Source organism: Drosophila persimilis, unplaced genomic scaffold (genome assembly GCF_003286085.1).
Source record: "Drosophila persimilis strain 14011-0111.01,24,50 unplaced genomic scaffold, DperRS2 tig00000000-arrow-pilon, whole genome shotgun sequence".
Classification (NCBI taxonomy): Eukaryota; Metazoa; Arthropoda; class Insecta; order Diptera; family Drosophilidae; genus Drosophila; species Drosophila persimilis.
Genome location: NW_020825288.1, coordinates 7150291 through 7204089, shown reverse-complemented (window position 1 = coordinate 7204089; position 53799 = coordinate 7150291). Strand labels below are relative to the sequence as shown.

General features: G+C 46.0%; 10 protein-coding genes across 13 annotated transcripts; 6 read left to right on the top strand and 4 right to left on the bottom strand.

Annotated features, from left to right (window-relative positions):
- Positions 1-6632: 6632 nt before the first annotated feature.
- Positions 6633-30940, top strand: LOC6587899 (transcription factor kayak). Of its 3 annotated transcripts, none has more exons than XM_026984404.1 (3): positions 6633-7330; positions 27935-28355; positions 28434-30940. In XM_026984404.1, exons 1-3 carry the CDS (start codon positions 7121-7123, stop codon positions 29603-29605), a joined length of 1803 nt encoding a protein of 600 aa, XP_026840205.1. In that variant the 5' UTR covers positions 6633-7120; the 3' UTR covers positions 29606-30940. The 3 variants fall into 3 exon arrangements, with proteins under 3 accessions (XP_026840205.1, XP_026840206.1, XP_026840204.1); XM_026984405.1 differs by lacking the exon at positions 6633-7330 and adding an exon at positions 18345-18713; XM_026984403.1 differs by lacking the exon at positions 6633-7330 and adding an exon at positions 26531-27468.
- LOC6587930 (protein phosphatase PTC7 homolog fig) lies at positions 14105-15180 on the bottom strand. Its single transcript, XM_002012790.2, has one exon. It carries the CDS (start codon positions 15125-15127, stop codon positions 14105-14107), a length of 1023 nt encoding a protein of 340 aa, XP_002012826.2. The 5' UTR covers positions 15128-15180.
- Positions 30941-31889: 949 nt separating the features above from the next.
- Positions 31890-32963, top strand: LOC6588197 (D-beta-hydroxybutyrate dehydrogenase, mitochondrial). The gene is made up of 2 exons (XM_002012788.2): positions 31890-32005; positions 32066-32963. The coding sequence occupies exons 1-2, from the start codon at positions 31890-31892 to the stop codon at positions 32952-32954; spliced, it is 1005 nt and encodes a 334-aa protein (XP_002012824.1). The 3' UTR covers positions 32955-32963.
- On the bottom strand, positions 32955-36473 carry LOC6588066. Its single transcript, XM_002012787.2, has 7 exons — positions 36312-36473; positions 36134-36226; positions 35480-36073; positions 34872-35417; positions 34281-34813; positions 34145-34220; positions 32955-34075 (listed from the first exon to the last, which is right to left on the bottom strand). The coding sequence occupies exons 1-7, from the start codon at positions 36471-36473 to the stop codon at positions 33164-33166; spliced, it is 2916 nt and encodes a 971-aa protein (XP_002012823.1). The 3' UTR covers positions 32955-33163.
- Positions 36474-36810: 337 nt separating this feature from the next.
- On the top strand, positions 36811-37918 carry LOC6587953 (fumarylacetoacetate hydrolase domain-containing protein 2). Its single transcript, XM_002012786.2, has 3 exons — positions 36811-37096; positions 37158-37285; positions 37357-37918. Exons 1-3 carry the CDS (start codon positions 36832-36834, stop codon positions 37843-37845), a joined length of 882 nt encoding a protein of 293 aa, XP_002012822.2. The 5' UTR covers positions 36811-36831; the 3' UTR covers positions 37846-37918.
- On the bottom strand, positions 37879-38582 carry LOC6588070 (39S ribosomal protein L35, mitochondrial). Its single transcript, XM_002012785.2, has 2 exons — positions 38482-38582; positions 37879-38418 (listed from the first exon to the last, which is right to left on the bottom strand). Exons 1-2 carry the CDS (start codon positions 38504-38506, stop codon positions 37916-37918), a joined length of 528 nt encoding a protein of 175 aa, XP_002012821.1. The 5' UTR covers positions 38507-38582; the 3' UTR covers positions 37879-37915.
- Positions 38583-38756: 174 nt separating this feature from the next.
- On the top strand, positions 38757-42185 carry LOC6587948 (MICOS complex subunit Mic60). 2 transcript variants are annotated; one of them, XM_026984535.1, is made up of 9 exons: positions 38757-38986; positions 39299-39489; positions 39551-40039; positions 40098-40246; positions 40311-41006; positions 41117-41137; positions 41219-41377; positions 41436-41724; positions 41785-42185. In XM_026984535.1, the coding sequence occupies exons 1-9, from the start codon at positions 38942-38944 to the stop codon at positions 41960-41962; spliced, it is 2217 nt and encodes a 738-aa protein (XP_026840336.1). In that variant the 5' UTR covers positions 38757-38941; the 3' UTR covers positions 41963-42185. The 2 variants fall into 2 exon arrangements, with proteins under 2 accessions (XP_026840336.1, XP_002012820.1); XM_002012784.2 differs by lacking the exon at positions 41117-41137.
- Positions 42186-42535: 350 nt separating this feature from the next.
- LOC6588076 (isocitrate dehydrogenase [NAD] subunit beta, mitochondrial) lies at positions 42536-44675 on the top strand. Its single transcript, XM_002012783.2, has 5 exons — positions 42536-42696; positions 42890-43054; positions 43119-43235; positions 43309-43890; positions 43947-44675. The coding sequence occupies exons 1-5, from the start codon at positions 42655-42657 to the stop codon at positions 44175-44177; spliced, it is 1137 nt and encodes a 378-aa protein (XP_002012819.1). The 5' UTR covers positions 42536-42654; the 3' UTR covers positions 44178-44675.
- Positions 44676-44741: 66 nt separating this feature from the next.
- LOC6588053 lies at positions 44742-46003 on the top strand. The gene is made up of 3 exons (XM_026990384.1): positions 44742-44939; positions 45013-45551; positions 45610-46003. The coding sequence occupies exons 1-3, from the start codon at positions 44794-44796 to the stop codon at positions 45882-45884; spliced, it is 960 nt and encodes a 319-aa protein (XP_026846185.1). The 5' UTR covers positions 44742-44793; the 3' UTR covers positions 45885-46003.
- Positions 45974-47371, bottom strand: LOC6588003. Its single transcript, XM_002012781.2, has 4 exons — positions 46864-47371; positions 46703-46802; positions 46409-46628; positions 45974-46350 (listed from the first exon to the last, which is right to left on the bottom strand). The coding sequence occupies exons 1-4, from the start codon at positions 47334-47336 to the stop codon at positions 46088-46090; spliced, it is 1056 nt and encodes a 351-aa protein (XP_002012817.1). The 5' UTR covers positions 47337-47371; the 3' UTR covers positions 45974-46087.
- Between the last annotated feature and the right edge of the window lie 6428 nt (positions 47372-53799).

The window sequence follows — 53799 nt, the reverse complement described above, 5'->3', positions numbered from 1 at the left end:
AGGAACTGTACTTGTTGGACACCTTATGTTCTTTCTTTGTGCATTTCCCTGCGATAGTGGAGATGTTTGAGGAAAACAATGGTTACCGCAAAATGTGTCACCCTCCCAGGGTTCCCACTGCATACGCATTAGCATTCATTCTATATGTATATATATATATCTGTATTCTCCAACCCGCTTCCACTACTCGCCTCATCGCTCCCTCTTTCTCGCTCCTACTCATCTCGCGGCTTGAGAGCTCTTTGTGATTTGTTGTCGCCTTTCATTTTGCGGTTTTGTGGGCGGCGCTTGGCCACTCGATGTGGAGTGTTACCCCCCTCCCCCCCCCCAAACCCCCGTACTCGTTGTGGCTTCATCTTTATAATTGCGTTTTACTCGCAGCTGAGCTGGGGGTCTCAGGAGGGGGGGAGGAAAACTAAGGAAAATGGCGTCGGTGGGGCGTATACTTGATGTGGTCCGACATATATCACGTATACGAAATGTTGCTGTGAGGCAGAGTGGATTGCCCTCTTTTCTTCCAAAAAACAAAATATACATGTATGAAATATATGCTTCAATTTTGTGCTGCCTTTATCTGTAAGTAAATATTTACTGCCCCTCGCTTGCTGCTTTCTGTGGCGTGGGAAAGCCACTCCCCAAAAAAAACAAACAATACAAAATACATTTCGAGTAATTTAATTTGTTTAAACATGGGGGGAGATCCTCTCGTTAAATGTACAATATATATGTATATTTGTATATAAATAAATTTAAATAAATGAATCCCGTAGACAGTTTCAGATAACAGATTGAACAGATTTCGTATTACAAGTGTTGGCTCTCCAGAACGATCATCGCAGTAATCCGATCACCCAACTCGCCCTCTGATAAGCGATCCCGAGCCAGAATAAAGCGTCATCATGAAGTGAAAATAAACCTGGTGATGCATGCCCTTGTTGTAGCGACCGAAAGTCTACTTGGCCAAGGCATTATCATCAGCGTCAACGGCCAACAGCCAGCAGAGTGCCCCGAACGACAGACAGACGGCCAGCACACGACACTCCGGACCCCGAGCACCGGACCCCTCACTCTTCCAGATAAGATGTCGCTTGAGGTCCGAAGTCACGAATGTGTAGTGCCAATCCGGCCAGGAAGTGGCCCCAGTCCGGCCCCAGTCGAAAGCGTAAATAAAAGCTTGAAATCCGTAGAACGGAAATGCCAAGAGCATTGCATGGTGTTTCGGTGTTTCGGGGCGGGGGAAGAGCTGCTACGGGTCTTATCTACGGCTCGTACTCGTGCTCGTCCAAATGATGACTGGGCCAAATCATTTGCTGTTGGTTAGGACCACCTTTTACTGGTATTTGCAGCCCAATGATGATAACAACGATCCCCCCAGTAAAAGGGCAAGAGTCCGCACTCCAAGAAATAAAAAGCTTTGGATATACGACGATTGGAAAATGACAATCCAAAAGGAGGCTATTTTCAACGAGGGAGAGATCTCTAAAATAAGAATGTTGGTGAATGTTATAGTGAAATTCTTTGAGAAGAAGTTATCTAATGTTAAAGGTCGTCGCAGATCCATCTTTTGTGACTTTTCTTTAAGCAAAGATCTAACCCCGACCTCAAAGAACTTTATTCGTGTTAATTTTATTTCAAAACTATCATTTTGTGATGATTTATTGTCGATGTAATTAATTCTATGCGTGTTTTCATATCAGTATCAATTTCTTGGGTAAAAGACTACCCACAACATACTGAAGGGTGTATAATGGATGACTTCATTATTGTTTGTTTTTTGCGTATCGAAAGTCACAATTTGTGCACCGTTTATATAACATTTCTTTAGAACACTTTTCACGGTCAATAATATTAATAATATGTGAGTAATTAATGTTCTTTCGAAAAGGGTTCGCCTTTTTAGTGTTTTGCTATATGTTTTCTTTAGAAGTAGAACCCTTCAACGAAGAGTTTATATATTCTGTTGGACTATTAAATGCTACCTGCTTTTAATGATCTTAAAAGTTCTTAGCAACCTCAGAGTATTTACAATTTTAGGGCAGAACTTCGATTTCCCATATCCCTGGCAAAAACCTAACCGATCTTTCACGAGTGTGTAACATGTATGACCTCTATTCAAGATCGACCTCTGCTTTCCCCAAAGACTACTCCGGATGCTATAAAAAGCCATTATATTCCTACAGTGATTATATGTCGCAGAATCATGCCTGCAAATACGAGTATGACTTGGTTGTTAGTTTTTTTTAATCTTTAGAGATTGCATTTTAGAAAAACTATGTAAATTTACACAGACAGATCATAAGACAAGTGCCTCGAGACTAAGATAGACAGCATTCGTAAGGATCAAACGTATGTATGCTCTAGGACTAATTTTTTCGAAAGCCAGGTGTTCAAAGAGCCTAATGACAGGGGTTCCTTGTGTTTTCTTCATACTGACTATAAAAATGATCCGATTGCAACAAGTTTCGGCAATCTAGTAGATGTAATCTTGCTTTATGAAACTGCATTTGTAGTTTTCTGTATTAAGTGCCGCTGGAGCTTCACTGGAAGTCGAAACCTTATGTTCTGGTCCGCACTTAATGCTTTACTTAACTGCCAGACATAATCGTATTGTTAAGAGTTCATGTTTTTGGTTAAGGGAAATGCAAAAGGCATCTGTTCGTCGTCCTTGAACCTTGCCGCTTTCTGTTGCTGTTTCTTGGAGGCCAGCCTTTCGCTTTGTGGCTCTGTTTTTGTTTTTATTAATTATTACAAAAACAATTAAGAGCTTAAAATTAACAACTTTAATTTGCGGTCGTTGTTGTTTCTGTCATTATTTCGTATGCTTAATTTTTTAATGATCGTCGCTCTGTTGCTCTGTTTTTTCTGTTGTTTTCTTAGTGCAAAACGGTTCTACAACACAACTCATTAACTCATTTTGTTAATCATTTACTGGCGTTGCAAAGTGCTGCAAGGGGCCACGCCTCCGCGTACTTGCGCCCCCATTAGCATTTAAGTTTTATAATCAGCTGTTTTTCGAAGGTCTCTCCCCCAAAATCCCCCACTCCGCCCTTTCGAAATTAGATTGGGATTTTGATTGTTTTATGGTTGGATTTTTGCTGTTGTTGTTCTGTCGAAAGTGTGTCCATGAAATACATTTGGGGAGGCCCAAAGGTAGAAAACAGCACAAAATGCACTGGAATTACTTTTTGTAGAGGGTTTTTTAATTGCAAACGGAAATGGTTTGCTATATGATTAATGGCTAGGGATAGAATATACCTCTATAAAACACAATCAAAAGAGGATTGCCATTCGGGGGCTATTTTTGAGGGCTTAGATATATGTAAAGAGGATAGCCCTTATAGCTGGTCAATCGATAGACTACATTTGCATCTAGCCTTAAGGCTTTATTGCTAGAGATTGCCGCGTCATGCAGCTATGCCCCTCGATCAAGCTTCGTCTTGAAGGCACAGAACCGTCTTCTGTGTATCTACTCTCTCTAGATACAAATGGGTTTATTGGTTTATTTAATGGGTTGTATTTTTCTAACCCGTATTGGGAGAATCTCACTTTCAGTTCCGTTGGCTACTAGGAGTACTTCCTCGGATTATTCATTTAGTTCTAAGAAATCTAATCGCATTTCCACGAAATCGATGACTTCAAAGATACGAATCGATGACGTTCATTCCATGACGTGATCCTCCGTTTAATCAATGTAAAAATTATTCAAGAGATCGTATCGCCCAGTGAATGAATGACCGCTCAAGTGTTGTTTGACTTAAATAAATTATATGTCGGTAAAGTGTTTAATATTAGAATACAATACGTAATCTAATAGTTAAATATATACATTTTTCCATCATTATGACTTGCGTACTTGTACTTTCAAGACGATGAACAAGGGATTGGAAAATGTGGTTTTGATTAGCAAGATAGAGATACCGGATACACCGGAAATGGTAGATCAATCTGTTTGTGTGCGTGCTATCTTTTATCTTGAACAGTGACGCTAATAGATAAACAAATATACGGAAATTATTTGGATCTTTAATGATTTTTTCTAAAATATATGTGGAATATGGAAGAATATCATCAAAAAAATAATGAAATAAATTATTTCTAAGGAATGGAAAATTACACCAAAATCACACAATGCCTTAACTTCAAAGAAAATACCCATACAAATAATTATATAGCCACAAAATTGTGAAAAATAAAATTTTCTTCGATAATAAAGATACTAGAAATATTTCAGACGTTTACGATACTCCAGACACATATAAAATATCCATAAAATTGTGCAACACCCAACAATCGTTCATTTTTGTACGATATTCTGGAAAGACCACCTAAAACCACACCAGCCACCAATCGCAACAGAATCTCTTTAAAACCATATTTCAAGTGAAATCCTGAACAAAGAATAGCTCGCGTAATATTCCTGCTGCCCATTTCCGTTTCCGTTTCGCATAAAGGCTGGAAGAGTGGAGCCCATCGTAACCCGTAAAATATTAACCCACTCGCGCAGAATGGATGGTAACCTAATCAGTGCACAATGTTGGCCTAGAAGCCAGTCGCCTGGCAAATTGCTCAACAACAACAAAAGGGCGGAGCGGAGGAGGAGGAGGAGGAGGAGGCCATCAACCCTCAACCTTGATGTTGAGTGTCGACACTTCTGGCCCGGACGACCGTTCAGGGGGAAGGGGGCACGAGGCCAAGGCAAGGCGCGTCGCCAGTCAAGTCGGAAGGCACTCAGACACACGGCTCTTATCGCAGAGAGTGAGTGAGAGAGATGGCCAGGAGACTGAGAAGAGAGAGTGAGAAGAGGATCGTCTCGTACCTAATGGCAGCGACATATTTTCGGCTACCTACCGCCCGTGGCTAATGGAAAAGGATCTGCGATCTCAGACTCGAATCGGGAACGACTGCCCTGCCTAATAGATGCATTTAGCACGCGCCCAAATGCATCTCAGAGATACATTAACTGCCGCAGAGCAAGACGGCAACAAATGGTTGCTGCCTCTGAACCTGTCTGAGGCCTACCTCTCCCCATCCCCATTCCACTCTCTCACACAAGCCATCACTTGATCTGTGTGCGTGTATCTGTGTGTCCGTGTGTAAAAACCCCGCGATGAGTCATCCGCATGGCGATGCGTGGCATACATAAATCCAACATGTGCCCCCAGCCACCTCCCCTCCCGCATGCCACAGACTCAGTGGGAGAACACTTGAAAGCGGGAAAGAGACAGACAGATACAGAGTGAGAGAGAGGCACAAGAGCGGCACTAAAATCAAAACAAAACGTTCCTTCATATAGAAAATGTCAACAAACGAGCTGCGCGCCAAATTCCAACATTTGAGTGGAAACCAGTTTCGAGTGGCATCCAAATGTGAGTGAGAAATGCAAGAGAGGAACGGCAATAGAGAGGGTGAAGAGAAAACCACAGTAAGAGCAAATGACATATTCTCTTGCTGCTCAAAACAATCGCATGCGATAAATTTTACGCTACATTTTGGTTGCTTCTGTGTGGGTATGGATGGTTGTGCGCTCTCTCGCGCTCTCTTTCCTATTGCCTTTTGCGTTTTTTCCTCTGACAGTTATCGTCTAGTTTATCTTCACATCGTCATTCGTCAGGGCCACGGGAATCATGTGGAGCATGCGAGAGCAGTTCGGCGGGGATTTTTCCCCATGTGATTATGCGGTTTTTATGCTGATTCCAAAGAAGTTTTTAACATTTTGGGGTTTTCTGCGGGGTCAAAGTAATTTGTATACGTTTTGGGAGGGTGTGAAAACCTAAATAAACATATTTATTAACTAAATTATTATCTTTTGTTGCCTTTTAATGGATTCGCTATCGAAATATCTTGGAAAACCTATAAGAAATCTTTCTGTATTCCTCCCAGCCCTGGAGCAACATCCTTACTGATACCTTATAGAGCTACTACCGATTCCTCCTCTCCCCCTCCTCACCGCACTCTGCTCATAATCATGCGACTACAACTGGTTCCGTTGCGATGTCTCCAGCCCTGGCTTCCACGCAACGTAAATTTCCAGTGCCCCTGCCCGCCAGCATGTGATTGTTTGTGTGTGTGTGCGTTTATCTGTGTGCGCTGGCGGGTTGGTGGTGTGTGTGGCGCGCAATGGCCAAGACGTCACCCGACGGTGTGGATAGCGGTCTGTTGCTCAGTTATTTTTCGCTTTTTGTTAAGGCAACGCGACTGCAGCAGCGGCAACGGAAAGCCACGCGGCCGCGTCCCCCGTAACAGTCTATCTCTCTCCGTCGTCTCTCCGTGTAGTTAATCAGTCCTCCTTTCGCACCCCACACCACCCCCCCGACGGTCATTCCTCCACCATCGCCCTCCCTCTCACTCTGTCGCGAGTCGCACTGTCTGCGACGCGTTCGCGTTCTCGCTTTTACACGCAGCAACTGTCTGGCAGGCGGGCCTGGAGCAGTGGCTGGAGCGGGACAGCAAACAAGAAACGTTTTTATTGTTATTGCCCACCCCCCTGCCCCATCCCTTTACCGTACTGTTATTGTAGTTGTTGTTACTTTTCGTACATTCCCCTAAAAAGAAAGAAAGAAGTGTAACTATTTCTCCATGTAATTGTGATTGCGCGTTATCTATACATACATCTACATATGTGTACATCATACATACATATGTACATGCATACATGAGTGAGAGTGCAACGTCAGGGCGTCAGAAAGCACAAAATAATTACGAAATATTCAACAAAATTCTGTGTGGCGAGGAGAGCGGCAAGCGTCCGAAGTTCAACGGTGCGGTGCGGGGCGTGGTCTGACGCTTTAATCTAGAGAATTCTGTGCGAACGAACCGTTAACATTTTTAACACTCTGACGGGCGGCAGAAAGGAAAAGACAGCAACAATTTGACAGCTGTATCTGAGCGAACGAGCCCGTGCGTGTGAAAGGCAGTCAAAGAGCAAGCAAACAGAAGAGAGAGTGGCGTGACAGGAGGCAAGAGAGTGTCCATCCACCCGCACATGCAAGCAATTTGTTTGAGAACGAAACTGTGAGCAGGGCAGAGCGTAAAGAGCGGAGCGCGACAAGTGCAAGTGCAAAGTGCATAAAAGGGACAGAAACAGCAACAACAACAACGGAACAAGTCAAAAGAGAGGACAATGAAAGTTAAAGTCGAGCGCAAGACAATAACAAAAGCGACACCAACAACAATGAGCAAGCCGAAGCTGGACGAGGAGGAGAGCGAGGAGGCGGCGGCAACGACAGAGCAATTGGACTTTCTGCCCGCGGATCTAACGGCAACAACGACAACGATAGCAGCAGCGACGCCAACAACAGCGGCCGCAGCGGCAGCAGTGCGCAATCTTATCGTAAGTGAATTGCTCTTTTGTTGATACCCTGCAAGCGGAGGGGGCAACGGGTATGCTCGGATATGCGAGTGGCTGGTTCTACCACGTTCGAATGGAAATGTTTAGATGAATGTCCATCGGAAATAGTTGGCTACTCCCAGTAAGGGGTATCTTTTGGTCGGAGCCCAACCTGTTTTGCCATGGAAAGGGCGGCAGGCATGTGGAGGGAAAACTGGTACAACTCTGCGAGTGCACAGAACGCAATAGAATGTACCCGCTGTACCCCCCGTTGAAATCCGGATCTAGCCACACAAAAAATTCACATTGAAAAATAACTTGTTTAAAAAACATATTGAACTTTTGTTGTTTTTGTGTTGGTCTTCTTTTTTTTCGCCAAATTCCATGTGTGTGTGTTGTATCTTTTCCCATTGTGGTCTCAGACCCGTTCCGTTCCGTCCCGTCTCCATCGCAGTCGTTTCGTTTGGACTCGAATCGGTTTGGTTTTTATTTCGTATTTACTTTGTCGACATCTTTGGAATTTCAATTTACACTCTTGTTGTTGTTTTGCGCTGTCACTCTGACGCCGCTCTCTCTCTCACGCTCTGGACCTGTGTGCGCTCACACAGATACTAAATGGAACGTGAACTCGCACACGTACACAGATTGTGGTGGTTTTTATCGCATGCGAGTTTTGAGCTGAAGAGAGCGCAAAGAGTTGGAGTAGAGGCCGAGGCACTGCTGGAGAACGCTCTCACGATGGTCGCATATTTCGTTTCAGCTGCATAAAGAAGACTTGAAGAAGAGAGAGCGGGAGTACAAATATGCAACTGGCAGACCGGAACTGACGCGCTCTGCATAAAAGTCAAAATGTGTGTTGAGTGGGAGTGCAAAAAGAGAGAGAGAGTGAGTGATTTTTGTGCTGCATTGGCACTCGTATTGACAAGGCTGCACCCCTCCCTCCCCCTTCCCGCTTGCCGTATTTTAAACTGTTTCCAATTTGATTTCATTCTCGATTTTTCGTTTTTTTTGCGGTCTGTCTATTTTGGCGTGGGTGTATCTTGTTTTTGTGGTTTGTGGCATTTTCCCCCAGTTTCTTGGTTGCAACACGTGCGTTGCACGCTGCACGTTTCGCCCTGCGACAGCAGAAATTTCATCTATCTGCAGTGGGTTGATGGTGCAAATAAAACTAAATCTATTCTAAGGTCAAGGTCTTCCATTCGTAGTCATTAGAGGGGGAAACACCGTGTTTGTGGGGTGCTATCTTTGAGATGCATTTCTGTTCTCCCCCTGCTTTTATTCCGTCGACATCTTATGGCAGAGAAATCCCTAAAGTAAACCCAGACTTGACTGTGGATCCCCCAAGCCCACGTTCCTTATACCCACGCACAATGCCCCCGTCCTGCCAATTCTACCTCTTTCCCCTGTCCACTCCTTATATGCCTGCTTCTCTCTTGACATTCAAAATTATGCTGCAGTTGATTTCACCATAAAATTAAATCCAATGCCAAGGTCAAATGGCACACAGCTGCTTTGGTGCCTCCCCTCCCCCCTTTTGTGTCCCCCAGAATTCCACTTAGAATGTCAAGCGACTCACGCGTTGCATTCCCCATGACTGGGGATTGGGGCATGGGGTTGGAGCGGCGGAGCTACGGAATGGGGATCCAAATGGGGTGCTGTACGGGGAATGTATGCGCTTTATATGGTGCCATGCACTTGAACAACTAAAAATTGCCATGTTTTGCTATTGTTGTTGTTGTTGTTGTTTTGTTGCATAAAACATGCAGCGTGCCACATAAATATTCCATGCATTAAAAGCAAACGCATTAAAAGTCACGAGCATCGGGCGAAACACTCCTCGAACAGTGATTTTTAGGTATATAAAAAATATGTATACGAGTATAATAATCATCATCGGATCAGATATCCCCCAACAACAGAAATTGCCAATTTAATGTGCGCATCAACTAAAAATAAATAAATATCAAAACCAGCAAACAGACGAATAAAAAAAATCTACAAAAAATAAATAAACACCATACAACAAACCATCAATTATTATTGTTGTTTTCTGCTTAGATTCTACAGCTATGGGGATACTCTTTCGATCCCATCTCTCATGCTCTTCTTACTGGAAACAGAACCTTCTATTTGTTGCTCTAGAAGATGTTCATTAAAAGAAAAGCTTTAGGATCATAATACTCTTATAAGTGTAGCCTTGAGACATAATCGGAACCCAGAGAGATGTATCCCCAGAAGGATCCGTGTTCGGGTGTGACTTTTTCCCTTCTGCTGGCGATGTGCGCTCCCACGCTTTGTTTTTGCGAACCACCACAGATCTTCGTCTCAGATTCGCGATCGAGGATGTTTATGTTATTCCTAAAGTTAAGGAGTTGTCAACAAGCAAATCGGTAAAAGAAAAACTCGATTCGAATCGCGTAATACCATATCGTTTCGTATTCCCTAGAGAGTGTATCTTTAGCTGCGGTAACCTCATAGCTGGGGTTTTTCTTCTTTGGTTTTTATGGGCACATTTAGGTTTTTCGTGTGTGCAAATCTTTTACGATACTCGTTCGTATCGCTGGATCCAATCATGCCAATCGTTTGATCGTTTCATCGTCTCATTCTGCGTGTGTGGTGTCCTCACTTTTTATTATTTTATTATGGCTTTCGATTGTACCAAGAATATTTCATGGGATTTTGTAATGCATTTCGTGGCAGGCGACAGGCAAGGAGTAATCGACAGATAGATAAAGAAATGTATAGATAATAAGCGCACAAACGGTTGCCTTTGACTGGGTTTCAGTTTTTTAAGTGGAAAATGTTATATAGATTTTATTTTTAAAGGGAATTTAAGGAGTTTCAAGGGAATTTGTGTATCTACAAGTGGATTTTAGCGAAAGTTTAGACCATATTATAAGAGTCATGGAATAGTAAAGAACATTTTGTACTTGGGAAAGGTTTTCAGAAAAGAAATAGTGGTAGAATATTGCTATTGAATTTATGAAAGGCTTATAAAGTACTATTTGACTACTTGGATGGCTCTCCTGCCTTGGGCAGACTTGGGCTTAGCAGTGAAGCGTGAATTTTCTCTCTCTCTTTCTGTACAGCTGTCCCTATCCTAGCGAGATTTCTGGATATCTATAAACAACCTGTACGTAGGGGATTTTTCTTTACCCGATTTTGCACTATCTTCATTGTAAATTTATCTTTGTTTTGATTTATCCACAATTCATTAAGAACTGAACTGCCATCTAAAGTCTAATATTCTTTGTTTATTATTTCTCGGTTAGTAGGGTTTTCTATTTATACGCCCTGCTTGCTTTATCAATTAGGGGAAGTCCCCCAAAACGTTTGACCATTTCCACTTGAGATTGTGGATATCGTTCGTTGTTTTTCACTCGAAAGTTCCACTGGGGCTCGGGCATGCTAATGAAATTATCTTATGACGTCAATGGCTTAAACTTAAGCTTTGGCTCAGGCTTCGGCTTCGGCCACAACAACGACAGCGACGTAGACAAGCCGGTTTTGTTCGTCTCCTCGCGGCTGACTCTCGAGGCATGTCGGAGCATGTCTGGCACATCGAAGCTCATTTGAAAAAAAAGAGTACCTAATTTGGTCACAAAGTTTCTCGATGGAATGACGTCACAGCTAGAGATGGTCAGGGGATGAATAGTCGTGATTCCAAGGCTCTTTCAAGGCAGTAACGAAGAGCTTAAGCTCTCACCTTCTTCGTTATGCTTCATCGTGAGCAGCTTCGTGCTTTTTCGTGCGTGAGTTCGTCTTCAAAGCCTTTGCTCATCTCTACTTCCAACTCGAATGAGATACATACATATGTCGGAGAAGATAGCTGGAAAGAGAGTTAGAGAGAGAGAGTAATGCGATGATCTCTCATTTGCTTCAGTTCAAATGCTAATTTTTCCCCCGCACACAAAAATTATGTCATTTGGTATATTTTCAACTAAGCGGCAAAAGAAAAGAAACCGAAAATACAATAATGAAAACAAAAATGGGGGGAAAAAAACCGGGGGGAAAATGTCAAATGTTGCGTGTTTTCGAGTTCGCATTTGCTTTCGATTTTCTGGGAATTTCGGCAGAGTGTAGGCGGCTGAGGAAACGGGGTCCCAAAGAGTGGGATGGGCTGTCATGTGAGCGAAAAAAGGAAAGCATTCACACATTTGTCAGGAGCGTAGTCCTGGAGAGGGGTTAAAGGGGGTTAAAGCTATTAAGACGATATTGATATAGGATTGATATCGGCTATATTTTTTACGAATTTTTGTTTGCTTTTGTTTATTATTTTATTATTTTTGTTTGGATAATAGATTGGAATATAAGAGGAGATTCCAGGGGTAGCATTTTAGACATGGGAAGTACTGTATAATGAAATTTGTTATATTCAAGAGTTATAATAATTATATCTCCTCATTTTGTGGCTCCTAAAATAATCTACCGGTGAAAGAATGGAAGATAAAGTTCTAAAAACTTCTAAAATATATATAAATATTTTTCGTAATATTGGGGTTAAAAAAACTTTGGTCTTAAGAGTCTTTGAAGTGCTTTAAAACACAAAATACAATATTTTGTTTGTTTTGTATTCTTTTAGGGGGGATTTGATAGGATTGTCGAATCGTATTAAAGGAATTTACTCAAAGAATCTATTGCTCTCTTTGTTAATAGTTTTCCTTCAATAAATCATGCGATATCTAGGGTAACAAAACAAATACAAAAATGTGCGGAATGTGTCCCTCAAACCTGAAATTCAGGGACTACAAAGAACCCCCTTTGTTCCAGCCATTGACTGCGGCGCCTCTGCCACTGCCTCCGCCACTGCCTCTGCTTCGGTGCTCCCAATGGGTTTGTTGAACTTTCTAGAGCAAGGCCAGGGCCCTGAGGAGGAGTACTAAGAGGAGAAGGAGGTGTCAGTGCTAACTGGCAGTGGCCTGATGTTCAGTTAGCCCCCCGTTCTACCCCTAATTGAGTTATATACATCGACGATTCGACTAATTCAAGCCGCCAGCGGAAATTGCACATGGAACTGGGGAAATGGATGCGGAATTGAATGTGGAGTTGGTTATACGAATTGGAGCACATCTGGAACGGCTTGGTGGGGATCGGTTTGGTTGGGTTTGGAGTGGTGTGGAGTGTGGCTAAAAATGCATACAGCATACACACAATGCTGAAAGATTTACACGCCCGTCGATCCTTGTTGGCCCGTGCAACGTGCGGACGCGTCATCCGGCAAGGAATTCCAAGAAGAGGCGCAGCATCAGGCACCGCATTCCAAGGGGCAACGAACGAGTGTTGCAACATCAGGTTCAATTCGACACGGCGCTGAAAAGTGCGAAACGAGCGAAAGATAAAGCCATTGGGGAAATTATCAAGAACTGACGGCCCCGGACACCCGACAGCACTCCCCAGATTGTGTCAACTCCTTGACCCGACAGCAAGGGAAAGCCGAGGGTCTGCTGGCACTCAGGGAGGGCTTGTAACCAAAGGGGTATAGGGGATCTGGGATATATTTATTGTATTCTGGTATACAGTCGCTCTTCTCTTTTACGAACTTCCATACAACGAAGTTTCCTATATATGGAATTTATTTCCAGAACACTGCAATGCTATATTGCAAAAATTAGTTCTGTGATTCCTCTTGAGATTTTCTATATGAAATTTCGACTGTATTTATTTGTAAGACTGCGGAATTTCATGGCGGAAATCGCTGGCTGCGGGGCATTTATAGGCTCAATTTTGTGCCACTCTCTCCCCTATATTCCATTCCAGATCTTATAGGTATAAGTCTGCCAATATCTTGTGGTGTTATCAGAGATAATTTATTTCGGGCGTGTGGGCCTTGTGCTGATGAGAAATGTGGCATTTTTCCTTGGTTTTCCTCGTTACATATCTTAATATTATTTATTCATATTTTTTTCTAATAATTTTTAAAGGTATTTTCACATTATTTCCTTTAGTGTTGTTTCCTCCCCCAAATCTTCACTCTGCAATGGTCATCCTCTAGTCGTATCCCCGTATCCTTTCCGTTTTTATCGAAGGCACTCTCACATTATGCTGGAGGGGAATTTCGCAATGCTGCTGCTGCATTGGGGATTTCCAACGTCAGCGACCATCGCCTGATTTTGCTGGTCCCCCGCTCTCTCTCTCTCTCTCTTTATACCCGAGTGGTGAGCGCGGCGCTCGTCAATAACGCGCTCTCGGGCCCTCTATCTCTCTCTGTCTCTCTTTGTTGAGTGCAAAAGCTCTCGTGAGTGAGTGAGTGAGTGGCTGAGTGAGTGCTTACGTGTGCCGAAACGAGTGGTTTTCGTAGAGCCGGCTTCTGCGGGCTCGAGTGTGGGCGCAGCCGAGCGTTGGGCCCCTAGGCCATGGCACGTCTCGCTGCCCCTCTCCCACACACACACACACACACACACACAAACTCGCTCACTAACTGGGCTAAGAAAAACAGAAGAAAAAAAGCGCACGAATTCTGGTTAAAACGTATGAGTCATCATCCAATCTGCCTGCCGCCGTGCTCGGCTCGGCTGTGTGTGGAATCGGTTGTAGCCGCATTCGTTCATTCATTCATTCATATTTACTGAATGAATGAGTGGAGGCTACACCCCCCGTACGCCCCCCCGCGCCCCGCCCACCCTACACTGCTGTTTTTTCTTCATAAACAAATTGTATATTAAATGTTTATCGCTGGCAACACACGGTGACTTTTTGATTGACTTTGGAATAATATTTGCCGGTCAACACTTTTAAACTTTTGATTTAACTCTGAAAACGCCTCCTCTCGTCACACGCCTAGGGAAAGGATAGACGTGGACGTAGGGCGGAGCCCTTGGATTCATTGGAATCCCCCACGGTATTGCACTGGCGCATCGCCACGCTGGCCAGGACCACGGTTATGTCGTCCGGCTTGCCTCCGCCCCCATAGGGCACGTTGTTCTCCAGGGCCCGGAGGCAGAAGGGGGACTTGTAGATGGGGTTGATCGAGAGGGCGCCCGCCCGTTCCACCACACGATTGACCGCCTCCTGTATGGCCTTCTGCTCGTGGACGCCCTGCACCTTGGAGAGCATCTCGAGCAGCATCTGCTCGGGCATGTTGTCGAAGAGCCCGTCGGTGGCCACCAGCACAAGGTCGTCGGGCTGCAGGAGCAGGCGGGTGGCCACCGCCTCCGAGGGATCATCGCAGAACCACATCTCGCGGTTGGAGTCGGGCGGCGGCACTGTCAGCTGGAAGGGCATGTTGAAGAAGTGCGTCTGCTCCTCGGAACGGTCCAGGACGCTGCCGTTGCGGATCACCACGTACCCGCTGTCGCCCAGGTTGGCGGTGTACAGGGCCGACTCGCTGCGATTGAAGGCCACCACGCAGGCGGTGCTGCTGCCCAGGATGGGCTTCCACTTGCGCTTCATCTCGCCGTAGCATTCGCTGAGGAGCTGGCGCGGATTGCGCGCATCGAAGGTGGGCTTCTGGGCGTGGACGAAGCAGCGCTGCATCAGATCCCGGGAGAAGCGCCCGGCGTCGATGCCTCGATCCCGCCAGCCGCCCACACCGTCGGCCACGCCCATCACATCGGCCTTGGGCGTGGAGCTGAAGAAAAAGCTGTCCTCCCCGAAGCACTTGGGGGCCTGAATCGTCTCGGCCTGTGCTCTGGGCTGCATTGCGGACTGTAAGGTGGGACTCCTGGGCTTGGACTTGCCCTGCACGGCCTTCACCAGATACGGCTCCTGGCTGTAGCTGACGAGCCCCACGCCAGGACCACACCAGCGAAAGGCAACGCGGGCCAGGGAACCCAGCGATGGCTTGGAACGCATAAAAGCCATTCTCCTTCTTCACGTTTTTCGCTTTTGTTTCTTAAAAGTTCGTTCTAGTATATCCAATCAAAAACGAGTTTAATTTCGAAAGTGTTTTTTGATTTTGAGATTAGGAAAGAGGCCTGATTGATGATCAAGTGCCAAAACAGATCTTAAAGTAGAGGCCCACTGAGCTGCTCCAAAGTGGATTGAAAGGAAGGACATTTTCCACAGTGGGAGTTCTTCAATTGAGGTTCTGAGAGTCTCAGCGGATAGCAGATCTTCGAAAAGTGATCTTAGACTATAAAAAGTTCGTTAATCCTAAAGGTATTTCTGAGATACTTCCAGTGCACACTCAGAACTGATTTCCGAAGGAGTCGGAGACACCTAATCTTTAACTAAGGATCTCAGAGTCGCAGAGGATAGCTGATCTTAAGCGTATTTGTGAAATACTTCCATTCCTCACTCAGAACTGCTTTCCGAAGGAGTCGGGGTCACCTAATCTTCAACTAAGGATCACAGAGTCGCAGAGTGTATCAGTGTATTCGAAAACTGAGCTTAGAACATAATAAAGACCACTAATCCTAGGGCTATTTGTGTGATACTTCCAGTCTGCTTCCCGAAGGAGTCGGAGACACCTGTGCAACCGATTCCAACGGTTCCAAGTTCTGTTTACACCATAAACACGAGTTAATTGCAAAGCGATTTCCCTATCAGATAAACAGCGAGACCTTTGCTGCCGATTCGAGTACTACGAGTATTTGTCATAGATTTGCTTTTGTTTTTCTTGAGGCCCATTGTTCCAATCTTATCTGATGGCCCGGGCCTACGACACATACCCATACCCGTACCCCCATCATCACCGGAAGTTTGGATCACGTTACTACGGAACTGCAAGACTTTATCGCAGCCGTTTGCTTATCGCTGGACAAAAGAAAAACAATGAAAATGAACTGCAAAGATAGCTTTATTTTTAAGTACTGATGTAAACGCCTCTGCTCAGATACAGATACCGAGCGCCTTTATCAGTCTTCGCACAACTTTTATTCGACAGAAATCACTCATTATTCATTTATGTTTTCGTTATTCCCTACGACCGATTGCCAAATTATATGGAAACCTAAGGCTCTACTTCCGGGCGGAGAACCTTTTGCGTCCTACCCGAGGCATGATACCATTGGCTAAAAATACGAAATACTCAATAGGAGTGGCCGGCTTCCGAATGCTACTACTCGCACGTAATCTGGGGAATACAGAACAGAGTCTTATCACCACTTCGTGACGTCGGCAATGGGTTCGTAGAAACTGTTCGAAAACTTATGGCCGATTGTACCCTAACCCGAAAAGGGTAGTGCAATTTTCACTCGAACTTTGAAATGCGTTAGAGGCAGCATTTCGAGTCAACATGTGAGTCAATGAGGGGCATTATCTTGTACGAGTAGTATTTTAAAGGTCTTTGTTGAATGAATGGTGAATGGTGAACCCCTATGTAAATCTTTAGATAATTCAATGGAACCTTATGTGCGTTTGTCTCTGTTCTGAGTGTGAATCTAGGCTTCTAGGTCTTTCAATGCGGAAACTTTTGGCATCTGGAGAAGGTAGAATCTCATAGTAGGGGAAGAGGAGTATCCCTCTGAGCAATCGATAGAATTTCGGCCATATTCGCATTTAAAATTCGCGAAATTCACGGGATCCACAGCCTGTAATGTTTCTCTGCTTTTGTTCTTTGCGAATTTGATGACAATGCATTATAAATCCTTATTAATTCCTTGAATCTCTGTCCTTTTATGTATGTACGTCTTGCCTGGGTGTCATGCGGCATGCAGCAGCGCTCCTCGGTCGGTTTATGGCGTTTCTGTCTGTGATTCGCGCGCAAAAAGCTTCGTGCCGCTTGGGCCCCTTGAGGGTTCAGTCAACGTCCTAGGAAACACATAAAATATTCGACAGAAATACCCGTACTATCTTTTGCCATAGCTGCATATTTCCAAAGAAACTTTGGGGATAGTACCCTAGATATCTTATAGTTCCACGAAAACATTGAACTACAACCTTTTCCTTATAAAATAACATATATTTCCCATATATCTAAAGCTCTAAGAATACATTTCTTGTACATTTTCCAATCCCAAATACTAATTGAAAATTCTGTTCTCTTTCTCTCTCTGTATCTCTCTCGTTGCAGGTAAGTAGAGCAAAGCAATTGCCTTTGTGCCACACAGATGTTTAGTGTCACACGACCCACATATGGTTGCACTTTCCCCAACCCCCTGCACCAATCCCCCATACCCCTCTAGAGACCAAAAAGGAGAGCCACGTAAGTGACGATACAAGGTCAGTGTGGCCTTTTCATTTGGTTGCGCATAAAATTACAAGGCGGCACCTGAACGCATCGAACGGTAGAGGCGGCAGGCAGGCAGGTAGGCAGGGGGCTCCCCATCAATATTTATTGAAAAGGCTGACATATCATACATAGATACGATAAATTCCTATGGAGGAACACCTGCCTGCCTCCTGCTCAGGTGGATCGCGGTGGCGATGGCGACACCGATTCGTATTGGATTCGAATTGAATCGCCTGGCGACCCATTTCGTAGAGCCCAACTGCGAGATAAGGCCCCTCTTTTTGGGGCCCCGCGATTACAAAGGCCAGCCTTTGTTGTTGGTTGCATTTGGGGGCATAAAAGGGGCGACTTTACCTGTGTCTCGGTGTCTTTAAATTTAGTTGCTTATGTCATAACTAAATTGTCTGGCGATAAGATAAGGGGAGCCAGCCCCAAGAACATCGCGTAGCCAAAGAAAAACTACGAAGAGTCACGTGAGTGCGATATTCCATATATTGTATTGTATGTGTAGAGCAGCCAGAGCGGGTTAAACCCACAATATAATACAGATATATATCTATATAAAATGTACTATAATTTGCCGTCTGTGCAGTTTTTGCTCAGGAAATGCCAGAGACCCGGAGAGGAGCCCCACGTAGCTTTCGTTTCCACTCAAAAACGGCCCTCTCTAACGTCTGGGCGGCTCTCTTTCACTCGAAGCGATAAAAAAACTCGTCTGGGGGCCTCTGGGGGCGTATATAAGGCCAGTCGAACGACGATGACGCATTAGTCAAAACAAGTTGGCCGTGCGAAACGCTTCGGCAATAATCTCTGGTGTTTTACAAAACTGTGAACCGTCAAACGTAATAAATCGAGTGAAATTACTGTAAAAACAGAATGTTTGTGGCATTTGTATCGAAGAAAAAACCAAAAGAATAGCTGAAAACAAAACAATTCTCGGAAATATTGAAATACGGACAACGCAAATAATTCGCACGATCGCGCGCCATTCGTACAACAGGCACAGATACAGATACATCGATCCGTCGAGATACATTTGTGGTGGTGTGTGAACTGAATTTTGAAAGACATATACAAAGGCGTATTTCGCCAGAAATCGCCTTGAATCATTTGGCTAATCGGCAAAATAGACTTTGTGCCGGAAACAAAACAAAAGATACAGATACAGATACAGATACCACAGAGACCAGCATATCCATGATGACGCTGGATAACTACAATATCTTTGGCGATGAGTACCTGTTTAGCATGCCGCTATCGCCGTTGCCCAAAGTGGTAAGATCTCTGAAAATCTATCCGTAGCCCCCGCGCCCACCGCCCCAATCCCACCCCAACTTTGGCATACTTTAGGCGCCCGCCCCATCGGAGAGTGTTATCAGCTCTATGTTCCACTCCTATCAGTGTTTTGCCATGAAATTTCTAGAATTACTCTACACTATATATTTTTTTTTTTTTGTAAATTACGCCTCTGATATTTATTTATTTCTGCCAATAAGCTTTCTCGTTATCGTTCGCATGGAATTCTTGGAAATTGGAGATTTCCCTTGTTATTCCTATGCCATTTTGCCACTTTTACCCCTTGAACCACTGTCTGTATCGGGTTTTTAGTTTTGTTTGTGTTTGTCCACCGATAAGGCCCGGCCCCGCCCCGCCCATTGGATCTTCCCAATCCACACTCTATTCAATGCTCATTACCCTAAAAAAGATTTCTATATTTTGTTGTGTGTGTGGTTTTTTTTTTTTGATAAGGGAATTACGAGTTTTTTTTGTTGGCTGTGGCTCGTAAAGGGGATCCACCATTGCTACAAATTTTTGGATTGTCATACGACACGATAGATAGGATAGGGAATAAATCATTGAATCCAATGCTGGAATTTTTGCTTTGCTATCGAGGAATGTGGAAAGATACAACGATATTTTTGATAGGGATTGGGTTGGAGATGTGTAAATGATAGAGAATTTTATGAGGGATTATTATAATAATAAAAATTGGCAAAATATTTGATATAGAAAATATTAATAATAATTAATAAATTATTTACAAAATCCCTTCAACTTACAAATTTAAACGTATTTTGTTAGGCTCTTAAACAGAAAAATTCTTTTGGTTTAAAAAATAAAATGGTTTTGAAATGGAATTTTAAGCTTAATTAATTTTTAATAAATAATAATTAAATTAAATAAAATAATTATTATAAATAATCAATCCTGAATGCCATTTCTTTTAAGATATTTCTGTAGTTCTTGTAGATTTATCTGCCAACCAAATTCAATGCATAAATTCTGCATTTCCACCCTCCAAGAACGCATTCCTCTAGCCCTAAAATTGTGTGAAAGCCAGGTGTTCAAAGAGCCCAACGGCAGGTGCATTTCAACTGGTTTTCTGTGCTCCTTCCGTCTATAAAAAAAAACCTTTAAGCCCTGCAGTAGAGGGGATCATTCTTGTCTTTTCCTGGACTACACCCCAAGATTTTTCTTTAGCCCAAAAAATCACCCCCAAACGGTAAATCACGTTGCGAATTCATGCCTACCATTAACAGTTAGCATTGTTTTCTTTTGGGCTTAATTTTTTCGGTTATTTTTTTGCACATTGCATTTCACAGTCCAGTGATCCGGTGCGGTGCGGTCCGGTCTGGTCTGCCGTTGCGCTTTTTCCAACGGGTTCTCGGTCGCCGTCTGGTGCGCCGCCGCCGCCGCCGCCGCTCTATGGCTGATATCTTGGACACGTGCGATTTTCGTGACATTTTATCAGTTTTTTTTACTGCACTTTTCCGCTGAGGGCACTTTTTTTCTCTTTTTTTTTTTGGTTAATTTTGTATGATATGAAAGTGAATGAGGGTCCAAATGGGGTGAACCCTTTGACTTGTGAACCTCATTCGCGTGACACTTGATAGTCGGAGGGAATTATTATGTATGGAGGAGGGGATCACTCACAATTGGGGCGGTTCAAAGTGACATGCTGCAAGTCAAACACTTGCCACATGCCCCACAACGCCCCACACCGCCGCTTAAGCTCTCTTCAAATTGTTTTATTACTCGTAAGTCGACAGGCAATGGGAGGACGGGCGCCCCCGCAATATCCAGACAAAGTCCAACTTTCTTTTAATTAACTCGAAAAAAAAAGAGCAAAAAACAAAAACGAATATGGTCTGTCTCTGGCTCTTACATTCATTTATTTTTTATTTGATTTCGTGGCTGTACTTTCGCAATGGAATCTGTGTTTTTTTTTTTTTTTTTGACTGGTGGTGGGCGTTCTTCGATTTGCCGTGGGCCCGCTTGTCATGAAAGAAATCACTTGAAGTCTGTGGGGGGAAACAATAACTTTCCTTTGTGTGAGAGAGCCTACCTACACCTGGCAGCGCCTACCCCACTCTGCGGCACCCTTTCTCCCCTACAGAACTGGCCTAAAAACGCTCCGATCATGCCACATGGCGGCGTAGAGAGCATGGAGCGTGCAACAGCCACTGAAATTGAATTAAGATGCAGCCCAAATTAATGTAGTGTGTGCGGTCAGTCGATTTAATTGAATTTCCTTCTTAATTCGAGTGGATTTTCCACCAAAGAAACAGCCCCAGGCTGAGACACGTACACGTAATGGATAATGGACTTTTTAGGGGCCTGCCAACAGAATTTGCTGCAGATAATTTGACAGTAGAGACACACGACTGCAACTGGGCCCTGTCCCCCCTTTCCCCTGGTGCCCTTTCCTTTTTCGCTTTGACTCCTGCCAGCCGTAATTTGAGCTTGGCAAACGGCTCTGTTCTGCGGTCATGTCCTTCTTGGAATCGGAATTGGCCAAACCTCGAAAATGAAAAGTGAAAACAACTTTTACCACTCTCTCTCTCTCTCCGAGGTCCTTTCTTTTTGGCTCTGTCTTGTCTAGTGTCTCCTGTCTGGCCCTGTCCTGTCCCTGTCCTGTCCTGCACTTTTATCCTTTGGTGGCGCCTCGACGACGCGTCGTTTGTTTGCCATTTCCTCGAACTGCAAACTTGGCCATAAATTCCGTACACCCCCCACAGCCCCCACACGCCCCACAGCCCCCCCAAACGCTGGTTTGCTTCATTGTTCGTTTTCTCTGTCGTGTGTGTGTCGCGTCGCGACAAAATGCATTTAAATAAATTATTCCCAGACCAATGTCGCGTCATTTTATTAGCTGCACGTTTGCCCGTTTGCGTATATCGAGGGCGCACTTTAATTATACAAAAAAAAAAAAATCACTCTTCGATGGTTAGAATCCCCAACCCCTGAACCCAACCCAAAAACAAATAAATTTCTACATTTCCAGAGAGAGAGGAGGGTTCAATGCACCCCCCAGGCAAACGCCAGAACATAAATATTTTAGCGCATGCCTTTTTTTTTTGTTTTTTTACTGCCTTTTTAAATATCGCATGCAAATTTGTCAATCGCTGTTTATTCCACGCCCTGGCCCCTACCAAAAGCCTGATTAATTTGACACTCAACTTAAGGCCTGACACCACTCCCCCCACCCCCCTCCCCCACCCTCCCTCGCACAGCCTCCTCTCGTAGCCGACTCCGTCTTCGAGTTGAAATTTATTTCTCCCTGTGCCTTGACATCCTCTTTTTTTTTGTGTGCTGCACTTTTTGGCAAATTTTGAATTATGGCCTGTGCAGCAGTTCAAATAAAAATCACAAAAAATACAACAAAATTCTTAACTTTAATTCAATTTTTATTTATTTTTCTTTTTTTTGTGGGGGCGTTCCAAAAATGGTTAAACCTCAAGTGATTTTAATGACGGCGCTGCTTTTCACAGACACACATTTTTTTTTTTTTACACATATATATATGTATATATGTATATATCTTTGTTTGTGTATGTTATATAAGCACGATATGGTCAAGGGGCTGCCTGCTGGCGTGCCTAAAAATGGCTGCTGTCCATCGCCACGCTGCCGGCCATTGACTCGGTGGCACTCCAAAAATTCTGTTGGTTCTGGCTGGGGCTTTATCAACAGAGGCCCCCAGAGGCGGCCCAGCACACTCTCTTCCTTTCCTTTCTGGCATTGCGGTCACGTTCATGCGAAAAAATATACATATATATGATTTGCCTTCTCCTTCTCCTTTGCGTTAATTGTTTTATTCGCAGAATATTTGCATATATATTCGCAAATGCAAATCATATACAAATACGCAGAAGTAACTACTATACGAGTTATGCTTATCGTCAAGGGAAGTCTCTCCCTATATATATTATATGTGGAATCCTGCTCGAAACGCACTTGAACTTGTCAACTTTTCTACCTCTCTCTCTCCTCTCTGGATTTTTTTTCTGACATTGCAACCTCATTGAGGCACAACACAATGCCTCTGCTGCATTTGAAGTCTTTGCCAATCGAAAAATACAATATATATGTATTGTAGTTTTTTCTATTTAGCTCCTACTATAATTATGCGCATTTCTAACTAAACATTCAGAGGCATTGCTGTAACCTTCATCAAGGCAATTTATTTTTTGTTATTTTTTGTATTTAACAAGCTCGACAGTTAGTTAATTTATGCCATTGCAAAACTAATAGCAACTAGCGAAATTGTTTGCTTGTGTTTCGATCTTGATTTGGAAAGAGAATAGCAGCGGAGATATATAGTTTTTAGCAGGGCAATGGCATGGAAAGGCAAGGAATAATATTTAAAGTAAAATAATTGGTTTATTGATAAGTCTTTAGATTCTACTAATATTCAAGAAAAGGAATACATTTAGAAGGCGGTATATTCTGATTAACATCTTGTCAGATATAAAATAATTCCATAAGCCTCTTTTATAAAATTATTTAAATCGAAAGACTAGAAGACCAGACCCCTTAAGCTTTAGGCCCAGACGGCACAGTTTTGTATTATATTTATGCACAATTTACGACTGGAAACTACTAAGAACAGCTGATTTCAAACTAGAAGCTATTTAAAATGATCCACTAAGCTCTAGTTCTCTAGAACATGCCATATTTTCGCCTGATTTTGCCACAGTAATCCAGATAGAACATTAATCATATGCGAAAATCCCTCACAAAGCAGATTTAAGCAATAGTTGGCTTCCAATAGCCAGGTACAGGCTGTACCAGAGGACTAACAGTGGCCTGTTACCGTTTAACAGCGTGTGCTAACAGTCTACTGTTGAGTACTTAACAGCTGACTCTTAACAGTGCCTGCTGTCTCCCTTCCACCTCGACACTTGATAATAATTCAACGCCACTTATGATATAAACAATACAAATTGTTGTCGACTGTGTTTTTGCTTTGTCTTTGTTTTTTTTTGTTGCTATAAGTTTTGCTTTTGATGTTGCCAAGTTTTGTTGTTGCTTTTATTTTGCCTTAATTACGTCATTGTCAGGCAAAAATTGAACTAAAAATAAGTCAACACGTCAGCTCTGAAACACAGAGGCGGCAAAAGTCGATGCGATGTTTCTTTGGCTGTCAACTTGTTGCCAATTCCCGCTGCACCACCTCCCCCTCCCCTCCCCGCCAGGAGGAGAGCGTAAAATGTTGAACTAATTAGAGTCAAGGTCATAGGTGGGCCAGGCAAATCGCCGTTCTTTTAGAGCCAATGCCCCACTGTACGGACAGACAGCTGTGCGGAGTCTCACTGTAATCAAATTTGCAGCCGCAGCAGCGGCAGCAGCAGACCCATGTATTAGTCAGCACTACGTCAGTAGTTCTGTGGTCTGGTGCTCTGGGGCTCTGTTCATTTCATTTGCCACGCTTTGGCGCAGCTCAATTGACCCTCAGACGTGAACTCTGGGTGCCCAGACCTCTCTGATAAGAGAGAGAGACGTCTGCCCTGACCGTTTCAATTTAGACAATTGCTGATGTTATTATTTACTATAATATATAGTAGGTATATATTTTAAATTGACTGATTCATCGACTAAATACGGTTCATGTTCAGGTTCGCAAAAGCAAATTTACATTCGAAGTGGGTTAAAATGAAAGTCTCCGACCAGACAGCGTGGGGAAGGTGCTTGAACGGCGGCTTTCTTCAAAAGTAAATGCCACATAAAATAAATAAATAAATATAAATATAAAATAAACATGCGTACAAAGAATAAAATCGATTGTTTGCCTGTGCCACACACAAACGACGGCGGAATAAGGGAATGGCCTTTTGGATTGGGCAATGTATCCTCCCTCCGATAAGATCAGCCAATAAATAAATATCGCACAACAAAGAACAACATTTAACAGGCGGAAATAAGCCAGAAAACAAGGAAGAGCGCTTTACACCTTGGGAAATCTCTTGAGATGATGTGGAAATGACAATTAAATGAAACCAAAGTACAAAATTATTTCAGTCTGCGTTGGAGCCCCCCCTGAGCTCTTTAAAGGCTCCTGGATCCCTCTCCCAGGTGTTACGCAAAGAGAGACCTCATTGATCCTAGATCGTGTACCTCTTAAGTGTTTATCCACACAATATACCCCTCGAATACCTCGTATTTAGAGCCCTTGCGAGACAGGGGGTCTCTCTGGTTCCACCTGTTGTGGCACACAACACTCATCCATCTGTCAGATGTGACAGACGACAGTTCTGTTATGTTCTGCTCGGCTCTGCTATAAATAAATGTTATGTTACGATCCGCAAATTGGCCCAAAAACAGTTCCCCTGAATGTGTGATTTATGGCAAAGTAAAAGCGCTTCCAGGGATCCGCCAAATCGGAAATAACCCACATCTCTGGCGGGCACGGCATATGCTCATATCTGAAAGATACGCGTGGGCTGCCCCGCCCCTGTCGCCCCTGTGTGGGCTGCCGCTCAATTAAGAGCAGCCAGCATTTAAATTTATTTGATTTTCTTAGTTGGTTTCTCTCTCTCGAGAGAGAGAGAGAGCTCTCTGGGGACTCTGTGAGCTGGCTGCCGCGGCTGCTGTTCTCTAGATAAATCGCAATCTCTAGATCTCTTGATCGTTGCCAATTTTTCTCGCTCGCCCCGGAATCAGTCGCAAACGAACAACGAACCATCGAAGTTTAGAAAAAATATTCGAGAAACAAAAACCAAAAGGCGATCGCGCGCGCGCTTTTTCCTGCTCGAGAAAAACCCGAACAAGCGAACCAAAAAAAAAAACAACAAAAAAAACACCGAAAACGAATAGCGAACAAAACGAAAATAAATTTGGAAATTCGAAACAGAAACAACAAGAAAAACCAAAAAGCAGAAAAACAGAAAAGCGAAAATTGCAATTGTTTTTTCCGATTTTTCTGTGGGATTTTTTGGTCTGTGTTTTGACAAATTTTCTGCCGTTTGTTTTGCGGCGCGCGCGTGTGCATTGCCAAAAACGAATCGAGGAATAAAATGAAATGAAAATAGAATACAAATACAAATAAAAATAAAAATAAAAACAAAAGGAGGAATCAAAAAATAAAACGAGACGCACATTTTCTCAGTTTACGTTGCATGCCGCATGCCGTCTATATAATATTATATATATATATATAGATACGATAAAAGCGAATTGCTGGCCCAAAGCAAAAGGCAGAGGAATAGTTTTTTTCGTAGCTTTTTTTTTAGAGGCGTTGCCCGCCGTATACCCATGAGAATCGAAACGAATCGAATCGAAAAACTGGCGCAAGGCTCAATCCGTAAAACGAAAGCCCTCCTCGTTATATAATTATAGAAAACACGTGCCTGTCCCACTCGATTTGAAGCCCTGAAGGCTACGATAATTACTTCAGTGCTGATTATGTGGAATACTCATTTCGATCCTTTGCGAAATCAGCCAATGCTTATCGTGAAGCGTCTCAGACCCCCGGAAGACGGAGGGCGACGATTGAGAAATTGAATTGAACAAAACGAATCTACGTCACGTCACGAAACGAAAGGAAAGGAAACACTGTTCCAAAACGAAAATATAACCAAAATCTAAACCAAATATAAAGAAAAAACCAACAACGAACGAAACAACAACAACAACAACTACTGCGACAACAACAACACCAACAACAACCATAAAGACAAGCCTACATATAGGAATCTATAGAATATATATATATTTAAAGATAGATAGAAGATCTTTTGCTTTTTGATGTAAATATTAATAATTTAAAACAAAGAAGAGTTTTCATTTAGATTTAAAAATAAATTAGAAACTGTTTCTGTTGATTTTCGATTGAATATACTATATATATATATATCATTGTTGTCCCATTATATTGTTGATTAACGAATAACGAATACTAGTCATTGCGCCCAACTGTGCGTATACGTGATCAGACATTGCGTATACATAATATTAAGAGAGAGATTAGCACATAAGAGATAGCTTAGGATCTAGATAGGAAGGAAACAACGAACAAATGATGAAAAATCTCAATGGTAGAGCGCATAACGCGTGCTACCATCCCTACCTCCATCAGCTGCATCAGGCACAACAGCTACAGCATCAACAGCAGCAGCAACAGCAACAGCAACAGACACAGCTGCAACAGACACCACATGCGGCTCATACGCAACAAAACGGCCTGACGCAGAACGCTCAACCGCAGATACAATGGCCATATAATGCCTCTGCTGCTGCCAATCAATACTACCAACAACAACAGCAGCAACAGCAGCAAGAGCAGCAAATGTTACGTCAGCGACAATTGCCCACGCAGCAGCCGGCTGCCTCCTACGAGCAGCAGCAGCAGCAGCCGCAGCAACACCAACATCTGCAACAGCAACAGCAACAGCAGCATCAGCTGCGGCAAACGTTTACCAATGCAGCAACCAACACCAACGCCGCCGCCATGGCCGCCATGTGCCAAATGCAGAACTTTTTTACACAACAACAGCAGCAACAACAGCAACAGGAATTCAACAACAATTGTGCGCACATTAATTACAATCAACAGCAGCAACAACAACCAACAGCAGCAGTGGCAACCACTACGCCAACTCAAAAAGCAACACCAACAAAAACTACACCAACGAATAATCCAACAACAACAACGAATACATCAACAACAACAACAACGAATGGCGACAAGTTTGCTATGGATGCCAGTGAAATTGCCAGTTTTTTAGCCAGCGAGCTATTTATGCAGCAGGTATATATCGGTATCGGTTTGGGGGATGTATCGATATCGAAAATTGTAATTTCAAAGTGTTGGAATGCGACGATGTTTTGGTTTTTTTGGGCGCGAAACAATTGCGTTTTTTGTTCATCACTAAAAATAGATTGAAGAAGAAGCAAGAGAGGCCAGAATGTGAAGAGCGAAGTGTTGGATACCCTAGGAAATGGATCAATGCGTATGATAGCCACTTTATAGTGATCCAAACTTTTTGATTTCCATTTAAGCAAAAGATTCTGCATGGAAAAAGACAGGCATACAGGGTATACAAAACCGAATAACAATAGAACAGAAATGTAAACATTCAATTGATGGATCTCTCTCACATCCTCTCTCTGTCTACAGTTCTCTCCCTGTCCCTCTCCCTCTTCCACTCAGAACAAATTAAACATAAAAGGAATTGTAAACATTTTTGATTAATTTCGCTTATTTTGTATTGCAGCTCGGAACATTCGATGGCATACAGAGTGCACCAACGCTGACGACGCCCACGCTGACGCCGACCACGCTGCGCAGCATTGAGGAGACATTCTTCGAGATGACCAACGATGCACCATATCAGGCCGGCTTCAAGCCACCCCCGCTGGCCCCATTGGTCAACAACAACAACAACAACAACAACAATGGCAACGGCAACGGCAATGGAAATGGCAACGTTTTGGCATCATCCGTGGTACCCACAACAACCACAACGGCCACCATCATTGGTGTGAGCAATCCGCTGATCAGCCAGCAGCAGCAGCAACAGCAGCAGCAGGTATTCGATTGCGGGGCCAGCGTTATGCCCGGCAGCGATACGGAGGAGTCCAACGGCTCCTGGGCCGATGGGCAAATGAATGAGGATCAGAGCATATCCGATACTTGTAAGCATTTCATACACAATCGACAGAACAAACCGTAGAGATACTAATTGGTTTTCCCTTTTCCCTTTTGACTTGCAGCAAGTGGAGCCACAGACAGCACCTCCTATCAGAACGGACACATGATGGGCAACAGCGGCGGCGGCAATGGCGGCGGTACTGGCGGCGCCAACAACTTCAGCAACGTCCTGGCCGCAGCCGGACGCAACACAAATACCTCAAACAGTGCCACACCGGCGCGTCGCGGCGGCGGACGGCGCCCGAACAGGTCCGCCAATATGACGCCCGAGGAGGAGGAGAAGCGTCGCATCCGGCGGGAGAGAAACAAGCAGGCGGCGGCACGCTGTCGCAAGCGACGCGTCGACCAGACCAACGAACTCACCGAAGAGGTCGAGCTGCTGGAGAAGCGGGGCGAGAACCTGAAGAAGGAGATGGAGCTGCTCAACGAGACGAAGAACCAGCTGGAGTACTTCCTGCAGGCACACCGTCCCACGTGCCAGAAGGTGCGTGCCGATATGCTCAGCGTGACCACCTGCAACGGGCTGATCGGGCCACCGGCCCTCCTCAGTGCCGGCAGCTGTGGCAGCGGCAGCAGCCACCACAACAACAACAGCAACAGCAATGACAGCAGCAGCGGCACGATCACCGGCCTCGATGCCACCCTGAACTCCACCGGGCGCAGCAATTCGCCGCTCGATCTCAAGCCAGTGCCAATCGACGAGGATCTGCTGCTGCACATCAAGGACGAGCCGCTCGACGGTGCGTTGGACTCGAGCTCCTCGCTCGACCAGGACGGACCGCCGCCGCACAAGCGCTTTGCGCTGCCCAACATTGCCACGCTGATGACGCCCACCGGTCCGGCGGGGTCGCTGCAGACGCCCGTCTCGGGCACGGCGCCGCATGGCTTTGGTAGCTTCCCCACCACCATCAGCAACATCAGCAGCATCCACAACGGCCCCACACTTAACTCTCTGAACAAAATGCCCAAGGAGCGGCCCAACACGCTGGCCTTCCAACGGCCCTTCGGCGGCCAGATGCAGCTGAGTGTGAGCGGCAGGGCTCCCACGCAGATACAGGGCGTGCCCATCCAGACACCGTCGACGGGCACCTTCAACTTTGACTCCCTGATGGACGGGGGCACCGGGCTGACGCCCGTCTCCGGTCCGCTGATCCCCAACTGCACCTCGCAGAACAAGCACCCACTGGAGCTGCCCACGCCCACAACCGAGCCGTCCAAGTTGGTCAGCTTATAACCGGTATAGGGCCGGGGGCAGGGGCGGGAGCGGGATCGGCAGCCGACGTACGGCGCTAACAAAGTCAGACTTAAGTTAAGTTTTATATAATGAATGAACTACGATTATGAGTATATTGTATCTACACCTAGGCGACGAACATTTTGCTAGCTCTAACGATGTTTTGTTCATTTTTGTAATCGTATCTGTAACGAATATTTCGTAGGCCCCCCACCGTCCTGCGGAGGAGAAGGGTACTCTTGTTTTCCGTTTAACTTTAATGTTTTTGTATTATTATCTTTATTACGTTTAATTTATGATTTTTCTACGCGTAGTAGTATGTCTTTATGCCGGAGGAGTGTTTTGTGCAATTTTGAAACCTTTTTCATTTGCGTGTTATATTTTCCAAAAATATACATACGACAACAGATCGGATCGGATCGGATCGGATTGATGGACGGATGGATGCATTATGATGCATGCTAGCTCGTTGTATGCCTGACATTTTTCAGCCTGAGGCGCAAGCGTCCAGGCCGGAAAATGCAAAACCGAATGATTGGATGGAAAGGGATTGAAGTGGATGGATGGAAGGATGCGTTGTGATATTTATTATAAAACAAATAAACAAAAAGTAGAAAGCAAACAAAAGAATTAAACGAAGCGTATAATGAAAGGAACTAAGCCGGTTTTAAAATTGTACATTTAAACGAAATTTGCATATATTCAATACAGAAGAAATACAAACATACAAACTACATACAATGCCTTGAGAGAGAATTAAGAAATGCAACAACAAATTTATATAAATATATACCTACGATATGTACGTTTAAACATTAAACCTAAACAATAATCGCGTTGATTGATGATAACGATGCCAGTTTTATATTGAATCCGTAGCACTTGTGAGACGATGGGATGAGATACAACAAAATATTGTATACTTATTGTACGACGATTACTCTGTAAGCCTGCAGTAGAAGAGCCCAAATATATTTTTACTAAACGCAACGAAAGCGCTATTTTCAAATACAATTTATAAGAACAAACAAAAACCAATAATGACAAAGCAAAGCAATTATTTAATATGTAATTAATGTATTACGCAAAACAAAACGATCATAATATTATAATGCTATTTCAACAATAGATCAGAATCAGGTAACAGAACATAGATGGCCCCTGTGTGGCAGTATGTTCTACATTTTCTACATTTATCCAAACACACACACCACACACACACAAAATATTGATCGACAGGAAACTGTAGCAAGAGTTACGATACGATGCACTTATAGGGCAGAAGACACAAACACACACACCAAAATTGACAAAAAATAAATAAAATAAAAACTACCGAAAAAACCTAAAAACAAAAACAAGGGGAACTACTTTTATACCCAGTAATAATCAGACATATGTGAGCTTGAACGATGTATTTTTATGAATTTTGGTATTAATGTCCGCAAAAGGAAGAATTTCAAAAAAATCAGTGAAACCGTTTGGGATATTTTCTTATATTAGATTTGATCTGCTTCCAACATCAGACCTTAAATCTTGCTCCATCCGCCAGAGCGCACACCTTGCACGACGAAGAGTGTGTGAGAGAGAGAGACAGAGAGTGAGTAAGCGCGTGGAAGGCGTTGCTGATCCAACAGATTTTCGTCCTTTGTTGGGTCAGCGTTTCAGCGTGATATCAGGAGTCTGGATACAAAATTTGCCTGCTCTAGCTCTTATAGTCTCTGAGAACTAAGACGGACCGACATTGGTGTATCAATCCGACTATTGATGCTGATCAAGAATACATATATACAATTTATGGAGTCGGAAACGTTTCCTTCTATCCACTTTCACCGCAAATCGAATGTGCCCCTATACTCTTCGAGTATGTACATCCAATTTATTCCAGAAGCAAAAGTATTGCTCACTTGACTTGCAAATGGGTTTGCTGGCTGGGCCTGGATCGACTGATCGGCAGGTAACACTGATCAGGTAAATTAGGGTGGCCCAAAAAAGGGAGACTTACAGCGAAACCATAAAGTCATTAGCAGGAGAAAGGGCTCGTTTGAATATGATTAACTTCATTCTGTAAACTGTGCCCATCCAGTGCTGTGTTGAGGACCAGTCTAAAGCGGCAGGTAAGCCACAGAACGTTCCCCTGCCGTCCATTAGGCCGGGCCGCAGATAATGGTTACATACGTACGTATCGTGTATACATATATTCATTTTCGGGTTTGCCTGGCTTGCATTATTTTCAGAGTCAGAATTTCAGCGTCTTTGTTTCAGTTATACGAGAGCTGGCGCAATGAGCAGTAGCCACCTCTTACGCGCCCTGCGACGCACCTTGGGCCTGGGTCGTAGCCAGCTACCGGTCGATGGCCGAAATGTAATACTCATCACGGGCTGTGACTCGGGCTTGGGGTAAGCTAATGGATAATCATCGGCATACCCACAGAATTAATAGCCGACTTTCTCGCACAGCCACTGCCTGGCTGTCTACTGCCACAATGTGCTCTCCATGACGGTCGTCTCCTGCTGCCACAACCTCAAGTCGGATGGGGCCCGTTTGCTCCAGCAGTTGAGTTCGCAGGGCGACGAACGCAGGCGAATGCACACCTTAGAGCTGGATCTGCTGCAGCCGTGCTCCATACGGCTGGTGCATGACAGACTCCAGGACATACTGGCAGAGGACACGAGCTACCAGCTGACGGCTCTCGTGAACAATGCGGGCGTCATGTGCTTCGGGGAGTTCGAGTGGCAGGTGCCCGAACAAATTGAGATGCAGATCAACTGCAATCTCCTGGGCACCATGCGATTGACGCGCCAGCTGTTGCCGCTGCTGAGGCAGCAGCGGGGAAGGATCATCAACGTGACCAGTCACTGTGGTCTGCAGGCCCTGCCGGCCCTCGCTCCCTACGCCGCCTCCAAGGCGGCCCTGCGCTTCTGGACCGACTCCCTGCGCATAGAACTGCAGCAGTACGGCTTGGAGGTGGTCAACTTTATACCGGGCTCCTTTGTGCTCGACAGCAACATAGCGGCCCGGCAGCAGCAGCACGCCCAGCGGATGCGTGAGGGCTTCAGCGCGGAGCAGCACGCCCACTACGACGTCTACTTTGAGCAGTTCAATGGATATCTGAAGATCGTGTCGGGCTACAAGGCGCCCAATCAGCTGAAGGATGAGGCGCTGCTGGCCAAGTTCCAGGATGCCCTGACGAGCACACAACCATCGGCGCTGTACATACACGAGCCCTGGCGATATCGTGTGTATCGCTGGCTCTTTTGGCTCTGCCCCACGCCTCTCGTTGACTGGCTAACCCTGCGCTTCTGTGCGATGCCCACATACGAAACAAGCGAGCAAAAGATCGGGTAGTGTAGTTGGTAGTCTAAACATTTACTGGAGCAGTTTGAAGATACTTGGCTAGGGCTGTGGCTAATAAAATTGAGTAAAATGCATGCAGGTCTGCCTGTCTATCCTGGAATGGGTCACAAACACAAACATGCACTAAGAATATATATATATAACACACATCACAAAAGACAGAACTCAAAAAGATAAAACAATCACAGAATGGAGGTGGTTTAGTAGCCGGTGCTGCGGCACCTCTCGAAGACCGCATCGTTGAGCAGCTGGAACCATTCGCTGGCATAGGTCGAGTCCTCGGCGGCACGGAAAAGCAATAGCTTCTCTTGCGTGGGCAGTGGCGAGGAGAGATAGAAGCTGATGGCCGTCTCCGTTAGCTCAGCGTGGTAGTTCTTCAGGGCCCACTCGAGCAGACGCAGACAGTTGTGGGCATCTAGGAACTGGACGAGACGCTGTTGCAAAATCACCTCCAATTCGGGTATAATGTACACGCGGGACATCTCGAATGCCTGGATCAGGGCGGAGTAATTTGGCTGGGCCAAGTGCTGCTCGTGGCAGCCAATTAAATGCAGAAAATAGCGCAGACCGCATGCCGTATAGTCCTGCAGCTGGATCTCGCCATGATGGCCCTCGCGGAAGTCGCTGTTGAGCATCCGATTGAAGACCTCACTGCTCTCGCACAGCAGCTGCTTGTTAAAGCCAATACTAAGGGTAGTGTCATCTTCTCTATTTACAATAAATCGCATATCGCAGTTCTCATGCATGGGCAATAAATCATTTAACTGCAGAGTGCAGATGCCAGCTGTGCTCTCCACAGGATCGGCTTCGGGCAAAGAGATGCCCAGAGTATAGCGCGACATGGATGTCACAGCATCAGCTGCCTCTTCCGCATACAGATCCTCGCTTTTCTTGCGTAGCAGCAGCTCAAAGAGCAGGTTCAAGGCATTGCCGTCGTAGAGAAACTGGTAAAGCAGACGGGGGCTTTTGATGATGTACGCCACGGATATGGCAGCACGTTGCTGGGCATTGGGATCGTCGCAGCGCAAGAGTCGAACCAGCTCCTCTTTGCCATAATTCGATTCGCCCACGTTGGTAAGCGTTTCCAGAAACGAAAAGCCATCTTTGCGCATCTACAACCAAAAGATACAAAGATAGCTATGGGTATGTGTTCGAATATTGCCGACTAAGATGTACAATACCTCTTCCAGTTTTGTGAGCTGGTACAGTTGATGGACCACGCCATGTTTGATGATCTGGGCAAAGAACTGGCTCTCCCTGAAAGAGAAACATTGAGTTTTAGTGAGTTGTACGCTTTAAGATAGAGATTGTACTCACAGCAGAATATTTGTTAGGGCATTGGCAAAGTTGTTGTTGGCACCAAACAAATTGATTGCCCTTATCAGCGTATCCAGTGTCTCCGGCTTGCCCAGCTCCACTCGCTTATTCAGCATCAGGGTAATGCGATACAGGAGATTCTCAATGATGTCTATGGTGTCGCCAGCCTGATGTCGGAATTGAGACATTAGAGGCGGCACATCTGAGCTGAGTTCTTCAACGTCTTCCTTATCGGACAACGTGTCGTCAATGGGTTCGGTACCGTCCTCAATTAACTTTAAGATATCCAAGACATTCGAGGCCTGGGCCCGATTGGCGGCTATGCGTCGCTCTCGCGTCTCATTGTTGGTCGTGGAATTGTCATCTTCGTCCTCATCGTCGCTGCAAGTGGGCGAATAGTTGTCATCGTCATCATTGGGCAACAGATTCGAGGATGGGGACATGCTGCGCGAGCTGCACGGGCTGGTGGTGCGAAAGGAGCGCGGCGAGCTGCTGGGCGAATCGAAGTCCGAGGAATCGAGGGTTTTCGCAAACTGCCAAGAGAACAAAGGTGAATATTACGTATTATGGGTTCGATTTAAAGATAATCACCTTTATTGTGGTTTCCTGTGTGGGTAGTTCGGTTATTTTACGCTTCTTTCCACCCTGCAGCCGCTCTTCGCGTCGACGCTTATGATGCTCATCATCACTGACCAGATAATCGTTCAGCTCCCTCACCAGCAAGGGCACCAGACCCTCATAGAGCAACAGCTCCATGCTCAAGTTGTCATATTGAAAGTTGTTGAAAATGTGAAACAGCGATGAGCGCTCGCTCTGGGAGTGCGACTCCCGGATCATGGCCACCAGTTTGCGCAGAGCTCCACAGCGTCGGATTTTCGAGCGACTACAGGCATCCGTCGACAGCGTCGATACTATGTTTATGCAATGCCGGCTCTCACTCTCTGTCAACGGCTTGGCCATGTTAACAGCCATGAGCATCTCGCAGGCAGCCACAATCGCATCCGCCGTGCTCAGCATGTAGAAGGCGCAGGGATCCTTGCAGAAGTTTGAAAGAATTTTCAATGCAGAAGCTCGCTGATCGCTGTCCTCCTTCGCAAAGTAGACAATCGATGCCAGCGAAGTACTGCGCGAGACGGGCTAAAAAGTAAGCAGATTGTATGAGTATTCATTCGTAGTTAGGGTTTCCGATTAGGACTCACCTCCCATGCCTTCAGGCCGATCGGTTGGGCAGAGAGCAATACAAGACATTTCAGTATCTCGTGCGCCAGCTCGATGGCTTCGTTCTCTTTCGGGAGCACGTAGTCGCAGTTGCGCGTCGAGTACTTCAACATCTGATGGTCGAAGATGTCGCTCCGCACGCCCTCCAGATTGCGGGCCACCTCCTCAAAGTATTTCTCGCGGTGCTGGTTCCGCTTCAGGCCCATCAGCGCCGACACCTCAATGTCCTGGGCTGGCGGCTCCTTGGGGGCCTCGGTGTTCTTCATGACACCCACAAAAATGCGCATCATCTGCACGAATCCGTTTGCAGCTAGAAAATGCCTAAAGAACTGGTTGCTGACCAGCAGGAAGCGGCAGACGCGAAAGGCCATGATCCGCGTTTGAACAGAACTTGTGGATTCAATAATGTGGCAAATGGCCGGAGCAATCGCCGCATACTGTACGTTGAGGAACTGCGATGCCTTCTTGCTCTTGGCCAGATTTCCCAGCATGCGGCAGGCGCGGCATTGAATCACAGGATTGGGTATAGTCTTCAAGATAGTAACCAGTGGGGAGATTACCTTGCACTCCACGGCCTGCGAATGCGAAACATTAAAGAGATACTTCGGGAGAGACTGTGTGTATGATGGCCTTACCTCAATGCAGGCCTGCTCATCCGTGCAGCAATTTCCCAATATACTCAGAACCACTTCCATTATCTTTTCATTTAGCTTGGTAATCAGGCGAACCTACAAGACCAGTTAAATTTTTAAAATCCATATTATTCTCCCACACAAAACTTGTAAAACTATTTCAGTGGCTCTCAAACCTTACCATTATGGGAACACCACCAGCAGTGCGAAACAAAACGATTCCATCCTTGTCTTTCACCAGATCTGTGCGCAACTTAACCAGGCATTTGTACACAACAGTTCGATCTGTCGAGGTTTTGAGGACATTTAGCATGCCCTCAACCTGCTCTAATGACCAAAACATTGAATTGATATTTATTTTGCTTGAATACTTGCTATTTCAGTGGCTCTCAAACCGTACCAAAACGATGCCATCAAAGTATCGATACAAGAAGAATATCGATAATTTTATAATCATCGATATAAAAACATCGATATTAATTTTGTAATCAATAACAGCATCGATATTAATTTTTTAATCAATAACAGCATCGATATTAAATTTATAATCAATAACAGCATCGATATTAATTTTTTAATCAATAACAGCATCGATATTAAATTTATAATCAATAACAGCATCGATATTAATTTTTTAATCAATAACAGCATCGATATTAATTTTGTAATCAATTGAGAAACTGTACACCGTCCAGAGATAAATGTTAGCTGCCAGAATGCGTTTCGTACAATATTTGCGCAAGGGTGACCTTGCTAAGCGCCTTGGCCTGCTTGCCGACGATCAGAAATCTCTGGTGGAGCTGGCAGGAGTGGAGGGCGTGCCCAGCGATCTGAAGGCGTTAATTGCCCAGAACCCGAACATCGAAGAGCTGGCCCAGAAGGTGCAAAAGCAGCCCAAGCTGGAGCTGAATGATGATGTCACTTTGCTGCCCCCCCTCACCGATCCCGGCAAGATCATTTGCATTGGTAAATATTCGCATAGGGGCAGCTCTGCTCTACAGGTGTTAATTTGTGTGAATTTATGTAGGATTGAACTACCAGGACCATTGCGATGAACAGAACAAGCCTGCGCCCAAGGAGCCGATGTTCTTCAGCAAGTTCAACAACACCCTGGTGGGGCCCACAGATAATGTGATTGCCCACAAGGCGAGTGACGTACGTAAAGTGTCAGATAACCTCCGATAAGAGAAGAAGACAAGTGGAAAATTCCATTTTAATTCCGACAGAAAATCGACTGGGAGGTGGAGCTGGTCTGTGTCATTGGCAAGGTTGCCCGCCATGTGCCCAAGGATAAGGCTATGGACTACGTCTTTGGTTATACCATCGCCCAGGATATTTCGGCGCGCGACTGGCAGAAGGAGCGCAATGGAGGCCAGTTCTTGATTGGCAAGTCGATGGATACATTCCTGCCACTGGGACCGGCTGTGGTGCACAAGAGTCTGGTCAAGAACGTGTACGATCTGAACCTCAAGACATGGATCAATGGCGTTGAGAAGCAGAACGGCAACACGTGCAACCTGATCTTCAAGCTCGACGATGTGATCAACAGATTGACTCAGACAATAACCTTGCTACCCGGCGATATTATCGTCACGGGCACCCCCAAGGGCGTGGGAATGCACCGCAGTCCACCAGAGTTCCTCAAGCCCGGCGATGTCATCAAAACAGAGATCGTTGGTCTGGGCACCATGACCAACAAGGTTGTTGCTTCCTGAATCCATGATGATTCCCGTGAATTGTTATAATTGTTATGTGTGTAACGAAATAATTGCATTTAATCAAGCGTTAGACTTTGAATGGTTTCGATTTGGTGGCAAAGTACTCGTCACGTTTGTGGTAGGGTGCGTACGGATCATCGATGTAGTGCTTGGGCCGGCGCCAGTAGTCTGTGACCATCTTGTCCAGCAGCCAGCTCTGGGAGGCATTGGTGAAGACGTGCTGGCGTAGTCGTCGCCGCAGGGCATTGGACTTCTTGAACAGCTTCTTCTGGCGGCCGGAGTGTGTGCGTATCCAGGCACCCCAGTCGAGACGCTTGAAGCGCTTCAGCACTGCCTTCACCGTCTTGCGTTTGCCCTTGATGAGCGAGAATTTGGTAACGCTGCGTACGGGTGGCGTTCCTGGAGTTCCCAGAGCGGGCAACTGAAGCAGCTGCAACGAGGCTGGTGCTAGTGTATGGGCGGACAGCAGACTCGGCTGCTTCTGAATTGTCATTAGCTGGCCAAAACAGGCACGTTGTGTCTGTTGCGCCAGCGGCGCCACCGGCGGAACGCGACACACGCCGCGCAGGGCTATAAAACAAACCATAAATGAAAATCAGTAATCTTATAACAATTGGGATGCATTGGACCTACCGCTTGTGAGTAGGGTTCGCAGCATTTGCCTGGGTTAATACAGAAATCCGTCAATTCCAAAATCAAGTCAATCGTCGCGTAACACCAATCAGCTGTTTGCCGTTCACAACGAATGATGCCGTTCACACTGTAACAATTTTTAATCATATTTTTGGCAAATATTTGATGTGGTTTTAAAACTGTCACGTCAATACCAAAAGAAAGACAAAATTTTAGTGCTGCCGAGAACATTTCAACAATAACATTGTAAGGAATATTGAACACACTGTATGGCAGAGACTATATTTCTCTGCCGCTTGCCATTCACCAATCAACGCGGACACCTGAGCATTGGAGAGGTCCAGAGTATTGAACGGAGAGAAGAATCGGGCAGGAAAATTAGTTCACGCCGCCGGCCATAAATACGGGAGCAGGGGCACCAAGCTAGAGCGAAATTCAACAAATATTCCATAATCAAATCATGTATCGGCTAGCGGTTCGAGATCAGTGCAAGTGCGCCTTGCAGGTGAGTTATGTGATAACACGACCGACGAAAATCGATCGTCACGTTGCTCCGCACCGACTCGACCGTTCTCTCGCCCCGACACCCGCTCCCGCACCCACTAACAAGCCCAATTGCAAAATATACAAGAAGCGCTGGTTATGTCATCTACCAAAAGCAGGAAATATGCGAAAATCTCCAAAATTCCAGCTGAACTTTGTTTGAGCTGTGGTTGCGGTGGCTCTGGGTCGCCGGGAGGGGCTGGTCACGCGACGTGGATGTGCTAAAAGTAATGGAATACAAATACCTCTTGTCTCTACTTTCGGTTTCTGTTAGCGCTCCCTGCAAACAACAAAAAATGGCAGGCATTACAGCAGCAGCAGAAGGGAAGAAGGCAGCAGCAGAAGTGGACAAGGCAATGGGCAGGGTCTACCACCGCCGCCACATATGCGAGAAGCTGGCTTCGGCAAGTATTTGGTCTTGATCGCTCCCCTGGCTGCTGTCGGCGGTGTAATCACCTACGCCAAGTGAGTATTCCAATTCTTAGTCCTGCGTACAGCCCCAATAAAAAGGCCCATTTTCGTACAGGTATGACGATGACTTCCGAAAAATGGTGGAGAAGAAAGTGCCCGGGGCCGAGGCGGTGATCAAAGTGGCGCTTCAGGAGGAGCCACCATTCAAGGGAATCACGCAGAGTGTCAACGACCAATTCGACAAGGTGAAGTCTGGCTACGACACGGTCAGCTCCTCGGTGAACTCTGTGACCTCCAAGGTGACGGGCCTGTTCGGTGGTGGCAGCAACAGCGACAAGCCCAAGAGTCCGGAGCCCAAGGTGCAGCCTCTGAAGAGTGAAGCTCCCGAGGCCAAGAAACCCGCCGCTGCACCAGCAGCGAAAATTGAAACGAAAACTGCCAAGCCCGATGCTGCTCCTGCGCCCCAGCCAGCTGCCGCGCCCAAGCCCGCACCCAAGGTCCCCCTGCCGCTGCCCAAGGAGGTCGTCGAGCTGGAAAAGGCCATTGAGTTGTCGGCCAAGCTGGCTGTCAAGGAATACAATGCTGCCATTACAGTGCTCAAGGGGTGAGTTAAAATAAACCAGGGGTTGTTCCATTTTGAGTCTGATTGTTTTCCTTTGCAGCTTCAATGAGGACGTGCGTCGTGTGGTCGACAGGGCTGTGGAGACGGGCGAGAACACGCTGTGGACGACCCTGAGGAACCGTGCCAGTGCCCGGGATACAGCAGTATCCACAGCAGAGCGAGCAGCCCGCGAGGCTCAGGAAAAGATTGGTAATAAAACAAATAATGAAATAAGTTTTTAGCAATCTATGTCAGTTTTCCTTTTTCTGGACAGTGGCCTGTGAGATTGCCCTGAGCGAAGTGGCCACAGCAGAGAACCACAAGAAGGTGGAGTCTGTCCGCAACAAGATCAAGAAGCTGGTGGATCATATAGCCAACGTCAAGGATGAACTGTACAGGCACAAGGATACGGCGAGTGTGTCGGACAAGTATTGGCGCAATGTGGAACAGGCTCGCAACTATTTCATCGATGAAATCGAAGCCATCTTCCCCGGCCTTAAGCTCTCCGATAAGAAGCTAAATCTGTCCAAGGAGGATCTCGATCTCTTCATTCTACACGCCTACACCCATGTCCTGGCCTACCAGAAGGAGCTGCAGCGCCTGCAAACCGACGGCGAGCTGCGTCTCAAGCGCGCCATCGACTCTGTGCGTGGCGACAACGATTCGGAGGCCCTGCGCGCCCAGCTAGACTACCACCTGGAGGCGGAGCGTCGCAAGCTGGCTGTGGAAAACCAGAAGAAGATCTTCCACATCAATGCCGAGTCCGACAAGCAGCTGCGTATGCAGCTCAAGAAGCAGGCTGAGGCCCATGCCGACCACATCAAGGACATTGTGGCCCAGCGCGAATCGGATCTGACGCGCAGCTTCAAGCGTGAGCTGGACGACAAGCTGGCTATCGAGAAGGCCAACTACAAGCTGCAGCTGGCCACTATGCTGGGCAAGCTTCGCGGCATGGATGCTGCCCTGGCGGGTGAGTTGTAAGACCGAGGGTTGTGGGGTATCTTGGGCTGGGGTTTGGCTAGATCCCCTGCTAGAAATATAACCTTGTTTAATCCTTTAAATCATGCTGCGCTTGTGTAGAGATAGAGGACGAGTTTCAAGGTATACTTGGCCCACACTTAACCCGTTCGTAAGGAGTCCTTAAATCATCTGCTCACCTACTTTTGTTCCTATATTTCGCAGACCGCGCCGATGCCGAGCGTACGGCCAACCAGTCCCAGGCCTTGTGGGCTGCCTGCCAGGCCCTGTGGGCTTCTGTCCGCAATGCTACCCCAGGCGTCAGCTACAAAGACAAGCTGCGTCCACTTCAGAACGAGATCAAAGCCATTGCGAAGGTGTCACGTAAGTTTAAATCGAAGTGAATTGATTCCTTTCATTCTTATGAGCATCCCTTTTTCAGAGGGCGACGATCTGGTGGCAGCCGTGTTGGAGAGCATGCCGAAAGAAGCCCGAGAGCGCGGCGTCTATCCCGAGGATGCGCTGCGTGAGCGTTTCCTCAGCGTGGAGCGTGTGGCCCGGAGGCTAGCCTTGGTGCCAGAGGAGGGGGCCAGTCTGCCCATCTATGTGCTGTCTTATGTGCAATCGATATTTATCATGCGAGCCGATAATCCCATCTCCACGGACGAACTCAACGACAAACCCTTCGATTACAGCAAATTGGACACCTATGACATACTGAACAGGGCCAGGTGAGGCCATCTTTTAGCTCTCTTTGCGCTCCATTTCTGATTAATTCTGTGGTCTTCTAGGTACTACGTGGATCGCAGCAACTTCCTGCTGGCATTGAAGTATTTGAACCTGCTACAGGGTGCGCCACGCAAGGTCGCTGGCGAATGGATGAAGGAGGTCCGCCTCATGCTGGAGATGCAGCAGGCGGCCAACACACTGATGTCCCATGCCGCCGCCAGCGGTGTCGTGTATTTGTAGATTATGTTTCCTACCTCTAACCAAACCCGATTTGATTTGTTTTTAGTTCAGGAGCTGAAGAAATGCAACTCAAAAGATAATTAGATAAAAAAGATGCAAAGCAATATTTAAAATTCCTACAAGAGAACAAAACAAAGCAGCAGAACTTAAAAAAATTATAACGTATATATATATTTGTAAACGATTGTTTTAGCTTCAAATATACCAATTATATTTAGAGAAAGGACATAAATGTTAGGATCCGCAATTTGGGGGCCCAATCAGATGCAGTTTCTTCTTGTTTTTAAAGGATACTTCAATCGAACCACCTTACCCGAGAAAAATATATTTCTTTTATTCCATACAACTTGTTTCTATAAAGCTGATGATAGCTTAACAAGACACATCATGTAACCCTCTTAAAGCCAGTCAAATATAAATTCCCCTTTGATAATGCGTACATAGGACGAAATTTCAAAATTGCCCGCCAAAGATCAATCGTCAATCGATAACCGATTGCTGTGCAACCCCGCAGCAGCATATGGACAGCGCGGTACTGATTGCACCCCTGGCGAGTCAATCAGCTGGTCGATTGGTTTTTATTGAAATTTTCGGTTGCAAAAAAATATCCACGAAAATTTCGAGTGCGTTAGCCTTTTGTCAATTTAAAATTTGCCCACACAACTGTCGTAACGCGAAAGCTAACGAGGAACATGTCAATGCTGGCCAGAACCCTAGGACGCACCGTTTTGCAGGTGAACCTCCCCCGCTTCGAGCGAGGTCTTACATAAACACTTGGGCAAGCAGCAGCAGGCGCCGATTCTGCCTGTGCTGCGGTGGCTGCTGCTGGCCCTCGCTGTGTGCGAATATGAAGATGACAGTATTTGAGGTTATAATCCTCGAAAGAAGATGGATTAACTATTTGATTTTTTTTTTCAATATCCTTAGGCGGCGGCTGCACGTAGTGTACACACCTCAGCGACACTCGAAAAGGTTCGTACTGGACATAAAATACAGGATGCAACCTATGGAGCCAATAGAACCACCTGTACACTGATTCCCGGCGATGGTGTGGGTCCCGAGATCGTCTATGCCCTGCAGGAAGTCTTCAAGGTAAACCTTTAGCCTTGCCTCTTCTCAAAATGTTTGCTATCCAAGTTGGCTTTTCTTTATTTAGGCAGCCAATGTGCCCGTGGACTTCGAGTCCTACTTCCTGTCGGAGATCAACCCTGTGCTGAGTGCCAAGCTGGAGGATGTGGTGGCCTCCATCCAGAAGAACAAAGTCTGCATAAAGGTGGGTGCTCCTGTTAAATCTAGCAGAGGAGATAACATTGCTGATTATTGCAATATTCCCTCCGTTATCGCAGGGCATTCTGGCTACTCCCGACTACAGCAATGTGGGTGACTTGCAAACCCTGAACATGAAGCTGCGTAACGATCTGGACCTTTACGCAAATGTGGTGCATGTGCGCAGCTTGCCCGGCATTAAGACGCGCCATACCGACATCGACGTGGTCATCATCCGTGAGCAGACGGAGGGCGAGTACTCGGCGCTGGAGCACGAGTCGGTGCCCGGCATTGTGGAGTGCCTGAAGATCATCACTGCCAAGAAGTCGATGCGCATTGCCAAGTTCGCCTTCGACTATGCCACCAAGAATCAGCGCAAGAAGGTCACTGCCGTGCACAAGGCCAACATCATGAAGCTGGGCGACGGCCTTTTCCTGAGGTGTTGCGAAGACGTCGCCAAGCTGTATCCCCGCATCCAGTTCGAGAAGATGATTGTGGACAACACAACCATGCAGATGGTGTCCAATCCGAATCAGTTCGATGTGATGGTAACCCCCAATCTGTATGGTGCCATTGTGGATAATCTGGCCTCTGGTTTGGTGGGCGGTGCTGGTGTTGTTGCTGGTGCCTCCTACTCAGCGGAGACGGTTGTGTTCGAGCCTGTGAGTCTCCCTCAATAACTGTGTGTTCTTAGTAATGATTTGATTGCTTTTCTTAGGGTGCACGTCACACCTTCGCCGGTGCTGTGGGCAAGAATGTGGCCAATCCAACGGCCATGATGCTGTGCGGCGTGAAGCTGCTGCGCCACATCAACTTGCCCACCTACAGCGAGGTCATATTCAATGCCATAAACAAGGTGCTCAACGACGGCAAGGTGCGCACCAAGGATCTGGGTGGACAATCCACCACAATGGACTTCACCCGTGCCGTCATCGCCAATTTGCACTAGAGATTGGAAGCAGGCAGAGACCGATCCGCACAGGAATCAGACTCCTCAGCAACCGGCAACAACATTGGCCCCCATGGCCCGCACTTACTATATAGACAATAGACAGTTTTCTTTTTGTGTGTTGTTGCCGCAGCGAAATTTGAATTGTTAAAAGAACATATGATTTGCATTCGTTTTTAGTTTCTCCGCCCCTCCCGTATAGTATGCTGTTTCCTTATTTGTCCCTCCCATGTTTTCAATGAGTATTATTTCTGGCGAATATTTAAGTTTAGTCCAATACACCCCGCCCTGTTTTTCCCTTAGTTTTACCGATTGGCCGATTGATCCCCGATTATGATGTAATTATGTATTATTTTTCCCCTTCCAATTGTTAAAAGATTAACCCGAGATGATATCGCTTAAGCAATTTAAGAGATAGCTTTGAGTGGCTTTCCACTCTACTCGAGGCTCCGACGTAGAGCACGAGATATGATAACAATAAATTCAAATCTACATTAATTATGGTTTAAAAGTCATTGTCAGTTCAAGAGCTGTCTAAATTTTAAGTAAAACAAAGAAAAAGAAAAAAAAAAAACAAAACATTACTCGTGAGATTCTGTTTTAGTTGCTCTTTGTTATGTCGTGCCACCGGGAAATGTTTAGCCAAGCTCCTGTTCTTTCAAGCCAAAAGTCGAAGCTTTTGTCGTTGGACGAGCAGCTGATCCGCCAGCTGTTCTACAAGTATCACACCTTGGAGTTGTCTAAGGCATTGGACAAGCAGTCGTGAGTACATAGTTGGCATAGTTGGCAGTCGGATTGCGATCGCTATAAGGAATAAATTAATGGACTTTTACAGCGATGAATCAAAGGGGCTTTCCGTTTACGGGAAGCGTTTGGAAGGCGGCTCCAAACGGAGGACCAGCACTACTAGCGTAAACCCAAAAGTTTCCCAGAAAAGTTTCCCCAAATGGAGGACCAGCACAACTAGCATTAACCCAAAAGTTTCCCAGAAGGGGTCCGCTGCGAGTGTCCGTCCCAATTCCTCCTTCTCCCACCATTCAACAGCTCCACGCCGACATTTTGAGTCCTCATTCCGTGATAGTTCGCGTCATAATTTAAGTGCCACGTCACGCCTTTTTAATATGTCCCACTGTTTGCGTCCAAATGCGAGTGCTACATCCCATATTTCCAATGTCTCCAAGCGTCTCCAGGAGCTGGCCAAAGCCAAGCAGTCGCCCAAGGTTTTGAATACCAGGCCGCCATGGCATCTCACCTGGCCGATGCGGACCTTTAAGGCCAGCGATCGTCTGACGCTTTTGGCCAAAAGCAGGATGCCATCCATCGAAAAACTGTACAATCCCTTCAGCGTGGCTCAACGGGCATTGACCTACAAAGGTAAGCAATAGCCAAAGAATTTTACGACTAAGACCCATGATATGATCGCCCTTCATAGCCACTGAGCGCATTAACCTATTGGCAGTGCCCAGAAAGAGGACACCCGCTGTTGTGGAATACTCGGATATCCAGGTAAGATCGACACGCAAAGGATTCCGCCCCGGACATCTAACTCTGCGGCTGTACAACCTGGCCGCTCCAAAGCTGAGGGAGGACACCACTATCCGGCGGAAGCCGTTCACAGTGCGACGCAGCGCGATGCGGGCCAAGTTGACGCCGCGTCTGGAGCAACTCTCCCAGCCGAGACAGCAGTTCAGCTGCAACTGGGAATGAAGTCTACCGGGCTAAAGACAGGCCACAGTGCACTGTAATCCTGTGACCAGATCCCTGTGACCTGCCATTGCCCCGATCACGCATTTGAATAAATATTTAAATAAACTTTTAATCCTAAACGGCAGTTGACCAAACGATGCGAAACGTGGATAGGCCAAAAAAGTAATATCTGAAACGATGAAAGAGCTTGTTTCCCCCAATCCTTAGCCGCCCTTGGGCTTGGCCAGGGCGATGAGGCGTGGCGTGGCCTTGGCCTTGAGCGCTGCCGGCGAGATGGCGAACGGATTCTCGCGTATGTGGGTATTCTCGAACTCCTTCGGCTCGGCCAGCTCCTTGATGCGGGACGAGGCCTTGTACTTGAGGGCATTTGGGGCGATGGCAAACGGATCCTCCTTGATGTCCGCCGGCACCGTATTCGCTTCGTGCATCGTGAGCGGCTGGGACATCTCCTTGATGCGGGCACTCGCTGGAAGACATGAGAATGATCAGAAAGGGGCAGAAAGTAGAGGACTATGGGTACCCACGTTTGTATGTCAGTGCATTGGGCGACACCTTTTCGGGATTCTCGTTAATGTGGACATTCTCGCGCTCATTGGGCTTGGCCATTGTCTTGATGCGTTTGGTCGGCTTGTATTTGCGCATTGTTTCCGTCAGCTCCCACGGGGTCTTGACCTCGTCCACGTAGCGCTTGGGGCGCGACAGTCTCTTGAGGCGACCCTGACTCATCTCCTTGAATTGTCGTTCCTGTGCGGGGGAGGGATGGAAAGGGGCAAGGTAATTAGGAATTGAATCATTTACCCTTCGACTGGATGACTTACCGGCTTGGGGGGGGTCGGCACCACCTTCGGTGTGGCTAATTTTGCGAAGAATCTGTTCTGCCGAATCTTTTGCTTTTTCGTAGGCTTCTTCTTCTTCACTCTACGCCGGAGAAGGAAAAGAGTATTAGAATCGGGCAGTTAAGGGACCGGGAGGGACTTACGGTTTCTTCAACGGCTGTATGTTCGTCAGACGACTGTAGAGCGAGAGGTAGCTATAGCGGAGCAGCCGATTCAAAATCGATTCACCGATCGAGTCGCCCGTGCTGAGGGCAAGCTGCCGGCGGTTAAGCAGCCGCCGCACCGTGGGAAGGGCCAGCTGCTCCGTGCGCGTGTAGCTCGGCTGATCGGCGTGGACAATATCGATCGTTTTGCTGAACTGACACGCGCACTTGGGGACGTAACGACATTTCCGATGGCGGGGCATGGCCATCTCCATGATGCGCCGGCGCTTGTCGAACATGCGGTCATGGCGACGGTAGAGCTTGGACAGCTCCTTGCCAATGTCCTTCAAGAAGCACTCGCCATCATAGGGAATGGGTTCTTTGATCCGGCAACAGTCGGATCGGTCCATGTCCGACAACTTCAGGCAGGTTGTCAGCTCCGGACTGAGGTCGCATTTCAATCTCTTGATCATTGAAAATCGTTTAGAATTTTCTGTAGTCTCCGAAATTTAGAAATTTGTCTTTTTTTATATTTTGAATTCCATCTGATTTTGTCGAAAGTTGAATTTATCTGATGATTTTTAACTACATTTACATGAAGCATTCCATTTACTAGAGAACAGCCAACTTTTCAGTTGAAATTCGGAGAGGGATTGTTGTCGGATTTTAGCTGCATTACAGTTATTAATCCGAAAAAAGAATGCGTTATCCGAACATATAAATGGGAGGACTAAGGTATGTGCTCCAGGCTGAATTATGGCAGCCACTGGCTGTCCTGCTGCGGGCCTCAGCCATGATGCCGCTGCTGTATCGCAGAGTCGACAATGTGGCGTCTTGTCTGCTGAAGCAGGGACTAGTGATTGACGGCGGAATTGTTGACTAAGGCCCACGGGAAATAATGTCAGCAACCCCTTACCCACCCCCTATTCATACGCCTCCCAGCCAAACGCTGGTCTTCAGCTCCGAGACGCGTAAGTGAATCAGTATATAATTGTGGATACCTATATTTTATAATATATCTTCCTTCACAGATCGCTTATGTCCCCCAAACCGAGTTGTATCCGTCTTCGCCAGGATCGTATACGCTCACCCTTTGCAAGATCCGAACCCAACACGCCATCGTCATCCTTCGACCTGGCCTTCGACAACAAGGACTCTGACTATGGCAACCAAGGGAGGGGCTACGCGGGATACCAGGCTCTAGATAGATATCATTGTTGTTAGGTTTAAGGATATACACGTCCTTATAATTAGATAGTAGATAAAAATGTTTTCCACTTGTTTAATTATTTAAGCAAATTATTTAAGCTAATTTTTGATTAATAAAACTTTTGAAAAATCCACCTTGCTGTATCCTGTATGGGGGAAACTATAGTGGAGAAAACTTAATATTTTTGATTGGGAAAAATATCCTTGATCCTTGATAAGGACTCCAATAAGTCAAGGACATTTTTTCGATCACAGGAAGCCGTCGGACTCTTAGATCGGGCCCCCAATAGCCGAGAAAACTGAATATATGCGCTTGGGGTTGTTGGAGTCCTTACCGAAGGATGAAGGACATTTTTGTAATCACGGCAGGCCACGGCACGCCCCGATCAGACCTTAAATAAGGAAGAAAACAAGATAAATATATCCGGAGAAAATATCCTTGATCCTGGGTCCTTGATAAGGACTGCATTAAATCAAGGAAGCTTGTCTGAACATTAGAAGCCGTCTCTTTTCCCGAACGGGCCACCAATAGTCGAGAAAACTAAATATGTATGGTTGGAGCTGTTGGAATCCTTGTCGAAGGATTAAGGACGTTTTTCTGATCACGGCGTGCCATAGCATGCCCCGATCGGGCTACAAGTAAGGGAGAAAACAAGATATAAGTGTCCAGAAAACATATCCTTGGTCCTGGGTCCTTGATAAGGACTGCATCGAGTCAGGGACAGTTTTCCGAACACAGGAAGCCGTCGCGCGTCTCGTTCGTGCTTCAAATACCGGAGAAATCAACAAAAGTTGTTGTTGTCAAATGTTGTGCAACAAATTATTATTGTTGTACAACAACAACTCCCAAGTGGCGACCGCTCAAATTGCCAAAATCTAGTATTTTGAAACTGGGATACCAGGCGAACAGAAATCAGCAGCAAGCAACTTTTGCGATTGCAAAAAAAATCATTGCATACTTTTGGGGGCTGAACAATGCGAGGGGAAAATATATTAAAATTTAAAAAAAACCAGTGACCTTCTGCTGATTTCTGTTCGCCTGGTATCCCAGATCAGAAAATCGAAAAATCTTGGTTTTGAGCGCCACCAAATTGGAAATTAATGTTGTTGTAATAACTGGAAGTGGTTGTTGTAATTTTTTGTTTATGGCATAAATCCACCATTTGTTATCCGATCGGAACGCTTGACGGCTTCCTGTGCTCTGAATAGCTTTCTTGATCTAATGCAGTCCTTGTCAAGGAGCCAGGATCAAGGATATTTTCTCCGGACATATATATCTTCTTTGCATCCTTATTTGTGGCCCGATAGGGGCGTGCCAGGGCCCGCCGTGATCAGAAAAGTCTCCTTGATCCTTCGGTAAGGACTCCAGCAATCCCAAGCACACATATTCAGTTTTCTCGGATATTTGTGGGCCGATCTGGGCGTGCGATGGCTTCCTATGATTGAAAAAATGTCCGTGATTTAATGAAGTCCTTATCAAGGATCAAGGACATTTTTCAAAATCAAAAATATTTAGTTTGCAAGTCGATCTGGGCGTGCCACGCCCTTTTGTAATCAGGATAGTTACCCCCATAAAGGACACAGCAAGGTGGATTTTTCAATGGTTTTATTCATCAAAACATAGCTTACTATAAATAAATGAACAAGTGGAAAGCATTTGTATCTTAGTATCTAAATATATAACGTATATCCTTAAATCTAACAAGAGCGTGATCTATCTAGAATCTAGTAGTCCGCGTAGCCCCTCCTTTGGTTGCCATAGACAAAACCCTTGTTGTCGATGGCCAGGTCGAAGGATGACGATGGCTTGATAGCTTCCGGTATTGCAAGGGTTGCGCTTCTGACCTGCTGAGATATGGTTCTGTCTGGCTGGGTTAGGAGTCGTTCTATCTCGAACACGCATCGGTAATGATTGGATAGGACTCCGTCTGTTCTGTAGAGTGGGTCCCGCACTAATCTGGCCCTATTTGTATGAGCTATAGCCTTCGGAAGATCTGGATTGGCATATCTTTGAGATACTGGTTTTTTCTGAAAGCTGTATCTCAGCGATACGTCAGCCGATCGGAGTGCGGCCTGTCTTTTCGTGATCGGGAGAGTCCTTCCAGTCGACTGCAATCCGAAAAAAGGACATCCATTTTTTCACGATTTTCGCAAAAAATCATGATGATTAAATTTGCCAAAAATCGGCCTCATTTCCGAAGTCGAGATTTTGATGGCAGTAGACAGGCAGAACCCCCACGGTCCTGGGAGAGTGGGTCCCGCACTGATCTGGCCCTATTTGTGTGAGATATAGGCTTCGGAAGATCTGGATTGGCATATCTTTGAGATACTGGTCTTTTCTGAAAGCTGTATCTCAGCGATACGTCAGCCGATAGGGGCGTGGCATGTCTTTTCGTGATCGGGAGAGTCCTGCCTGTCGACTGCCATCCGAAATCTGTACCGATCTGGCCCTATTTGTGTGAGATATAGCCTTCGGAAGATCTGGATTGGCATATCTTTGAGATACTGGTCTTTTCTGAAAGCTGTATCTCAGCGATACGTCAGCCGATAGGGGCGTGGCATGTCTTTTCGTGATCGGGAGAGTCCTGCCTGTCGACTGCCATCCGAAATCTGTACCGATCTGGCCCTATTTGTGTGAGATATAGCCTTCGGAAGATCTGGATTGGCATATCTTTGAGATACTGGTCTTTTCTGAAAGCTGTATCTCAGCGATACGTCAGCCGATCGGAGTGCGGCCTGTCTTTTCGTGATCGGGAGAGTCCTTCCAGTCGACTGCAATCCGAAAAAAGGACATCCATTTTTTCACGATTTTCGCAAAAAATCATGATGGTTACATCATTAAATTTGCCAAAAATCGGCCTCATTTCCGAAGTCGAGATTTTGATGGCAGTAGACAGGCAGAACCCCCACGGTCCTGGGAGAGTGGGTCCCGCACTGATCTGGCCCTATTTGTGTGAGATATAGCCTTCGGAAGATCTGGATTGGCATATCTTTGAGATACTGGTCTTTTCTGAAAGCTGTATCTCAGCGATACGTCAGCCGATAGGGGCGTGGCATGTCTTTTCGTGATCGGGAGAGTCCTGCCTGTCGACTGCCATCCGAAATCTGTACCGATCTGGCCCTATTTGTGTGAGATATAGCCTTCGGAAGATCTGGATTGGCATATCTTTGAGATACTGGTCTTTTCTGAAAGCTGTATCTCAGCGATACGGCAGCCGATCGGGGCGTGGCATGTCTTTTCGTGATCGGGAGAGTCCTTCCAGTCGACTGCAGTCCGAAAAAAGGACATCCATTTTTTCACGATTTTCGCAAAAAATCATGATGGTTACATCATTAAATTTGCCAAAAATCGGCCTCATTTCCGAAGTCGAGATTTTGATGGCAGTCGAGAGGCAGGACCCCCACCGTCCTGGGAAAGTGGGTCCCGCACTGATCTGGCCCTATTTGTGTGAGATATAGGCTTCGGAAGATCTGGATTGGCATATCTTTGAGATACTGGTCTTTTCTGAAAGCTGTATCTCAGCGATACGGCAGCCGATCGGGGCGTGGCATGTCTTTTCGTGATCGGGAGAGTCCTTCCAGTCGACTGCAGTCCGAAAAAAGGACATCCATTTTTTCACGATTTTCGCAAAAAATCATGATGGTTACATCATTAAATTTGCCAAAAATCGGCCTCATTTCCGAAGTCGAGATTTTGATGGCAGTCGAGAGGCAGGACCCCCACGGTCCTGGGAGAGTGGGTCCCGCACTGATCTGGTCCTATTTGTGTAAGATATAGCCCTATTTGTGTGAGATATAGCCTTTGGAAGATCTGGATTGGCATATCTTTGAGATACTGGTCTTTTCTGAAAGCTGTATCTCAGCGATACGGCAGCCGATCGGAGTGCGGCATGTCTTTTCGTGATCGGGAGAGTCCTGCCTGTCGACTACCATCCGAAATCTGTACCGATCTGCCCCTATTTGTGTGAGATATAGCCTTCGGAAGATCTGGATTGGCATATCTTTGAGATACTGGTTTTTTCTGAAAGCTGTATCTCAGCGATACGTCAGCCGATCGGAGTGCGGCCTGTCTTTTCGTGATCGGGAGAGTCCTTCCAGTCGACTGCAATCCGAAAAAAGGACATCCATTTTTTCACGATTTTCGCAAAAAATCATGATGATTAAATTTGCCAAAAATCGGCCTCATTTCCGAAGTCGAGATTTTGATGGCAGTAGACAGGCAGAACCCCCACGGTCCTGGGAGAGTGGGTCCCGCACTGATCTGGCCCTATTTGTGTGAGATATAGCCTTCGGAAGATCTGGATTGGCATATCTTTGAGATACTGGTCTTTTCTGAAAGCTGTATCTCAGCGATACGTCAGCCGATAGGGGCGTGGCATGTCTTTTCGTGATCGGGAGAGTCCTGCCTGTCGACTGCCATCCGAAATCTGTACCGATCTGGCCCTATTTGTGTGAGATATAGCCTTCGGAAGATCTGGATTGGCATATCTTTGAGATACTGGTCTTTTCTGAAAGCTGTATCTCAGCGATACGGCAGCCGATCGGGGCGTGGCATGTCTTTTCGTGATCGGGAGAGTCCTTCCAGTCGACTGCAGTCCGAAAAAAGGACATCCATTTTTTCACGATTTTCGCAAAAAATCATGATGGTTACATCATTAAATTTGCCAAAAATCGGCCTCATTTCCGAAGTCGAGATTTTGATGGCAGTCGAGAGGCAGGACCCCCACCGTCCTGGGAAAGTGGGTCCCGCACTGATCTGGCCCTATTTGTGTGAGATATAGGCTTCGGAAGATCTGGATTGGCATATCTTTGAGATACTGGTCTTTTCTGAAAGCTGTATCTCAGCGATACGGCAGCCGATCGGGGCGTGGCATGTCTTTTCGTGATCGGGAGAGTCCTTCCAGTCGACTGCAGTCCGAAAAAAGGACATCCATTTTTTCACGATTTTCGCAAAAAATCATGATGGTTACATCATTAAATTTGCCAAAAATCGGCCTCATTTCCGAAGTCGAGATTTTGATGGCAGTCGACAGGCAGAACCCCCACGGTCCTGGGAGAGTGGGTCCCGCACTGATCTGGTCCTATTTGTGTGAGATATAGCCCTATTTGTGTGAGATATAGCCTTCGGAAGATCTGGATTGGCATATCTTTGAGATACTGGTCTTTTCTGAAAGCTGTATCTCAGCGATACGTCAGCCGATAGGGGCGTGGCATGTCTTTTCGTGATCGGGAGAGTCCTGCCTGTCGACTGCCATCCGAAATCTGTACCGATCTGGCCCTATTTGTGTGAGATATAGCCTTCGGAAGATCTGGATTGGCATATCTTTGAGATACTGGTCTTTTCTGAAAGCTGTATCTCAGCGATACGGCAGCCGATCGGGGCGTGGCATGTCTTTTCGTGATCGGGAGAGTCCTGCCAGTCGACTGCAATCCGAAAAAAGGACATCCATTTTTTCACGATTTTCGCAAAAAATCATGATGGTTACATCATTAAATTTGCCAAAAATCGGCCTCATTTCCGAAGTCGAGATTTTGATGGCAGTCGAGAGGCAGGACCCCCACCGTCCTGGGAAAGTGGGTCCCGCACTGATCTGGCCCTATTTGTGTGAGATATAGGCTTCGGAAGATCTGGATTGGCATATCTTTGAGATACTGGTCTTTTCTGAAAGCTGTATCTCAGCGATACGGCAGCCGATCGGAGTGCGGCATGTCTTTTCGCGATCGGGA

Coding starts and splice junctions, on each gene's coding strand:
- LOC6587930 (XM_002012790.2), bottom strand. CDS start 15,127: ATGGCTTTTATGCGTTCCAAGCCATCGCTGGGTTCCCTGGCCCGCGTT.
- LOC6588003 (XM_002012781.2), bottom strand. CDS start 47,336: ATGATCAAGAGATTGAAATGCGACCTCAGTCCGGAGCTGACAACCTGC. Junction 46,629..46,702: donor TGCCGACCCCCCCCAAGCCG/GTAAGTCATCCA, acceptor TCCCCCGCACAG/GAACGACAATTCAAGGAGAT. Junction 46,351..46,408: donor CAATGCACTGACATACAAAC/GTGGGTACCCAT, acceptor CATGTCTTCCAG/CGAGTGCCCGCATCAAGGAG.
- LOC6588066 (XM_002012787.2), bottom strand. CDS start 36,473: ATGTTTTGGTCATTAGAGCAGGTTGAGGGCATGCTAAATGTCCTCAAA. Junction 35,418..35,479: donor TCGGCCTGAAGGCATGGGAG/GTGAGTCCTAAT, acceptor CTTACTTTTTAG/CCCGTCTCGCGCAGTACTTC. Junction 34,814..34,871: donor CACAGGAAACCACAATAAAG/GTGATTATCTTT, acceptor TTCTCTTGGCAG/TTTGCGAAAACCCTCGATTC.
- LOC6588053 (XM_026990384.1), top strand. CDS start 44,794: ATGTCGTGCCACCGGGAAATGTTTAGCCAAGCTCCTGTTCTTTCAAGC. Junction 44,940..45,012: donor AAGGCATTGGACAAGCAGTC/GTGAGTACATAG, acceptor GGACTTTTACAG/CGATGAATCAAAGGGGCTTT. Junction 45,552..45,609: donor ACGGGCATTGACCTACAAAG/GTAAGCAATAGC, acceptor CGCCCTTCATAG/CCACTGAGCGCATTAACCTA.
- LOC6587948 (XM_026984535.1), top strand. CDS start 38,942: ATGTATCGGCTAGCGGTTCGAGATCAGTGCAAGTGCGCCTTGCAG. Junction 40,247..40,310: donor CGAGGCTCAGGAAAAGATTG/GTAATAAAACAA, acceptor TTTTCTGGACAG/TGGCCTGTGAGATTGCCCTG. Junction 41,138..41,218: donor GATAGAGGACGAGTTTCAAG/GTATACTTGGCC, acceptor TATATTTCGCAG/ACCGCGCCGATGCCGAGCGT.
- LOC6588076 (XM_002012783.2), top strand. CDS start 42,655: ATGTCAATGCTGGCCAGAACCCTAGGACGCACCGTTTTGCAG. Junction 42,697..42,889: donor TAGGACGCACCGTTTTGCAG/GTGAACCTCCCC, acceptor CAATATCCTTAG/GCGGCGGCTGCACGTAGTGT. Junction 43,055..43,118: donor CCCTGCAGGAAGTCTTCAAG/GTAAACCTTTAG, acceptor TTCTTTATTTAG/GCAGCCAATGTGCCCGTGGA.
- LOC6588070 (XM_002012785.2), bottom strand. CDS start 38,506: ATGCTGCGAACCCTACTCACAAGCG. Junction 38,419..38,481: donor GCGAACCCTACTCACAAGCG/GTAGGTCCAATG, acceptor TTTGTTTTATAG/CCCTGCGCGGCGTGTGTCGC.
- LOC6587899 (XM_026984403.1), top strand. CDS start 26,737: ATGATGAAAAATCTCAATGGTAGAGCGCATAACGCGTGCTACCATCCC. Junction 27,469..27,934: donor GCGAGCTATTTATGCAGCAG/GTATATATCGGT, acceptor TTTGTATTGCAG/CTCGGAACATTCGATGGCAT. Junction 28,356..28,433: donor TCAGAGCATATCCGATACTT/GTAAGCATTTCA, acceptor TTTGACTTGCAG/CAAGTGGAGCCACAGACAGC.
- LOC6588197 (XM_002012788.2), top strand. CDS start 31,890: ATGAGCAGTAGCCACCTCTTACGCGCCCTGCGACGCACCTTGGGCCTG. Junction 32,006..32,065: donor GGCTGTGACTCGGGCTTGGG/GTAAGCTAATGG, acceptor TTTCTCGCACAG/CCACTGCCTGGCTGTCTACT.
- LOC6587953 (XM_002012786.2), top strand. CDS start 36,832: ATGTTAGCTGCCAGAATGCGTTTCGTACAATATTTGCGCAAGGGTGAC. Junction 37,097..37,157: donor CGGCAAGATCATTTGCATTG/GTAAATATTCGC, acceptor GAATTTATGTAG/GATTGAACTACCAGGACCAT. Junction 37,286..37,356: donor TTGCCCACAAGGCGAGTGAC/GTACGTAAAGTG, acceptor TAATTCCGACAG/AAAATCGACTGGGAGGTGGA.